Source organism: Rhinichthys klamathensis, unplaced genomic scaffold (genome assembly GCF_029890125.1).
Source record: "Rhinichthys klamathensis goyatoka isolate OS25496 unplaced genomic scaffold, OSU_Roscu_1.1 h1tg000194l_1, whole genome shotgun sequence".
Taxonomy (NCBI): domain Eukaryota; kingdom Metazoa; phylum Chordata; class Actinopteri; order Cypriniformes; family Leuciscidae; genus Rhinichthys; species Rhinichthys klamathensis.
The window spans coordinates 948,272-1,009,219 of NW_026606720.1; the positions used below are offsets into that span (position 1 = coordinate 948,272).

A 60,948-nucleotide genomic window follows, 5' to 3' on the forward strand; every position below is an offset into this window, starting at 1 on the left:
AAGGAAATAGATGAGGGTTCTGGTTTGACCCTCGAGGCAGTCGTTGCCCTAAGAAGAGTGACTTTCTTAGCTATTCGAGCCACCAAACATACTGCTTGCATGATTGGTCTTCTTATTGGATCTCAATCTTTACTTTTTGGTGAGGCAGTTTTTTGGTGATTGCACAGTTTGTCCTGTGAGGGCACTGAAGGTTTTGCTGAGGTTTATGTTTATAGCAAGTCTTAGCTGTTTGAATAAGGTGTCTTAATTTAATCTTTGTCAGTGTCTTTGTCTGTGTTCACAGGCTGATAAATTAGCACCCTGTTTGTTGTATGGTGTTGTGGTCTATGGTTCCCATAGTTATGTATGTAATCTCAGTTCATTTTCCTTTGTAGGGAAATCTGAACTGTGATGGCATGGACAGTGGACAGTGCTTGTGCCACCAGCCAGAGAATTGGCATGATTCTAGACAATCGGGCTTCAGATACTAGAGTGTGTTCCAATAGTATCAGCTACTGATGCAGCATTGAGTAAACCTATCCAAGGAACCAAAGTTAAATATGTAACCAATATGTCCTTCATGGAACATAATGGATAGAAGGAACCTTTATTTTGAAACTTACTACAATTTACTATAAACTAGTCATTGGTAGATCTAGTGCTCCAGTGCTAGATGTTGAAAGTACACACTTCAACTGTAAAGCCCCTTTAGATATTACAGTGCATACACAACATTAGCTGTTCATCACAGTTTTACAGTGTGTAAATTAATAACTACATTTCATAGTATGAGTTGCAACCCACCTCATAATAGAGAACCAGTTTGTCTGGAACTAGATTTCTTGAATCCAATAACGCACAGCCTTTCGAACTGTAAATTGTGTCATCATCATCATAGAGGCTCTCGTCACTAGAGTCCATCTCAGTCTTCTGAGGGATGTCAGAGTCATCAAGTTTCTTTTGGAACACCTTGTCCTGAGTGAAGACCAGTTGCTCCATATCAATGAACTCCTTGATTCTTTTCTCCACTTTGGCCTCTTGTTTTGACTGAATGTCATGAATCATTTTCTGAGAAGTACAACATAATACATGGCATATATTACTACTACTACAAATAATAATAATAATAATACAAATAATAAGTTGTACTTACAGATACAATGTTTCTCAGTGGAGGATACTGGTCAAAAGATAAATAACATATCTCTCTGAACACATCCTGAACAATCTCTGAAAATAAAATTTTAGTTTATGACAAGAAGAATTGTAAATTGTTAATGGCTATAAAACAAAAATACATTTTTTTATGTTTGTTTATTTTTGGTTATTTTTTATGAGTGCTGAACCTTTCAATGCAATTCAGAGTTACTCTGAAGTGCATTGAAAAAAATTGTTTATTACTAATAATAACTGACTATACTGTATGTTTATAATATACAGACTAACCTCGTACATGGTTCAGTGTTTTCAAAGCTGGCTCTTGAAGGGCTGCCACATGGTCTTTGATGACACGTTCAAATTCACAATAGTCACTGAACGTAAGCAATTCTCTGCCACGATGCATCTCATTATACTTGTATATCATTTCATTCACTCTTGCTGTGACTACATTTGTAATAACAAAGAGGGAAGGTCTGGTTAAGGGATTTTGGTACAATCCTAAAAAGTAACATGTTTTTAACATCTTGACTTACATGATATTTCAGTGCCTCTTAGGTAGTTGTCCCATTTCTTGAACACAGGACGTAGAAGTGCATGAATGTTTTTGTCTCTTAAATGTCCTGTTCTACTCATTTCATATATTTGATCGCTGAACTTCATTATTATCTATAGGAAGAAGAATCAATTAGGAAAAAAAGGCCTTCATTTATTGGATAGATATGTATAGATAAGATGTATAGATATTGTCATTTATTCTCAGAGCTCTTACACCACTGAGAAAAAGTCCCATCTGCTCTTCTTCAACAGGTGGACCCTGCTCGTAGTTTTTAAGCTCCCTTTGAACGCTGAGTAGTTTAGTCTGAATCTGCTCAGTTAAGTAGGGTAGCGATTTCTGTGTCCATAAGAACATATAATTGTATATATTAGCTGGCTAATTTTAAATAGTATTTAACCCTCCTATTAAATTAATAATAAACATGACCACATGTGACAAACTAAACATCACCACTGTTTTTATGTTCTGATGAAGATTATTGTATATTATTTAAAGAAAGAAAAAAGAAAGAACGAGAAAAGAAAGGAAAAAAGAAAGAAGAAGGCTAGGAGCATGATCATAAAGTGCTTGCCTTGATATGACCAACCAGTTCTTTGGTTAGGTTGTCTGCCAAGCATCGAGTAGATGCTTTACCATCATTCAAAAGAGAGCTTTCAAGAAAAAAAAAGAAGGTTATTATTATTATTATTAATATTGTTATTATTATATAAAAGTTAGAATTACCTGAAATATCGGTGGTTCCTAAAAAAATTAATTTCCACTTCCATGGCTTTAGAAAGAGGGATTTTGTTATTGATGTCACTCTGACCACGACATCGCACAATAATGTAGCCCTTGCTGAGAGGAATGACTTTACCATGGACAATGTTCAAAACATCCCTCTCTGCTCCTCTGTCAATAAGGTCTGGTTTTGTGAGAATTGCTATGCCATGAATTCAACAAAAAATAGATAAAAGTTAGGATAAGCATGAATCCTAATGCTACTGGTTGGCCTGAAGAAATATATTGTAGAAATAAAAAAAGTTGGCAAACCAAGAGTTCTGTATCCATCTGGGTCTACATCTTGTGCCATTCTCAGTGCTTCTGTCGTCGCTATGTCAACATTGCAGGGCACAACAACTAAAATGATGGTTTCACTTTTGTCAATGTATTTCAGTATCAAGTTTTTGATCTAAAAATAAAAGATAAAATGTCCTTTGGTTAAGAAGGTAAGAATCTTTAAGCCACCATGAAACACCATAGAACCCATTATACTTATGCAATATAGAATACAACATTGCCAAAAAAAAAAAATGAACATGTAGAGCTGCATTAATGTGTATAATGAATGATGAAAATGTATTAATAAAGTATTTTTCTCTCTCTCTTGAGTTCATGTTGACTTTAAGTTTCATCTGTCAGCTACAAATAACAACCTAGGGCTTGAAAAAAAGTATTGATTAAATCCACATTCAAACCTGAATGTGATTTATATTTTTGCAGGTGCAGGATTACAGCTTTTATGCCTGTTAACACAAATGTTCATATATTAACAAGATTTCAAACAGCCATTTAGAGATTTTAACACTCTATTCACTCACCTGATCGCCAATATCATTAGGTTGACCTTGTACAGGTACACGGGTTATACCAGGTAGATCGATCAGAGTGAGGTCACACACATCAGTAGATGAAATTTCCAAAGAGATGAGTTCATCACATATTCCAACTGTATTTCCAGCAAGCTTGTTTTGAGCTGTCAAATATACATACATAAGTTTGCAGCAGATTCAAACAAGACTAGTTTGGGATTTTCAAGTAGTATTGGTGAATTTGAGCCTGAAAATCCACCTCAGGACACCAGGGTTGTGGTGCATTCACAGCTGAATGGAGAATCTTTGTCTATTAATTAAATTCCAATTGACTTTCTGAATTGGAATTGAAGAAGCAAACATTCTGAATTTTGCTCAATGATGTTAAACACAGATGGAATATAGGCTTGTGCTTTTTTGAAGATGACATTCATCAGAGCATCATTCAACTGATGCTGGTTATGATCTGTTTCTGTTCATACTGACCTTCTCTGACAAGGTTATCCACCAGTAATGGGTCATGAAAGGTCTCGTTGTGATCACGGTAGGAAATGGTCCCTGACCACGGTCCTTTCTTTAACTTCCGTAATTTCAACTCAAGAGGACATCGAGTAACAATACCTTAAAAGTAAAAAGATAGCACAAAGTTTCTCGAGGATCTCAAGGTTTCAAATCTCATTTATTTTCTCACAATGCAACAAAATGCTCTTCCCTCTTCTCCTTATATGGTATTGAGTGCACTCACTGCACTACGCACATGTTAAAATAGACGTTTCTTGGATGTGCCAATAATGCAGAAGATTAACCGGGAGGAACATTTTAGTAAAGATTTACAGTGAAGATTTTGACTGTAGCACACAAGCCGTATGGACTAGTTTTATAATAATAATTAGTTTATTTTATAAAGCTCCTTTAAAAGTTGCTTTTTCAAAGCTCTTTACAACAAAGACAAAACACAGCAAGAAGAAACAAACAACACAAGATATGCAGACAAGGGGAAAACAACAACAACAATAACGGTATTATAAAGAATACCATAATTTCGAAGCAAAGCAATGTAATGTATGTGTGGAACATCGCTATATTCAGACTGCCAGCAAAAGTCAGATTTTTTTCATATCCAGATTTTATCCAGATAGGTTTTTGATTTGGATGTGGTTTGAAATGCGATTCCAATCAGACTTTTACAGATGCGTCTCAATCTGGATGCTCTGTTATTGAGTTTTTCGTTTCGTAATTACTTTTTCGTAATTACTGTTATTGAGTTTTTCGTTTAGAGAGCAAGATGGACGTAACTGTCACGGTTCATGAATCCACTGTCTCTCTCTCTCGTGTGTGTGTCTGTGGGCGTGGTCATTGATCATTGCTGATCAGCAGCGCCAGCTGGCTTCAATTGTTTGTCCCTTTATATGTGCAGTAACTGGTGTCTCATGTTGTCAGATCGTTGTGGTTCCCCGGTGTGTGTTCCCGTTCCTGTTTCGTGCTGTTCGTCTGGACCTTTGTGGATTGCTTCGTGTTCTTCGTCGTTGACTTCTGTCCTTGATTCGCTCTGCTGCACTTCCGCACTGGATCACCGAGCACCATCACCGGGTTGTCCACCGAGGTCCCTGCGCCACAGTCCACCTGAGCTTGTGTCCGTCTGACCTACTGCTTTCATCAGCCTTGCTATTGTCACAGTAACGTCTCCGTTCCCTACTCACTATGAGTTACGTCGTGATGACGAATGGGGTTCCCAGTCTAATCATGCCACCTCGGCTGTCTTCCAGTGCCCTGCGTAAGTCTGAGCTCCCTGTTGTGGCTTGCCAAGGGAAAGACACATCCTCAGAGAGGCTTACAGTGGAAATACACATGTGGGGGTCGACCAGAGGGGAACCTAGCCAATGCGAAAACTGCTGGTGGCATAACTCTGCCGTTGACGTCAACAGCGCTGGAGGAACTCAGGGCTTCTCGGGAAGGCTCACCTGAGGAGAATATCGCACGTATCCAGTCCGTGGAGTGGAATGGCGAGCAAGCGAAGACACCTGAGCAGATTATAGTACCGGCTGGCTGAAGCGAGTACATGAGAGGAAACTGGCTCCACTTGGAGATTGTAAAATCTCGCGAATGTGTTGGGTGTTGCCCAGCCTGTAGCTCTGCAGAGCCCAAGAGGAAGCCACACTCCGGGTGGAGTGGGCCTTAACACCAAGGAGGCACGGTCGGCCTTGCTGCTGGCATCCCAAAGCAATGGCGTCCACTATCCAGTGAGACAACCTTTGCTTGGAGAGAGGCTTTCCCATCAGCTTTCCAAAATAACAGACAAAGAGCTGGTCTGAGGTCCTGAAACACTGCGTTCTGTCTTTGTAAGCACTGTGGGTGCATACTGGACAGAGCAGTGCCAAGGCTGGGTCTGCCTCCTCCAGGGGCAGCGCTCACAGGTTCACCACCTGATCTCGAAAGGGAGTGGTGAGATCCTTGGGAACATATCCAGGCCGGGGTCTCAGGCAATGTTCCCTCTAATTTTTTTTCTTGCTGAGCAAAACTTTTTCCTATTGGGCGGACATTTTTTGCCACCTGAGCAAAAATATTCTTTATACCTGACCTGTACAGCATACGTAGAAACACAATGGTTTCGACATTCAGTTGTAACTTTTAACTTGAATGTGCCATTTCTATTTTATTTGACCCTTGATGTAACTTATTGGTATTAAATCATATTTTCGAAAAACAAGCAGTTAATTAAGAAGTCACTGAAAGCACATTTTAGGTTACCTGATTTTTTTTTACAGTGCTGTTAACTGTACAGTCTTTACCAAGAAATCCTATGAAAAATAATTTACAAAATCTTCTGCAGGACAATTCAATTCTTTACAATAATAGAATATAGTATGAAAGAAAATTAAGCTGTTACACTGAGATGGTTTGGGAAAACCATAAAGTGTTTTTGTACAGTCAATTCATTGTGTACAGGAAGCATTAAACCATCAAAGTTAAATGATTGTTTATTGCTTATGAATTTCCAATATTTTCTTTAGCAGGGGGTTTCAAACTTTTTAATGGCAAGGAGCCCTAAACAATACCCTTGTGAGATTCTTTATTTAGGCTTATAATATAATAAAATATAGGCCTAATATAATATAATATAATATAAGAAAACGAATTTAAGTATTTGAAGTGATATAATATATCAGTTTAAATGCTTCAATTTGTTTCCATATTATATTATTATAATATGAAAACAAACTGAAGCATTTAAATAGATCTAATAGCTAAATATTTTCAAGAAAAGTGAATGTGAACTCTTTTATAATCTAACCATCCCTGAAACTCCCCCACACACAAAAACATCTATTTAAACTAATGATGTATTTTTAATTTGCACGCAGGTGGGTGTGTAATTGTTACTGTTCTGTGTCCATCAACCGTTATTTCCACCACTTTAATCAAACCACTCTTCTTTAAAACATTATGATGTGATTTTATTTCACATGTCTTTTCTCGTTTCACGTTTCTCGTTGCCTCTCATATTGAGCTATTTGGTCCGAACACACGACTCACTGCCAATCACACGCGCTCACATCGTTCTCTTTCTATGAAACCTGTAAACTGCATTCACCAGTTTTCACTCAATAGCGGTTGACCAGAGCACTGAAATTATTTCTCACTTAAACTACAATCAAATGGATTTCCCCACACATTTTGCGTCAGTCCTCTGCGTGGCATTTTATTCTTTTCTGCGCGGCCGCCGCTTCAGAAGTGCGCGGCCGCGCACGCGCGCAGCTTAGAGGGAATATTGGTCTCAGGATCACGTGAGAATAGGCCGGCCCGAATTTCAGGCATGCTTCGTCAGCGGAAAATGCCCTCAGGTCCCCTACCCTCTTATTGGAGGCCAATGCAATAAGAGGTGGTAGAGTACTCAAACCTACCTTGTCCCGTCCAGGAGCCACACGTGGAGGTTCCAAAGATCGGGACGAGGGTACCATAGGGTGCCCCGTCTCTGAGAAAGGAGGTCCTTCCTTGGATTGGCCAGGGAAGTGCTGTCGCGAGGAGTATAAGTTCGGAGAACCAGGTTCGGCTGGGCCAATGAGGCGCAACCAATATGACCTGCTCCTCATCCTCCCTGATCTTGCACAGGGTCTGTGCAAGAAGGCTCACTGGGGAAAACGCATACTTGCGTAGGCCCTGCGGCCAGCTGTGCGCCAGTGCGTCCGTGCCGAGAGTGCCCTCGGTCAGGGAGTAAAACAGGTCACAATGGGACGAGTCGTGGGAGGCAAACAGGTCTAGCTGCGTGTCCCCGAACTGATCCCAAATCAGCTGAACCAACTGGGGATGGAGTCTCCATTCTCCAGGTAGAGGCTGAAGCCGTGAGAGCTCATAGGTAACACTTTAGAATACGGTTCCTTCGTTAATGAATAACTACACAGGAACAAATGAGTAACACAATATTAACAATCTAGTAACTACTATTAACTAACAAGAAATTCTGATTAACAAATTAATAAGTAACAGCGCACAGATGAAAGTGGTAGTTCACTATTAACTAATCAATAACTACTTTTTTTTTATTCTTCCCAGAGAACTACTGTAAGAATCATGGTAACTAACTAGTAATGACTCAAGTGTTACTACATACTTCTAAAGGAATGACTAATTATTTGGATCCGTATTCTAAAGTGAAGATCATGGTAACTAACTAGTAATTACTCAAGTGTTACTACATACTTCTAAAGGAATTACTCATTCTTTTAAGCTTTTGAGGTTTTTGGTGAAGTTTTAGATAGTAATTCCCATAGAAGTATGTAGTAACACTTGAGTAATTACTAGTTAGTTACCATGATCTTCACTTTAGAATACAGATCCAAATAATTAGTAATTCCTTTAGAACTATGTAGTAACACTTGAGTAATTACTAGTTAGTTACCATGATCTCCACTTTAGAATACGAATCCAAATAATTAGTCATTCCTTTAGAAGTATGTAGTAACACTTAAGTCATTACTAGTTAGTTATCATGATTATTACATGAAAAGCCAATCCTAAAGTGTAGAATCGTCTAATCCTTCACAAGATATTTGCACACACGTATGAGGTAGGAGACATTAATAAAATCTTCTTTTTTTTTTTTTGCGAGGTATAGGTTAAATAATAAAATCACTGTATATGATATTTGGATGGCCGATATGTTCTCAATATCGATAATCGATAATGTTACTCAATATGTTCCAGCCGTCACCGTGACTCTGGCCAATTTTCTGGCATTCCTCTGGACTGGCATTGAATCACTACAGGACAAGTAAGGTCCCGACAACTGCATTTAAAAAGCCATTTCTTTAAAATTATTCAGTTGATAAATAGGTCTCTAGGAGAGAGCATAGGCTAATTATTTCCCAAATCATAAGTCTGCTATGCTATTACATATTGATAAACCTTGTGTATTTGTTTACAGAAGCAGTTATTAATGTTAATGTAGTACTAGTCATTTGTCCTGAATAGTTATTGATTAGTTTTGCATTAACTATTAATCTTCTTCAGTAGTTCTCTGGGAAGCATAAAATAATAGTAGTTATCAATTAGTTAATAGTGAACTACCACTTTCATCTGTGCGCTATTACTTACTAATTCGTTAATCAGAATTCCTTGTTAGTTAATAGTAGTTACTAGATTGTTAATATTGTGTTACTCATTTGTTCCTGTGTAGTTATTCGTTAACGAAGGAACCGTATTCTAAAGTGTTACCCATCGGCTGCACAGTTCAGGTCTCCCGGGATATAAATGGCTTGAAGCGACCTCAGATGCTTCTGACTCCATAGTAGGAGGTGGCGGGCGAGTTGCGACATACGGCGGTGGCGTAGACCATCTTGACGGTTGTTGTACGCTACTGTCGCGGTATTGTCTGATCGGACTAGTACGTGCTGGTTCTTGAGCAACGCATGGAAGCGGTGCAGAGTGAGATGTACTGCCAGCAACTTGAGGCAATTGACATGCCAAAGGCGCTGGGGTCCTATCAAGGAGCCCGCAGCAGCATGTACATTGCACATGGCACCGCAGCCCGTGCCTGGAAACAACAACATGCCTGCAAACTTGTTCTAAGGGCACTCCGGCCCGTAGAAAGCTGAGGTTCGTCCACGGGGTGAAGGTCTGACGGCAGGTCGGAGTAACTGGTACTCGGATCAGCCAGTCGTCGAAGTAGTTCTGGATGCGAACCCCGTGTTGCCGTAGTGGCGCAGGGGCTGCCTCGACGACCTTCGTGAAGACGCGAGGAGACAGGGCTAGCCCGAATGGGAGAACCGCGTACTTGTATGCCCGCCCCTCAAAAGCAAACCGCAGGAACGGTCTGTGTCGAGAAGAATGGAGACATGAAAGTAGTAGTCCTTCAGGTCGATCGCTGCAATCCAATACCGTGGCCGCACACATTCGAAAATACGTTTGGCCGTGAGTTAAGCCAAAGGTGTCACTCCTGAACCACGTTAGTGGACATCACCTGGCCAAGGAAGCGTGCGGTCACTTTCGCTGCCCGAAGAGCGAGGTCAGTGGTGACACGCAGCTCATCAAAGAGCCCTGGGTCAGTCCTGGGCCTGGTAGACCTGCAGATTGGCCATGGCATGCAAAGAGGCGGCTGCCTGGAGATACAGGCTTAACCCAAACATAAAGTATGGATTGCATTTATGATACCTCAAAGTCCTTTAAGGAGATTTAATGTTATGATCACTCATTTTATTACAGTCCATCTCATTTTGTGTTCTATTAATACAAATAATAAAAACAGGTGTGGAATGACACAAGGATGGGCAAACGACGACAACATTTTCATTTCTGTTTGAACTACCACTTTATTGTTGCTCCTGAAAAGCAGTATCACCTTATTATATATGATTATTTAGGGATATTTGTAAGCCATGAAAGGCTTTAAAACTAAACTTAAACTTAAAACTAAAATTAAAACTATTATGCAAAGTTCACTTTTACATGGTGTTTGAACATAAATGTGTGTTGGTAGTGTATGTACACAACCCTCCTATAATGATAAAAAAAATCCACCCACTCCTCTTTTTTTTAAATCGCCATGAATAACAGTGTCTCAGAACAAGCAGTCACTTTGTACAAGCCCCGCCCACGACTGTTGATGGACTCTGACATATTAGCTTAGATCCCGCCCTGTACAACCAAGTTGTACACTGTCCATCATTTTACCTGTTAGTCGTAACAAGTGTTTTTGTGTGATGTATGTTGATGATAATGCAATGGAGAGAGAGAGTTTATGTATAAGACTTTAATGTGCAAATCTTGTACTGTGTTTTATTCAGCTCTTACACTGATTTTCTAGAGTGAAACAGATGGTTCATCTTTTGCGTGAAGTACAACTTCATAAAACTCATCAGTAAAGTTTTGACCATCATTCGGACGAGGTCCGCTAAAACAGGCTTGTACTAATAATGGATAAAAGCAAGATGACAACAGAAGTTATAACCAGGGCTTGACATTAACACCGCCAACCCGCCATATGCGGGTGGATTTCAGCAGTGGCGTGTGACAGAGTCACTCCTTGTAACGATGATCGGCTGGATTGCCCTTGAATTCCATGAGAGGGCACTCCACTTCTGAACTGCTTTACCCTGAACTGTTTACGCACACACCCTGAACTGATCACTCACACCTGTTTCCATTGATCACTCTCCCACCTGCATCTAGTTCCACACGCAGCTCCACACACATTTATACCTCACTGTCACTATCACCCTTGGCGAAGTCTTGAATGAAGGTATGACTCACTGTTGTGTTCAATTCCTAGCGTCTCCTAGTCTGTAATGTAGTCTGTAATCCAGTCTGATATCTAGTCTTGATTCCAAGTCTGCTTTTGAGCGTTTCCTAGTTTGCTTGCCCGTCTGTGTTTACGACCCTTGCTGAATCCTCTTCTCCTCGATTGTCTGCTGCCTGCCCATTGACCTTCTGCCTGTTCCCTGGATCTTGTGTCGTCTGATACCTGCCTCTGTTCTCCTGCCTGGTATTTGGATTGTGATTTAGCCTTGTCTTGCTGTGTCTGCTGTCTGTGACCGTTGCCTGTCTGACTATCCTGTAAATAAACCTACGCTGCGTTTGGATCTACCTGTGTCTGATTGTTCATAACCCTCCTACTAGCCACTTTGGCGGGCTGAATTGTATATGCCTAATACATTTTTCAATTGTAGTCTTTTAATAAGGCATCTGAAATAATAAACTAAGTGCAATCTAGTGTTGTCAAAAATATATATTTTTTCGATACTGAACTATCTGAAACTCTTCCGCAGGATGCACCAGCAATGCGTTCTCCCTCTTTAATCTGTCCAACAGTGAGTTGACACCCTTTACAGTCTATGTAAAGACACACACAAACCCGCTTCCCTTTACTCACTCATTTAATTTGCTCCGGATGAATATTGTTGGTTACAGGGTGAGGGATTGAGCATAATTGTACTCATTCCCGCAGATTTTGTGCTCACACCCAAAGTGCTTGCACATAAAGACAAGTATATTGGCTATTTAAAACTGTATAATGGGTCCGTGCGTCATGTCTCAAACCAACAGCAGCCTAATATACCGGCTGCCAAATAATGAGATAATATTAAAAATATCTATATGGCAGTTTTTCCCTATGGTATCGATGTGAAAATGCGGAGTGGCTAGTATCTTTGAAAAACCACTAGCCACAGTGGCTGGTGAGCAAAAAAGTTAATGTCAAGCCCTGGTTATAACCGTAATTAAACTAAACTATACCTGTTCTATATCCATACAGCATATATTCTCTGACTCTGTGGGGATTATTGTCTGACTCCGGTTCGAACTGAACACCGCTACTGAGAGTTTCTGACATTTTCATTGCGTGAGATTGTCCTGTCACTTGAGCATGAGCTCTTGAAGCTCCGCTCTCTTCATGAAAGAGGCCGGGTCCGCCGGGAGCACCAGCTCATTTGCATTTAAAGGGACCAAAAAGTGTCAATTTGAACATGCTATAAAAATTATCTGTGGGGTATGTTGAGCTAGAACTTCACATACACACTCTGGGGACATCAGATACTTATATTACATCTTGTAAAAAAGGGGAATAATAGGTCCCCTTTAATTATATTTCACATAATAATTATGAACGTAATTTTCCCCAATCCTGCCAAGTGCCCTATTTTTGGTTTGTGCCACTGTCCTGCATGATTTATATGCACAACCCTGATTAAAATTATAATTATGCATTTTAACAAGAGTTTTCAATAAAATCTGTTGTCTCCTTTATTGCTTGTTTAATTTTTGTTATGCTTGTTTTTATTTTTTATATGGGTCATTCTACAGAAATGTCCACTTTTGGTATGGCAAGAGATGTCTTAAAATTAGTGCTGTCAAACGATTAAAATATTTAATCGCGATTAATCGCATTAATGTCATAGTTAACTCGCGATTAATCGCATTTAATCGCACATTTTTATCTAGGCTATTCTAAATGTCTCTTGATTTCTTTTTGTCCCATTATTTTTTTCTCATTTTAATGCTCTTATCAACATGGAAAAGTGGATCGGCTTGCTTTGTGCAAATGTTTTTTATTGAAAACAATATTGGCATATACTGTGTTCAATTTCACACTAAAACATTATCACTTGGAGCAAATAATCTCTCACACAATATAACACTGTCCATCAATAAAAGGGTGAAAGAAATACTGACAGGTCCTGATATTGACGAGGGGGCGGAGAATTCGCATCAGCTGTGTGTGTGTGTGTGCTGGCCATCATCAAGTGGTATTCAGACTGGACGTGCTACGATGATGATAGCTCAGTTCACAACGACAAAACACACAGATCACTTTGGTCTTGTCAATGGAACCATTTGGCAACTTTTTAAAAGTAAACTTTCCATTCAGAATCTTATTGGCATCCATTTCGGCGTCTCACGCTCGTCATCCACTCAAAACTGGACGTTTTGAACGTTCCTATAACATTCAGAAATAACGTTTTTATAACTTAATGGGAACGTTATGAAAACATTCTTATAACCTAAAATTGTTAGCTGGGGAAGAGGAGAGATTTGCGATTGCACTGAACACGTTTTAAGTGCAGGCATATTCTCTGAGTGAGCCCAGAGAAAATTCTTACAAGAGCAGCGTGTATCTGAGAGCGCGCGCGACTCGAGCAGAGAGATTCGTGCTCGGCACATTATATTCCGCGCGCGAGCAGAGAGATTCGCGCTCGCAAGCCCAAACAAGTGTGTGCGGCGTGCCTGTTGTTTTGTTTCCGGTCTAGCTAGATTCGCTTGCGCTTTCAAAACGTCCTCGCGCGCCGCAAGCCATTGAAATGAATGGGTTTCATAGCGCAGCGGCCCGCATGCCGTCCTGTTGCAAAAGCATGTGAAAAAAAACCTACAAAGTTTGCTAGGCCAAAAAGACCGTTAATCGCGCGATAAAAAAATTAACGCCGTTAAAATGGGTTTGCATTAACGCCGTTAATAACGCGTTTAACTGACAGCCCTACTTAAAATGTATTTCTTTTTCTAACATTTAAACTTACACCACATTATTAGATTACCCTTTGACTTTATGAATATGCATAAATGACAGCTTAATGATTTTTTATATTTTTTGTGCATTTATTTAAAGATCGCATGTACCATTTTTTTGTCAATGGTGTTACCTTACTTCTTTGGCAATATTAAATGTTTTTATGAAATATTATTTCAAATTTTTTTCAGCACATGTAGTCAGGGTTATCAAAAAAAAATGCAACAAATAAGGAGATTATGTTTTTATTTATTTTAATCAGGTTTGTTAAAAGTGTGCTTGAATGAGGTTAGTTCATTTGCGCAACCTTGTATTTGCTATAACAATGAAAATATTTGAAAACCAGTTAATATCAAGTAATGATGCAATCCTTTAAATCTTAACTTGGCATATAATCTAAATGAATATTTGAGTAAAGTTTGTCTATAAATGGGAGTCACTGGTGTTACCCATAAGAAAGGTGACACCAGTGACAGTAACACCAGTGACAATTTTCATGAAAAATTCATTTTACAAAATGGCTGCTGCAAGGTATCAAACCACATGTTGTCAATCATGGTAACTAAATTAAGTAGTTTAATCCATTTGTATTCGCATTTTTTTTTTACAATTACCTAACAATAAATTAGGTCATACCAGTGACTTCAACTAAAAGCTTCATATGAAATCATGAGATAAATGAGAATATTTCTGATAACTGAAAAGAGACAGAGGATTTATTATGGGCTTTTCTTCATAGAAATTCAGGAAATTGGAAGAAGGAAGTCAAGTGATGTCATCAGTGTGATTTTTATTTCAAAATAAGAGATTTTTGTTTAACGGTAACACCAGTGACACAACTCCAGGGGACCACTACTTTCATTATAAATTTTATAATATTTATTCTGCATTTCGTTTTTTTATGTCATTTACATAATATATTAGATAGTTATGTTATTGTATTTTAAATGGTGTAAAAACCTGTTATTGACCTCAAAATAAAGCATTTTCCCTCTGTACATGACTTTGGGGACGAGCACTTCTGTGGTGTTTGGAATTCTATATAATAAATGAAAAATAAAATATTGCCACTTGATGGCTCATGTAATTGTTCAAATTGTTTTATTTTAAAATGTAAAGAAATTGTAATTCTAAAGTATTTTTTAAAAGTGTAATATTTCTGTAAAAGCTAGGGACAGAAAAATGGACATTTCCGTAGAATGACCCATATATAAAATAACATTTTATATAAATGTAACAAATTATTATTATTAAAGCTCATTGGACAAAACCATCAGCTACATAAATAAATGTAAATTAGTTTCATTTCAATAGATGGGTGGCAATAACATGCACCACTGCAATAAATAATTCCAGTCACTCTCATTTAGTTACAAGGAGCTGAAGTAATTTCAGAGTCTTACCACTTCCTCGAGGTAAAGCCACCCCAGAGAGAGCCTCCAAAACAGAACTCTTTCCAGAACTCTGATCTCCCACCACTGCAATGGATGGTAGATCTATATCCTTATCAATGGCGATCATCCTCAGAGAGTCAATCAACTCAATCAAAGGCTGAACAGACTCAATGAAATGACTGTGGGATGCTCCATGAGTTTGTGAGTCTGAAAATGAGCTTTATAATAAAAACATCAAACAGAGATATTATTTAGATCTTGTTTAGATGATTAATTAGATTATTTAAATTGTTTTTTTCTGAGTTTTTAAAGTTGTCATATTAAATGTACAATATGTACACACAATTACATATTTTCATGTTTAATTGGCAACAAAGAACAGTCAAACCGATACAAAAAAATAAGCTGAATACTGTACCTCCCTTCATCTTGGGAATCATAGTCTTTAAATTTGTCCGGATGATCCATGGTTTGTCTGAAAATGAATTAAGAATTCTAAGCTGATATTACTGAATTAATTAAAAAGAATGATTAGGTGTCTGCAATAAGCCAAAATAACATGTTAAGTCTTGGCAAACACCATGTTCAATGCAGTACCCAAATAGAAATGTAAAAGAAAGAAACTGTTGTCTCCTTACCTTATGCTTGCGTTGTGTGTAATAACAGTTAAACATCTGAAAGGTGCTGGTGTTATATAAGGTATTATTTATTAACAGAATGAACACCAATAAATCTAAAGTTGTAAGGAACTGTATATGACTCATGACTTGACTGAATTGTCATAGACATTATCTGTAGACAGGTTCAATCAGAACCTATTAAAAGATAAATTCTTAGTTTCATTTGTCCTTATCATGTTCATCAAGGCAGTTACGATGACTGTCAATATAACAGTAAAGATAATATTCAGTTTTGTTTTGCTTTTTTTTGTAATTTCTAGGTCCCTGTGCCTATCCTCCAAGTATTCTTTTACATTCTGTTCCTTAATTACTATGTTGATTTTTTTTTACTGTATGGTGGTGTGAGTCATTTGGCAAGATTTTATTTATTATTATTTTGTTCTAAGGACATTTTAACAAAAATATGTAGATTTTCCCCCTATGAAACTAACTCTAATACTTCCCCCAAATTAAGGCCTTTCTTAAAGAAAAGAAAATAGCATATACATTAAATAAAATAACAATTAAAAAACATACACAACACGATACACAACCGTAGTATTGAAGAGGACAAAACTCAAATAAAACACACGCTCCCTCTCGCGATGGCTCTCCGTCTGCGGTTGGCTCAGGCGTCATGTCCATCTCTGGCGGTGGTGTCTGGCTGGACTCTTGAGTCGGGAGTGAGGTGGGCTCCTCGGGGCGGACTGTGAAATCTTCATCACCTGCACACACTCCACGCAGCGAAATCCCCCTGGGGACCGTTCTCTGGTAAACGTGTACACGTAAAATACACTGAGCAAGTCAATGGTGTAGTCAAAGTGCGTCAGGTCAGGGGAAATCATGGGTGTGATGAAAAAAAATATATATAATAATAATAATCTAGGTCCGATCTTCAGTCTTCGGATATTAACGGATATTAAGAGTGATCTCTTTAGCCAAGCATTCACATAATACATCTCATAACCTTGTACTCCAGTTATGTCAGATCAAATGCACATGATTATATTTGCTGAATGTTATGAACAGCTGCAGCTATGCTAACTATTTTCCATTTGCTTTTCTGTTTTATTTCAGGATGGCCATCACGAGGTGACCAGTTTGGATCCCTCTTATAAAGACTTCAGATGCCCAACAACACCTATGAAGAGATGCCTCCAACTCCTGTGAGGATTTCAGATGATGCAAACTCTGAATCCACATGCACCAATGCTAAATTTCTATAAATTGTAATCATTATGTTCACAATTTGAAATAATGACTTAAATGAGCTAACTGTTACTGCCTTAAATGAATGCATTGTTAGTTAACTGTGTGATTTGCATATGTACTTGGACACAGTCACCTCTGATAACAGATCACTCCAAATTGTAATGTCACATGCATAACGTGATGCATATATTTGTAAGTGAAGAATGTTGCGTGAACTCAAATATTTAAGTACATAACAAAGGTTTTCTTGTTAATTTTAAGTAAAATTAATCCAAGTTGGGATTACTTAAAAAGTATGATGCAAAAATGGTGCATATATATTTTAAGTAAATCCAACACATCATTTTTTTTAGAGTGAGAAGCTGCTTTGAAACGGTATGTATTGTAAAGTCACAGTTCGTTGCAGGAAGAAGCACGACGATGAAGAAGTAGAAGTGAGGCGGGAAAACAGCAAAGTCCAAACATAATAGAATTGTGACAATTATATATAGTTATTGTATAGAATATGGGTTACAAATGTCTGTCCATTCACTGGGCAGGGCAGTCCACAAGTGATGGAGAACCAGTGAGTAGAAGAACATCAGGCTGGGTAGAGGAAAGAACGAGACTAGAGCAAGAGGTCGGTGCTGGCAGTAACGTTAAGCATTGAAGATACAGGCCGAAACAATCCAGCAATAACAAGAGTAAAGGAAGAACAATAAATAGGGAGGAACATAAGGAACAGGTCAAAAACAATTAACTGAAAAAAGGACATGACAAAGGATAAACTTAGAGGTGTGGTAAGAGGAATCAATGAAGAAGGAAAATGGTCACATGGCATCTTCAAATTCACTTGTCCTATGTAGGGGTCTGGGATGCTGGAGGGAATCAGATGCATGGCCAGCCCTTCACAGGGAGGGCTAACAGACGCACACGCGCACACACACACACACACACGCATGCACACAATAGGATTTAGTCTTTTATTTTTCTCCACCCTCTGATAAAGCAATTGCTCTGGCTGCCACTTTTGTAAAGTCAGACTAATTTATTGCTTTATGAAGGTAAAGAACTATTATACCTTATCAACCTTATCTGGCCTAGGCTATATTAGCTGAATTGACCAAACCCATATTACGGAGGTCGACCAAAGTTCCCCTTCTAACCACTTTATTATTGTCACAAATCTGGGGTGTATTCCAGAAAGCAAGGTTAACTTACCGTCAGATAAACCTTGAACTCTTGGTTGGTTAACCCCAAACTTGCTTACTCTGGGTATGTTGGTTCCAAAACACCTATGTTGAGTTAGTTTAATCAACCTCCTATTGTAACCCAGAGTTAATGCACGCGCACGGCGAGTACATAAAGATATTTTCAATGGATCGCCGATTTCAGGAGTCACCATGGAAACCAAGGGAGAAAAAAAGCGAGCTACATACTTCGATGAAACTGAGTTGGAGGTTTTAATGCTTGCTTATGAAGACTATAATCCCATTATAAAAAAAATAAAAAAAAGCAACACTGCTGCATCAGCAAAAGAAAGAGAGTTGGCTTGGCAAAAAATAACGGACAGAGTAAATGCGTGAGTTTGGGCTATTTTCCCCTTTCATTGTGACGCAAAAATTCTTTGGGGCAGCATGTATTACAAATAGACAAGTATTTACTTGTTGGCCTCCATACATTTCTTAATATTAAATTAGTAATTTACATAATTGGCTAGTTATATGTTGGCTTCTTGTTTTATCAGGTGTAATCCTTCTGGACTAAAGCGGAGCAGGACGTGGGCGTGGCCACGGCGGAGCAGACGAACCCTCGGGCGTCCAGGGCGGAGCAGGCTGTGGGCGTGGCCACGGCGGAGCAGTCGGACCTTCGGGCGACCACGGCGGTGAGGACCCTTCGGGCGGCCACGGACTTTTGGACGGCCGGGGCGAAGACATATGACCCCCCCCCCCCCCCCCAAAAAAAATACTTGGGGTGATTAACCGGATTATGGACAGGCTCTGGGACTATAACAGGCTGGGCAGACGTGGCTACAATTAATCAGTATGCAATGAACCCAAGCCGCATATTAGCCTTAACAGTGTTCAGGATGACTGTTTGCCTGATGCTTTTAATACTTTTTTTTTACGATTCGAAACGTTTGATTTTATGCATGATGTCTCCAGGCTGAAAAACTCCTTGACACCATGTAGTGATATTAAAATATCTCAAGAACAAGTTGAGGTTTTATTCAAGAAAACAAAAAAGAGGAAAGCCTCAGGCCCGGACCTTATTTGTGGTCACACATTACACCACTGTGCTGAACAACTCAGTGGTGTCTTTTCCCATCTTTTTCAAATGTGTGTTGATAATTGTAAGTTCCCAAATATCTGGAAATCTTCCATTGTTATTCCCAGCCCCAAAATTAATAGAGCTAGGGAATTACAAGATTTCAGAGCTGTAGCGCTTACTTCTCTTGTAGTAAAAAAAACTAGAGAAAATTCTTAAAGAAGAGGTTCTCACAGTGGTTGAGGGCAAACTTGATTCTTTTCAATTTGCCTATCAGAGGAATAAATGTGTGGATGATGCTAAGCTTTTTATTCTGGACACACTTTATAAGCATCTGGAGAAACCCCAATCTCATGCAAGGCTTTTTTTTTTGCTGACTTTTCATCAGCTTTTAACAAAATGCAGCCTCTCATTTTGATTGAAAGGCTTGCTTCTTATTTTAATTTGCCCGACCAGCTTTTTAGTTTTATTCTTAAATTTTCTGACTGACAGGACACAGAGGGTTTTAGTAAATGGGGTTACTTCAAAAACCCAAGTTTCCAACACTGGTTCCCCACAAGGCTGTGTACTTTCCCCGCTACTGTTCATTCTATATACGGATAGTTGTAGGTATTTTAAAGAGGATAGTTTTCTTGTTAAATTTTCGGATGATACTGCTCTGTTGTCACTTCTCCATGGCGCAGAGTCAGATCACTGTCGTGCACTTCCTGATTTGGTTAAGTGGTGTGATGATAGCCTTTTAGACCTTAATGTTTCTAAAACCAAGGAACTCATTATCCATTTTAGGAAAAAAGGGACAAATACCTCAGTATGCAGAATCCATGGTGAGGATGTAGAGATCGTAAATCACTATAAATATCTGGGGACGATTTTCGATTCTCAACTGAAGTTCGAAAGGAACTCGGAATCAGTGGTCAAACGGGCCCAGCAGAGAGTACACTTACTACGTAGGATAAATTCTTTCTGGGTTTCTAAACCTATACTGTGCACTGTGTATTTGTCGTATATTGAGAGCCTTCTTACTTTTTCTTTTATTTGTTGGTTTGGTAACATTTCAGTGAAGGATCGAAACTGTTTAAATAACATTGTGAAAGTCTGCTCCAAAATTATTGGAATTAAAATGTGCGACCTAAATTCTCTTTGGGAGAAACGTGTTCTTAAAAAGTAAAAAGCCTGATGTAACAACATCATATTCTGGGGGATGAATTTGTTCTTATGCCATCAGGACGGCGTTACTTGCAGCCCCCTAGAAAGACTAACCGCTATGGAATATCATTTATTCCCTCAGGAATCAGTCTGTTAAATATTGAGCTGAGGAAATAATTATGGACTGATCTGTTTTTGGCACTATGCACTTTAGGAGCTACAGATTCGCAACCTTGATGTTTTTTTTATTTTTTATTTTAATTTTTTTATTTATTTATAAACTGTCCTTGGACCCGGACCCTATCATGTTACCCTTGTTATACACTACATTCTACATTCTATGGCTGTGTGATTGGTTGTATGTATTTATAGACGGTGTGCTGTAGAAACTGAATTGCCCTTCGGGGATTAATAAAGCTATCTGTATCTGTATATGTATCTGTGACATGCATAGTCTCTGGCTGGGCAGACGGGACGTGAACAGTCTCTGCGTGACTGACGTACTCCAGCAGTAAAGAGGGCTTGGTGCTGGACGGAACCAGCGGTGAAGAGGGCTTGGTGCTGGACGGAACCAGCGGTGAAGAGGGCTTGATGCTGGACGGAACCAGCGGTGAAGAGGGCTTGATGCTGGACGAAACCAGCGGTGAAGAGGGCTTGATGCTGGACGGAACCAGCGGCGAAGAGGGCTTGGTGCTGGACGGAACCAGCGGCGAAGAGGGCTTGGTGCTGGACGGAACCAGCGGTGAAGAGGGCTTGGTGCTGGACGGAACCAGCGGTGAAGAGGGCTTGGTGCTGGACGGAACCAGCGGCGAAGAGGGCTTGGTGCTGGACGGAACCAGCGGCGAAGAGGGCTTGGTGCTGGACGGAACCAGCGACGAAGAGGGCTTGGTGCTGGACGGAACCAGCGGTGAAGAGGGCTTGGTGCTGGACGGAACCAGCGGCGAAGAGGGTTTGATGCTGGACGGAACCAGCGGCGAAGAGGGCTTGATGCTGGACGGAACCAGCGGTGAAGAGGGCTGGGCTGGACGGAACCAGCGGTGAAGAGGGCTTGGTGCTGGACGGAACCAGCGGTGAAGAGGGCTTGGTGCTGGACGGAACCAGCGGTGAAGAGGGCTTGGTGCTGGACGGAACCAGCGGTGAAGAGGGCTTGGTGCTGGACGGAACCAGCGGTGAAGAGGGCTTGGTGCTGGACGGAACCAGCGGTGAAGAGGGCTTGGTGCTGGACGGAACCAGCGGTGAAGAGGGCTTGATGCTGGACGGAACCAGCGGTGAAGAGGGCTTGATGCTGGACGGAACCAGCTGTGAAGAGGGCTTGATGCTGGACGGAACCAGCGGTGAAGAGGGCTTGATGCTGGACGGAACCAGCGGTGAAGAGGGCTTGGTGCTGGACGGAACCAGCGGTGAAGAGGGCTTGGTGCTGGACGGAACCAGCGGTGAAGAGGGCTTGGTGCTGGACGGAACCAGCGGTGAAGAGGGCTTGATGCTGGACGGAACCAGCGGTGAAGAGGGCTTGATGCTGGACGGAACCAGCGGTGAAGAGGGCTTGATGCTGGACGGAACCAGCGGCGAAGAGGGCTTGGTGCTGGACGGAACCAGCGGCGAAGAGGGCTTGGTGCTGGACGGAACCAGCGGCGAAGAGGGCTTGGTGCTGGACGGAACCAGCGGTGAAGAGGGCTTGGTGCTGGACGGAACCAGCGGTGAAGAGGGCTTGGTGCTGGACGGAACCAGCGGTGAAGAGGGCTTGGTGCTGGACGGAACCAGCGGTGAAGAGGGCTTGGTGCTGGACGGAACCAGCGGTGAAGAGGGCTTGGTGCTGGACGGAACCAGCGGGGAAGAGAGATTAGAAAACACAGTCTCTAGTTGGACGGTCTCGGGCTGGACGGTCTCGGGCTGGACGGTCGGTCTCGGGCTGGACGAGACCCCGGCTGGGCGGGCTTCTTGCGGCCTGGATGGTGGATCTGCCTGACTGGGTGGATCTGGTGGACCTGCCTAATGGTGGATCTGCCTGACTGGACACCAGCCCTTGACGTCCATAGACACACCTGGTGGCTGGGTTGATGGTTGCCGTGACGTGATGTGAAGGCTTGGGAAGACTGACGCGGAATGCAGGGTCGGGAACCACCGGAACTGGAACGACCGGAACTGGGACCACCGGAACTGGGACCAGCAGCGAAGGCTCAGCTGGGCTGGACGGACCCAGCGGTAAAGGCTCTGGGCTGGGATCATGGAGTGCCGGGAACCGGGGTGACATAACGGTACTGACCATGTATGGTGAACCACACCATCTCAACACGGAGTCCAGATACCGTTCAAGGTTCATGTTGGGATTTCCCGGTGGCATCCATGAGGTGAAGTGTGGATCTAATCCACTCCAAAATAAGTCCATCAGCTGCTGATCAGTTAATGTCGTGAGATGGCTGTACTTCACAAACTCCTTGAGGTAGGATTCAATCTTACGGCCATTCTGATAAACAGAACAAGATCTGACCCGCTTCGTCCATTTTCCTTTTGGTCAGTCGTTCTGTCAGGCGTTGTGCAGGATGCAGAAGACGAGGACGAGAGGAACTCAATTCAGATGCTTTATTTACACATTTAGCTTACAGAGATGAAGGGAAACATTCCAGGACTTCAGTTCACACAACTAAACAAAGACGACGACCGACGAAGACAAACTGAACTGAAACAATGTAAATACAGAGACTGATGAACCATAATGATGTAAAGACAGGTGACACAGATGATGATAACGAGGGACAGGCTGGTAAGTGAGGGTGTGGAGACGAGGAGGATACTGGGAAGTGTAGTGAAGAGACAAGGACAGACTGGTGCAGACGAAGACTGTGACTGCAGGAGATTTTAATACAGATGAGGGTCCATCTACCTCCACACAGAATCTTAGCAGTGTAAGAAATGTTCTGCAGTTCTCCTTCCTTATGTAAATATTTGGTCTGTGTTTGTATTACAGACTTTTTCAGGCATGTTTAATTATTCTGTCTATCTAGTTGCCTGCCAAAGCGCTGTATAAGGTCCACCTTCAAAAGCAAATCAGAAAAATTGACATGGAGATGGACCTTATACAGCTTCAAATAGAGAAGAAAAGGCTTAACCTAAAAAAGGCCAGACTTGAAATTGAATTGCTGGAGCACCAGCTTAAGGTGGGAAACAGCATGTGAACATGAATCTGTCATTTGTTGTTGAATGAAATCTAAAGCAATAAATACAAATGTCTTTTGTTACAGGAAATAAAGACACAATGAACAACAGTTAAGTTGTTGGTTGAGCCACTGTAATCACTCGGACTATTTTAATGATGTGTTTCATAACTTTTGGGCCGGTCAGTTTCGATCCCTTAAGAAGCCTATGGAGGGGTGATTCAGCTCTCAGATTTAATCAAAAATACCTTAATTCGTGTTCCGAAGATGAACGAAAGTCTTACAGGGTTGGAACAACATGAGGGAGAGTAATTAATGACAGAATTTTCATTTTGGGGTGAACTAACCCTTTAAGTTCAGAGAGTGAGTTGCTATACTACCTGTTACCTCCGTTTTTGGAACCGAAAGTTGAGGTTATCCGCTTACTCTTAAACATACCCGGGTATGTCACATAACCTGCTTTCTGGAATACACCCCTGTTTATGCTGCAGGACAAGTTGGGTCGGAATCCACTTCTTATTGCGGTTGAGAGAAGAGTAAGGGTGAATATATTTGGAATACGGTAATTGAACTGTTTTAATAATGCTAAAGTTTGATTAAATGACTTTTTTTTTTTCATGTACTAACTCGTTATTTCATCTGGTTTTAATGATATCTGTGCGTCATTAAATGTGAGCAAATGTTTGACTATTCTATTAGAATAAAACAAATGTTTACAATTTATTATGTCAAGTAAATGCATCATGCCAATTTCATAATCAGTTCAAAGATAATAAACACAAAACATCAAATGCTCTGGAATGAAGAGAAAAGATGCAAACCTGACATTAGAAAATACATGATTCAGTCTCGGCCACTCTCAGCATTTGTCTACAAATCCCCCCGAGCCTCTTGGTGCATTTCATTATATAGACAGACAGATCATATTAATCTTATCCTTTATGAATATAATATTCAAAAATAAGACACTCAGATAACAAATAAAAAAAGCAGTTTGAAAACAATAAATCTTTATTAGTATATCTAATTTGTAACTATTATTACATTAGATTTGTGCAACAGAAACATATTGTAACTGAAATAACTTTTAAAATAGAGCCATTGAATGTCTACATATAACAATCCCTATCGTTGTGATTCTACGGTTCATACTGTAAGTGCAATATTCAAAGAAGGAAGCTAAATAAGAAACATAATATACAATTAACATATACAAAAAAACATAAATATGCACTACATTCTAAGTAGAAATACTCTTCCAACAGAATAGAGGTAATACAGCTATCAACGATGGATCCAAAGATATTTTGCATCAATTTCCACATCAGGTTTGGTATGATTATAATAACACTTGAGTTAAGCTCAGCATTCACATTGTGCCTGCAATGTTTAGTGAATGATGCTCAGCATGGGGACATACAGCTCGGAGAGATCACTAAACATCTGCAGAATAGACATTTAATACAAAGAACACAGATAATAAATAGCATTCTTCATTTTTGTCACATTTTCACTTTTGCATTGACTTCGCAAATACATCGTTTTTTGATTGTCCCGTAACCAGAAAGCATGAAATCTGTGAATAGACGTCAACAAAGAATATGACATTAATCAATGACAATGCCCCTTTAATGTGAATAAAACACGTTTGGATGATAAACGGCACATGGAAGTGTGTGAGATCCTTTATGATTACTACCATGACCTTCGAACCTATAATTCAGGAAAATCAAAGGCATTTAGAACAGTAAACGTGAACTTGTAAACCTTTCATAAAAGACATTTCTGAATGTAAGAGAAGCCTATTAGGGTTTGCCAACTTTAGGATTGATAACTTAGTGAGGAAGTCCAATCATTTGCAAAAAGATGCCAAAATTCATATTTGCATAAGATGATGGTTTATCAGATGTACTGTGCTTAATTACTAAAGTCATAAAGATATACTGAACAGTTTTTTTTAAACATGCTGTATGGAGACTTAAAGGTGATGTATGTGATTTGTTCAATGCTAAAAATAAATGTTTGTTTTAAACACCCAGAAATGTCAGCATGAATGAAAACATCACACATTATCAAGCGAGCACTGCCTAAGGCTGTATACTCGTATGCCAGTTGCTTTTACAACATTTGTGACGGGGGTGGGGGTGGGACTATCCATTTGTTTGACAAATGACAGAAGGAGGAGTGTTCAAGAAACCTTTTTGAAAACAGTCATTGCTTTTGCAGTTCTGTTTGGTGACAATAGCGGCACAGAATTGACATGCTAATAGGATTTGAAGCATTTTTCCCTTTTTCATTCTAATGAGATCCGGTCACCTTGGGCCTTTAGTTCTCTGTTGGATTCGTTTTATTTGTTCCTCCTCTGATAGGATTGTAACCCAGTTACAACCTACACAAGTTTCTAAGTTATCATTCTCCTACAAGAGCAGTAGGCAGCCATTACCAACAGAATGAGAGCTTTTTAATAGTAGAGGGAATGCCAGGTAGACCAGAAATTAATGATTGTCTTTTATATCCAATCATTGCACAGGAAAAAAGAAAAAAGAGCACCCTTGTGAAAAAAAAAGTGCAGTTCAGCATACCTTTGAAAGGAGTAGACCTGCTTAAAGCTACACTGTGTAACTTTTTTAGTTTATTCTTAGCTAAAAACACTTAGTTCTTTCAAAAATATATGTGCTCATTAATCTATATTTACTTCGTTCAAGTAATAAAGTATTCTCGTGAGTGTATAATATGCCATTGAAAATACATACGGGTAAGGGGTTCTAATGTCGGTCGCCATGTTGCCCCTCCATCTTGAAAGTACATTAGCCAAAGAGGGACATACCCGTTAATTCAAGCTTCGCCTTTCGCGTTTTAACACTCGATGGCACCGTGTCGAATGTCATATAAATAACCTATATGTTACCTGACAAATTAAATTACTGCAAATTATAATAGTTTTCTAAAATAACCTCATCACTTGAAGGAACACTCATAGACGAGGTCGAACTGGAAGCCATGTTAATCTTGGACTACATTGGCCACCGTAGGAGTTACGAAATCGGAATTGAGAGGAACAGAAACTAATATTCACTGGTTGGTCATATACCTTTTCACCGCTAGATGGGGGTAAAAATCACACAGTGTAGCTTTAAGTCTAAACTGAATGTTTACGGACACTTAATTGCATGTTAATTGGAATTAAATTAAAATGATTGTAGCTTAAACGTGAGTAGCTGAACAAGAGTTTTGTGATCCACTTAAGTAGGACTTAAGAACAGTTTTATATGCGATTTCATAATTACTTCTATATCGTCTTTGAAATGTTGTTAATGTGCACTGCCAGATGCACTGGCAAACATTTATGGTAAACGAAAATATACTTTTATGGCATTTCTATTGAAACTTGTATGCTGTAGAAATACATATATTTGTAATTATTACACCTTTGTAATGAAGAAGTTGCAATTGCGTGGATTTAAAATATATTAACTTTAAATGTAATATCAAATAACACATAACAATCGAGTGCTTTAAATGTGATTTAGTGGCCTATGTAAGTGGAAACATGAAAACAAGTGTAGTTCTGTAAAGCATGACAAAAGATGATTAAAACATGATTTACAATGTACGCTTTAATATGAAATTATTACAAAGTGCCCCTTTTAAACGTACTTAAGTTATGAAGCAGTCATGAAAGTGTGCTCTTATTAACTACACTTAAGTGGCTTTTATTTCATTAATATTATATTATGTGCAAATACTTTTTTTTTAATGTACTTTTAAGATTTGAAGTACACTACATGTGCACATTCAATACAATTAAGCACACTTCTTTTTTCACAAGGGCAAGAGAAAAGATTCCAGCTTTCCAATATGATCACACAAATTAGCCCATTACTTTCTCAGCCAACTGCTGAATGTCTGTGTCCTGTGAGCTCTCTTCAGTGCGGCCGTGTTTCTTTGTCTATCTGGTTGAGTCCCGGAACGGTTGCGTTCTAAGCGCTTTGTTTTCTTATTAAAAGCACGCAAAAGCTGGACATTTACAGTACATACTGTGACTTCAGGTTCAGCCCAGGTTTCTGTCCAGTGTAGGCAAACATGCCTCTCTGTTTGGGCTTTTTCAGCCTAGCCCTCCCTGGGCAAGACAGCACTCTCTCCATCACGTCTTGCACGAGTCTATCTCTCAGCACTGATCTTGTATCGGAGGATGAAGTAGGCGATGAGACGAAACGACACAAAGAAGATGCCCAGGACGATAAAGTCCAAGTAGAGCTTTGCATCCTCAACATCCAGCTCCTTCAAAATGGCTTCTGACTTCTGGAAGTGGCATGTCTCGTCTTTGTCGCAGTGCAGGTCCTCACGGTCAAGCCCGTATATGGACAGAATGACTCCTTCAAAACCATATCTGAAAGTCAGAGGACAACTGATTTAGAAGAGGAACACTTAAGATATCCAATGTTTTTGGTATACAAATTGGTTTTGTTATACAACTCTATAGAATACTTGTTTCTGATTGGTCAAATGCAGCTTTCTCTTGTCAAATATTTTGTATTTTGACCACTACACTAAGTCTACTACATTGTGCCTATATAGTTGCAAGTCTTTCATATCTCTTTGTACTTTATAATAAAATAATTTAAACTTGAATCGATATATCATGATAATTTATTTACTTATTGCTAATAAGTAGTAATTGTGAATAATCCTCCTAATATACAATCACTATGATAAACATCGTTATGATAAGTGTACTTCATCTTACCTACTGTACTTTTAAACCTACTGTACATGTACAACATGAAATTATATGTGTAGCACATTTAGTATTTGTAATGAGATGCAAAACATAATCTTGAGCATAAAATAATGTTATCATGTACATGATAACATTATTTCATGCTGAAGATTATGTTAAAAAGGAGTTAAACACCCTTGTGAAAAAAGAAGTGTGCTTAATTGTATTGAATGTGCACTTGTAGTGTACTTCAAATCTTAAAAGTCTATTAACAACTATTACTTGTAGATTATATGATATTAAAGAAATAGAATGGACATAATGAAATAAAGTGAGTACACCATCATGACTGTTTCTTAACACACTTTAAGAATTTTACTTTAAAGTAGCCTATACATTTCACACATTATGTTTTAGTAATATTGTGTCATGCTTTAAAGTAGTACACTTATTTTGATATGTTGATTGACATATTAAAGCATATGTAAAGTACTTGATTGTCATTTTAACTAGATAACATTTAACTTATTTGATATTACATTTAAAGTGAATGCATTTATATATAGTAAAAATGCAACTACTATCATTACAAATGTGCAATAACAAACTTGTATGTCATGTTTAAATACATACATTATCATACAAGTTTCAATAGTATATTATGTTTTACTATAAAGGCTTGCCAATACATTCGGCAGTACACTATAACATATTTGAAAATTAATACAACTATGAAATGGCATATAAAGATGTACTTAGGTGGGTCAAAAAGCACTCTTAAGTTCAGTTAATAGCACTTAATATAAAGTCTAGATCTCTTTCACGAGGGCGCATAAAACTCTGTGAAACCGTGATATTGCTGGTTAATCATTTTGTCTTTAGGTATAAATAATTTAAGTAAGAATTTCTGTTCATGTATCTAATTTCAAATAAAGCAGATGAATGATTTGGCACATACAGAATCTATCATATCTTAATATTGAACTAAAAGCTATAATGAGCATTTCCCGAGGTTCGCTTACCTGACATAGGAAATGTATGACATCCATTGGAGGTATTTTGGGATGGTGTCAAAACTCACAAAGAAGCCTGAAAATAGCAGCACAGGGATGGCTGTCACAGGACCAACAAAAGTTGCTACCTGTCAAGGAAACACAACACTGCATCAGACAAAAGTGTACATTTTCTGTGAAAATTTATTGATTGATAATGTGGCAATAAGTATATGACAGAACATTACAGGACAAGGCAAAAGTAGAGGTATTTACTTGTAATGACGTGGATGCTGCTCCTATCAGTAGTCCCAACGACTGTGCAACCAGTGACGTGAGTGTCCCTAAAGCCAGGAAAAGAATGAAACGGACTGCATCTGAAGGTTGAGATGTCATCCAGTACACTATACTGCAGTACGCCACTGGGAACACAACCTGTGAGGCACAAAACAAGTATTTTGAAGTCTATCCTTTCAAAGAGAAATCGAACAATTTGACTTTTTGTTCATAAGTCAATGTTACAAAAAATGACCGTGAAAATATATATAGAGAATATCTCCTCAAGTGACTTTGCTTTGTAACTTTGGAAACCTTTTTCATGCTCAAACAGCAACATTACACCCTTAAGAAAGACAAGAATATGTAAAAAAGCACAATAGGATCCCTATAGGATCCAAATTTTTATTTTTTATTTTTATTGTTTTTTTGTCAGGTTAAGTAAAACATCCCAAATGGTCAAAAAAATTTTTTTCTAACTGAAGATTATTTCACTAGATCATATTTCTGAAGGGGAAAAGCAAAGCCCGCTTATGTAATGTTGCAGCAGGATTTGTCTATATTGTGCAAATAGTGATTTGACCTGAAAAGCAAATCCTCTTGAAGCTCCAATAACATCATGTTTATGCCATAACCATCTTAGTGATTCCCTTTTTGTTCCATTTTTATCCTGTTATGTGTATGTACTCTGAAGAAACCCCAATCTAAACCTTCTCCTTTATCCACTAAGTGAATCATCTCATCAGAGCAAGCTACTTTTCAAGAGAAAACCTCATGTTTTATTTGTTCCACGTTACCTGAAACGGGACGTCCGCCATTGTTTTGGCCAAGTAGTACGCCTTTAGACTGTACCAGTAATTTAGATGTTCTCTCAAAAAGACGCCCATCTCAAGTGGAACTACAATAGCAGTCAGAAAGAACAGATGAGCATCCATAGAATGTAAAAATCAAGAATCACATACAAGAATAGTGTCACAAAGTAAAGTAAATGTGCATCAACGACCTCTTTACACAGATTGTACAGACTCACAGGTGAGAACGGTGGGCATCAAAGCTGCGAACATAAGGAACAACATGGAGAAGAACAGGAAGCCAGAGTTGCTAAGGACTTTCTTGGCCTCGTTGCCGATGCCCAGGTATAACAGACCAATCAGAATTCCAATCCCAAGATGAGATATGATGCGCAAGTGAGTCAACACCTAAACAGAGAAGAATCATTTTCAAATCAAGCTTTTGTTCATTCTGATTGTACATGTACCCACCGTACTGAACTGAGAATGGTTTATGAATTGCAACTACTGAATTGGAAAATAATTTGAATTTAGGGAGCAAACAGGATACATCTAATTTAAGTAGAATTCAAATATAATGAAATTTTGATGAATTTCAGGTTCTTAATGATAACCATTCAATGTGAAATTCCTATGTAATCATGCGGTATTTTCAAAAGAAATTGTGATTTGTGTTCCATTTATACATATTTCATTACATTTTACAAACCCAACCATTGGGTTTGTCCATATTTTACCCAAACATGGGTTGAAACAACCGAGAATTTATTCCGAGAGTGTAATAATAATAATAGAAAACACTTTATTTCCCAGACTGACACAATTTGGACTAATGAAATTCAGCTGACTGTTAAAAATCTTTGAATTGCAATTCAGTATATTCCAGTGAAAAGTAATTGAAATCCCTGACCTTTACTATCATTGAAACGTAATTGAGTTTAAACGTATGTTTTTATTCGCATATATGATAATGATGTTTAAAGCATGTCCTGATTTTGCCGAGTTAGATACAAAATTCCTGTCCAAAAACGTAGTCCTAATAATATCCACTCCCCTAAACCTAACCTTACCCATAACCAGAGGGGAATGATAGGTGAATAACACTGATGTAGAAGCACATCACTCTGGTTGTAAGCCTAAACTTGACATAAACTGTTAATTAACTTGTTCCTCAAATCTGATTGGTCGATTGGAATGTTGTTCCAGGATCAAGAAAGATGTTGATCCAGGAACATGTTGCACTTGGTGAAATCATGTTCTCCATGTTTAAACACCTGATGCTCTTTATATCATATTTGTCTGTGCTGTGTATGTGTCACTAAACGTCCCCACCAGGTGGCGGTGCTGCTTACCGAGTCTCTCAGGATGCTGAGAAAAGTTCTCTTGAAAAGGATGCAAAACTGCGTCAAGCAGCTGGCGGAAAAACTATGGCAACCCTCCGACGACGAAGAGTCCTAAAGAAAACAGCTTCAATTATTACATCTCTTGTGTGCTAAATTATTTGAGCCAAAAAAGCAGAGATGCGCGTAACACCCGCAGCATCATGTTACGTAAAGGCTTCACATGTTTCTATACACACCTCATCAGATGGTCTGTGCCACAGGAAGGGGTTATGGACCCCATTACCATTCATTTCACTTTTGTAGTCTTTCTCACACTTCCATTCCTGAACAGCCTTCACCAGCCGAGCCGTCTGGTCACCGTATTCACCAGAGGCCACCTCCATTACTGGAGAAAAGAAGAAAACACTTTATTTTAGAGTGTCCTTGTTCCATATGTTGGATGTACTTACCATAGTAATAACAGTAAATTATGCATAATTGATTGTAACTAACCCTAACCAAATCCTAATCCTACCCTAACCCTATAGTAAGTACATGTAGTTACTTATTATTACACAGTACTTACATGTATAATTACACTGTAACAATGACACCTTGACCTAAAGGGTTCCACTTTATATTAAGTGGCCCTAATACCTGTGAACTTACATGGTAACTACATGTATTTAACTACAGTGTATGAGTATCTACAGCTGTAATATTTGTGTAACTACACATATGTAACAACCCACGGAATGGTATGTGTAAGTACAAATGTGTAACAGGACATTGGTGACAACACTTGGTTACACTTTATTTTAAGGTGTCCTTGTTACAGTGTAATTATATATTTAAGTACAGAGTAATATTAAGTAACTACATGTACTTACTATAGGAATAGGGTATGATTAGGATTTGGTTGAGGGTTAGTTGCATGTAATTATGCATAATTTACTGTTATTACTACAGTAAGTACATGTAACATATGTAACAAGGACACCGTAAAATAAAGTGTTACCCAACACTTTTTCACTTCAGTAAGTACACATGTGTAACAGGCATTATGTAACTATATTTTGTAACAACAATAGGTATTTACACAAGTTGTTCCACTTCCACACGCAGCCTTAAATACTGCAGTTACCAGTTCGGATATACATGTATTTAATTTCCAACCATGTCAGTATGTTAAAAGCAGATTTAGTTTAGACAGTGGCAGAGTTTTTCTATGTTGTGTACCATCACAGGAACTGTCCACTTAAAAAGTAATTTAAAAATTGCATGGGTGAAATGCCCAAGTATTAAACCTTGATCAGTTCTCAGTAAACAATGTATAAGAGGACTGCAAAAAGAAGAAGAAGAAAAAAAGCAGTAAAGCTAAACAAAGTTTATTAATAGACATTACACTCAACAGTGTAACAGATTATTTAGTAAAACTTCTCTGGGTTAACACTAGAACAGCACAGGGTCCTTTAGGCTGCCTAAAAGAAAAATAGAAAAACTCTGCCACTGTCTAAAATAAATCTGCTTTTAACATACTGACATGGTTGGAAATTAAATACATTTATATCCAAACTGGTAACTGCAGTATTTAAGGCTGCGTGTGGAAGTGGAACAACTTGTGTAAATACATATTGTTGTTACAAATTGTAGTTACATAATTCCTGTTACACATGTGTATTTACTGTAGTGGAAAAAGTGTTGTCACCAATGTCCTGTTACACATTTGTACATACACATACCTTTCCGTGGGTTGTTACATATGTGTAGTTACACAAATATTACAGCTGTAGATACTATGTGCCAATGTGTACTTACACTGTAGTTACATACTAAGTACATATCTAGTAACCATGTAAGTTCACAGGTATTAGGGCCACAATATAAAGTGGGACCTTCTTTCAAATTGTAATAATACTTAACAATATTAGTGTTTTACGGTATTTTTGATTAAATAAATGCAGCCTTGGTAAGCAGAAGACTTCTTCAAAAACATTTAAAAAATCGTACCAACCCCAACATTTTGAATGTCTTTATTACCTAAATAATTCCTTTAAATAGTTTCTGATGGTAACATTTGAAATTAGTAGATGCGCAAGTCACTGAGCTTTTTTATGTGAACTTTTTATATACCAGATTTGATTCACTCGTGTAACTTCTGAAAGCAAGGGTCCAGCAATTCCCGAAAAAAGTTGTGTTATTTATTTATTTGTTTGTCCGTTTGGACCTCTGTATACTGAGAGTGTCCTTTTCTTACCGAAGTCTGCAGGGTTGTGATAGGTGGGACAGTTGAGTCCCAGTTCTCTGAGATGCGGGATTAAGCTTAACACTCTTCCTCGGTAAATGCACTGGCCTTGACTGAGGACGTACAGCTGGAGAAACAAACGCACCAAGAATGAGGTGTGACAGGCGTTTTTTTTGCATAACAGAAATGCATAAAAAACCCCTCAAAAACACAAATCAGAGTATAAAATAGTGATCACCTTATCGAAGAGCTCAAAGACTTTAGCGCTGGGCTGGTGGATTGTGCATATGACTGTCCGCCCGCCCCGAGCGAGGGCCTTCATCAGCGAGACCACCTGGAAGCAGGAGGAGCTGTCCAGTCCACTGAAGAGGGGAAGACAGAGAGAAAAACAACGGTCACAACCTTCTTGTGGATGGAGCCGTGGTGCGGCAGTAGCACGTATTTCCAAGCTGTGGTGCTCCGATGCAGACAAGGCTCAAGTCTGTACCGATTATTATGTACCGATTCCCTTTCCTCCTCTTTCTTCTTCAAAATTCCTGTTAAAATATATATAAAAGTTGTTTTTTAGCGTGCTCATGCATTACAGTTTCTGTTGTATCTATACTGTCTATAACATATTTCCTTTGTGTGTCACTGCCATCAAAATTTGGCTTTTGTCAGGGCAGCATATGCTTTCTCATATCAAAGCCTTATGTCCACTTTAAAAGAATAGTTCACTTAAAAATGAACATTCGGTCATCATTTACATAATTTAAGTTGTATCTTTTTTTTGTGTTCAACAGAAGAAATACATACAGGTTTGAAACAACTTGACGGTGAGTAAATGATGACAGAATTTTCATTTTTAAGTGAAATAGAATACGTCTAATATCTACACTCACCTAAAGGATTATTAGGAACACCATACTAATACTGTGTTTGACCCCCTTTCGCCTCAGGTAGGCCGTGGCATTTAAACGATGCCCAAATGGCACTAAGGGGCCTAAAGTGAGCCAAGAAAACATCCCCCACACCATTACACCACCACCACCAGCCTGCACAGTGCTAACAAGGCATGATGGATCCATGTTCTCATTCTGTTTACGCCAAATTCTGACTCTACCATCTGAATGTCTCAACAGAAATCGAGACTCATCAGACCAGGCAACATTTTTCCAGTCTTCAACTGTCCAATTTTGGTGAGCTCTTGCAAATTGTAGCCTCTTTTTCCTATTTGTAGTGGAGATGAGTGGTACCCGGTGGGGTCTTCTGCTGTTGCAGCCCATCCGCCTCAAGGTTGTGCGTGTTGTGGCTTCACAAATGCTTTGCTGCATACCTCGGATGTAACGAGTGGTTATTTCAGTCAAAGTTGCTCTTCTATCAGCTTGAATCAGTCGGCCCATTCTCCTCTGACCTCTAGCATCAACAAGGCATTTTCGCCCACAGGACTGCCGCATACTGGATGTTTTTCCCTTTTCACACCATTCTTTGTAAACTCTAGAAATGGTTGTGCATGAAAATCCCAGTAACTGAGCAGATTGTGAAATACTCAGACCGGCCCGTCTGGCACCAACAACCATGCCACGCTCAAAATTGCTTAAATCACCTTTCTTTCCCATTCTGACATTTAGTTTGGAGTTCAGGAGATTGTCTTGACCAGGACCACACCCCTAAATGCATTGAAGCAACTGCCATGTGATTGGTTGATTAGATAATTGCATTAATGAGAAATTGAACAGGTGTTCCTAATAATCCTTTAGGTGAGTGTAATGTATACTATATTATAATTTAGCAATACTTCTGCAATATATAACAATACATCCTTGCGATATCACTTAAGTGCTCACGTCAGTGGGCTAGACAAGGTTAACGATTAAATCATAATCTTGATCTCGCTCTGTCAAAGCCATATTAGACGCTGGATAAAGTGGAAGATTAAGTGTCCATTTTAAAGGACAGGATAATACTTTAGTAGCTGTCAATATAGCAGTGCTTTCAAATGATATCATAGCACATGCTACACACAATTTGCTGATTGGATATTTATCTAATGCACAGGGAAATATTATTCCTTTGAGCCATTAAAGTGTCCACTTAACCAAAACACAACTCCGTGACATCATATTAATGATAATGGTCCTGCTCTTATGCAACCTATAGAAGCTGATGCCACGTGGTTTTGATTTCCATGAAGGAGAAGCTGTTTGTCCTTGGATATTCATGGCAATCGTATAAATGCGATTTACTAAGTATTGTTTTAAGCCGAATTGACTTTAGTTTGCGCTCTCCAGAGAATCAGAGTCGTTCTTGTTCTTAGAGGGTAAAACCCCGAGAGAGGAATGAAAGCTTAATAGAGTCCGTAGAGACCGGGTCTCAACTGTCCAAAAATATCCCATCTGGGCAAAGCCTGCGAGTGAATATGGAAATGGACACATTACAAGGACATAACAGAGAAACCTCATGGGTAACAGCTTTTCAACAAGAGATATATTTGGCTCAGGAACGTCACTTAGAGGAGTCGATTTGATGGTTCGCTTCATGGCCATGCATTATATATCACTGGAAATTTTTATTTTTCATTTTAGTGGTTAAAAAAAAAGAAAGAGAGATGGCTGAGAGACATTACAAAAGAGGAAAAGGTCAGAGGAATATCACTGGAAAAAAAGGGGTTAAGATCAGGCAAAGAGCTTTAGGACCCGTGTTAATATTAGAAAAGCTTTCCAGCGCTGGAGAGACCTAAACGGGAAGGCCTTAAAAAATGCAGAGGTTGTGTTGTTTCTGCTCCAGACGTGAGTAACATTGGTTTTGCCGTTTCACAGAACTAAGTTATGCTGTTGTTGTAATGTTAGCTAGAGTAACAGGACAGTTTGGAGTGTCATTGCATTATTTTGAAGCATTATTTTGCTTCACTTCAGCTATGAATCAGAATCATTGCGTGTGCATGCATTTTAGGGGCGGAGCAACGAAGGAAGGGGTGTGTTGGTTTCAGTTGGTTTCAAGTATCAACGGTGTTTCTAAGAAATCGCCTACTGCACCTTTAATGAAATTTAAGTTAAAGGCACTAAATGTAACTTTTCTTCTAAAATGAATCCTTTTTTTATTGCCTGTGTGTGAAGGGGTTGTAATCACACATTACAATGATCCACTTGTCGGGGTTTGCTGTCCTCTGAAGGCCAGTATTCCTATTTCTATGTGAAGTCTCCGGGTCGGATTTTCTGCGAAATCCATCGGATGTGACGTGCAAGCGCGCTCCCGAGCCTCTCTCCTTTTTATATACAGTCTATGCGACGGCATTGCAGCTGACGACATGGAGTCTGATAACACTAAACATGACCTGCCTCCAGCACAACACACACTCCAACACAAACTCCACATAAATATAAAAAACAAAACAAAAAATATATCTGCTGAAGCTCGTCAGGCCAAACGTGAATCGGATCGACTTAGGACGAAAACACGGATCAACATCGGCAGAGCGTTTGAATTATGGAGAGACCTCGGCTATTTCTATTGTGATAAATTACAAGTTTTCAGATATGCTGAAATAAATAATGGTAAACTGTAATGAAATGGCAAGGTAAACTACAACATACATGAGACATGAAATGAATACAAAAGACAGTTCCAGGATAACAAAAAGTAGGTGCTTTAGGATGTAACTTTTATTTTATGTAAGCTAGATCTACTGTCTAACGTCACTCATGAAACTACTATCATATTGTTTATAATTAGGGTTGGGTACCGAAACTCGGTGCCAATAGGGAACCGGTTCCGACGTAAACGGTAGTAACCAGACCGAATAAGAACGAAAATTTCGGTGCCTGATTTCGGTGCCTAACTTCATTAGGCACACACGCGCGCACACACACACACACACACACACACACGGTCTCTCGCTCGCTCTCTCTCCGCCGTGCGTGTGCTACACAGTTTGGAGCACAGTTTCTTCTGTCTCGCATGCGCGCTCTTTCTCACAAGGTTTGGCTGCATTTCACGTGTAAAATTACGTGTCAGAACGCCCTCTGGGTGTGCCGATAGTCTGAATCCCATATAGAATCAAGCCAATTCATTGGCTGATGGCGCGGGCGCCGCATCGACGCACTTACGTCGTCATACTATGTTGGCGCGCGCGCGCCATCTGCTCCTCAGATTTCTCTGCCGAAAAAGGAAGCTGGTCGGCAGCGCGAGGAGCTTGGCAGCGTCCCGTTCCCTATTGAGAGATATGTTACACCAGTAACCAGAGATGTTCTCTTTCATAGGTTCACTCAACGCTGCGTAGCTAAGAAGCAGTGGATTTGTAGGCTGCTGTATCACGTGCCGTTTGAACTGACGCGCTACAGCGATCTGTCACATTTCAAAGAGCCAAAACGTTATTTATTGTGTGAATCTCGTAAAAATATTGACAGAATCTGACAGCTGTGGATTTGTTCCATATCAAAAGTAACCTTCTCTGTCTTGTCTGTCAGTGTCCTCTTTGTCCGCGATTTTTCTGTGTGAAAAGGGTCATTTGCGTGAGTCTCACGGTCAATGCGTGAGAGTTGGCAGCTCTGCCTGCTAGTAATCTCTATTAATCTCCAGTATTATTACATTGTTTGATACAATATTGTTTCATTTGATATTACGTAAATATGAATTTTTATTTTATATTGGTTTTATTATTACCATATGTTACTTGTATTTATATTGTTTAAAGATTTAAGTTAATATTGTGTCCAGTTTGGCCCTGTAAATTAAAGGGTATTGTTTTTTGATAAAGTGTGTGCAGTTTCATTTTCTTAAGTACCGATTTAAGAACCGTTTAAGCACCGGAACCGTTTAAAAAATACCGAGTAGGTACTGGAATCGGATAAAACCCAAACGATACCCAACCCTATTTATAATACACATTTCCAGACATGTTCAGTACAGTAATGTTACTTCCTACGATCTTACTGTTACACTGAAATTGTTCAGTCTAGTTCACTAACCGTTTTCGTTATCATATTATACATTCATCTATGTTGACATTGCTGATTGTGAAAGATACACGAATAGTTAGTGAAATGCCTTATGCTAGATAACACCACATGTCGGCTAAATGCAGTCAATGTAACGTTATCATGGTACGAGCATGGAGCATTAGTTCAACGTCAAGCTGATAAAAGTAGCCTATTATTGTAACGTTGCAGTGGGAGTTTACATGAGTTTCCAGCATGTTGTGTGATGCTTTCTCCGGTGTGTTGAAAGTCTCAGTGTGGCCGGTACCATGAGTGCTCGCTCTTGTGTTCGAGCACGCGCAAGAGCACGAGCGCTCTTGAAAAAATTGGTTGCAATCTGAAACATCACCGATAGAGGCTGCTAAAAAATACATATAGCACCTTTAAGTTGCATAAAACCTAAAATGTTCGTGCTGTTCTTTTTACGGCAACCACAGCTTTTTTTATCATGTATTTATTTTACAGTTTAATGTGTTTAATGTGCTCACCTGGTGGGCTCATCAAAAAACATGACGGGCGGGTTGTTGACGAGCTCCAGGGCGATGGCCAAGCGCTTCCTCTGGCCTCCGGACAGGTTGGATGTGCGCGTCTTGGCACATTCTAACAAGCCGAGTGCAGTCAGGATTTCCCGTACCTAGAACAACAGCATGTCATGTGGAATAAGGACAACGCATGCACATACTGTACATATCTACACTACCGGTCAAAAGTTTGTGGTCAGTAAGAATTTTAAATGTTTGCATTTATTTGATCAAAGTACAGTAAAACAGTTATACTGTGAATTGTTATTATTTAAAATAGCTTTTTTTGTGTGTATTTTAAGTATAATTTATTCCTGTGATGTAAAGCTGATTTTTTCAGCATCATTTCTCCAGTCTTCAGTGTCACGTGATCCTTCAGAAATCATTATAATATGCTGATTTGTTGCTCAAGAAACATTTCTTATTATCAAAGTTGAATGTTAAACAATTGTGCTGCTTATTATTTGTGTGCAAACTGTGATACATTTTTTTTATGATACTTTGATGATTATTATGATAAATACCATTTATTTGAAACAGAATTCTAGTGTGACAATGCACAAGTCTTTACTGTCACTTTTGCTCAATTGAATGCACCCTTGCTGAATAAAAGTGTACAGTAGTGTACATGTTAACTGTGAGTTCACCAATCAGGACATATTCCTGCAACAGCATCCGTGTCGGTCATGCAACAACATTATTATACGCCGATCAAGTCATGTTTAAGGCACCCATGGCTGACCTTTAGCATAAAGATTCGTCCGTACGTACATAACCGGGTGAGAAACTTCACACGCCTCTCGCTTACCATTTCACGCCTGCCTTCATCCTTTTCCTGGAGTTTGAGATTAGCTGATACCTGAGCAGGGAGAGTGAGTGATTTAGATCATGATGAGCATTAGCCGATACAACTACAGCTAACAGAGGGATTTGCATCAACTCAACAACACAACAACTGCAGTTACATGAGACATATTCCTGCGAAACTAGCTGTGACAGCTGATCACATGTTTGTTTGTACGTTATATTTACCATGAGGTAATGTGCTTGCTATTAAAAATTTTATTTTCTTAACTAAATATTAACAAATACGTTACATTCAAACAACAAAGGTTACATTCAAACCATGGTGTATAACTAATTTTATGTATTCAAAGAAAACCGGAGGGGTAGAGGAGCGCTTCCTGGACTCCAAAGTTTGATTAAGATAGAGGTGCTCTTTGGATGGGAACCTAAATACCAAAAATAAAAAAAGGGGAACTCCAAGGCACTCTCAATTGAAAAAGTTAAAAGTTAAAAAGCCTTTATTATAAAGGCTTTTTAACTTTTTCAATTGAGAGTGCCTTGGAGTTCCCCTTTTTTGATTTTTAATTTTATGTTTTATTTGGAGTAATTTGGGTTACACTTTATTTTAAGGTGTCATGTAATTATACATGTAAGTACTGAGTAATAATAAGTAACTACATGTACTAACTATAGGGTTAGGGTAGGATTAGGATTTGGTTGAGGGTTAGTTGGATGTGATTATGCATAATTTACTGTTATTACTATGGTAAGTACATGTAACATATGGAACAAGGACACTGTAAAATAAAGTGTTACCGTAATTTGTACTTTACTTGAGTAAATACTAATAAATTTACTCTTCACAATTTAATCTACCCTGGTGAAAAAGAAGTGTGCTGTACTAAGTGTGCACTTATAGTGTACTTCAAATCATATATTCTAAACTGTACACAAATACCAATGAAATAAAATGTATGTTAAAGTGTACTTCTTTTTCACAAGGGCAGACCTTCAGAACAGCCATTAGTTTACTTGTCATCATGTCTGACAATGAATGTAAATTTTACATAAAAGATGTTAGGACATTCAGTGAAACATCCGGTGTCAGAGCCACAGACAGTCATGACAAATTGCATTGTTTTATTAATTCATTTTCCTGAATAATTTTGAAAATGCCTATAGGTAGAAGCATTTTGTTGGTACTTTTTTAATTTGATATGTATAAATAAATGTGGAAACTTCCTCTGTATCTTTGCTCAAGTACTTTTAGCTCCAGATACTTGAGACTTTTAATTGAACTTTTAGCTCAATGAGATGATCTCAGCAGACACGTACCATCATGGCTTCCTGCACGGTGAGGTGTGGCAGTAACATGTCGTCCTGCATGATGTAGCAGGACACTTTCCTGAAAGATCGCAGATCTCTGGGCTGCCCGTTTATCAAGACCGCCCCCTTCATGCCTGTTTCCCTGTGTGATAAAGCACATCTTCACATATACTGTCTTTTGTAACATCATCACATTTATAACCACCATTTCCTGATAAATGATCATGGTCTCCCCCACATGTCAAGTAATTGCTGTATTCATTCGGCATCAACAACACTGAGACATATTGCTTCAGGCATTCTTCATTTGTAAATCGCTTTGCATAAAAGTATCCGCAAAAAGAATACATTTAAATAAATAATGAACAGCTTCCAGTGGAAGATACAAAAAAGCATTTTCATGGCAATTCGTAACGATTTTAGGTTTCGGCGAATTGGTGGCGAAATCGTATAAATACGTGTTTGTACAATCTGCTTATGCCCCACTAAGGGTTGGGTTTTGCACTCTTATGCTACGTTCACACCGGACGCGAATAGCGCGTCAAATTCGCGTCTACCGCGTCTAGTTTGACACTTGACCACTTTGTGTTAATTCACGTGTCAATGGCGAAATTGACGCGTGTAAAAACAAAAGTTTGAAGCGAAATTGACGCGCGTCAGAGGCGAAATCCAGCGGCGAAAGTTTCGAAACCCTTTGGCGGCCATCTTTTTAGATGTTTATTGAGCATTAGCATTATTGGAGAGAGTCACCGCTGGTATATGCTCTGGAGAGCAGAAACAGCTGCGTAGGGGACATCGTCGCTGTACTCGGGTCCACCAGACCCTCCGGAGGGTTTCAGGAGTTTCACAATTTGCCAGGAGCTAGGTTTGGTGGACCTAATGGTGAGGATGCTGACGAGGACAGCGTAGGCCGTATAAGGCCTCGGCCTCGAGTGGTCTATGCCTGTCGAGCCCGCGCTCTACAGCCGGGCGCGAGGTTCACCCTCGCCCGCATCCACTTAATCTGTCATTTATTTTTGTTTTGATAATAAATGGAGCCTCCAAAAGTGAAACCTGTCCTGTGATTTTTTTTAAAGTTTTTATACACTAAATTGTGTTTGTTGTCTTTACATTAGAATAATAATGTTTCATAGAATAGATATGGAATAAATAGCATTCAATACAAAATGAGTATCTCTCATATATTGAAATCGAGTTTTTATGTGAAAGATTTGCTTTGCACACCAAGTATGTTTGTCATATTACAAAATAATTTATTGAGGCCAAACATAAAATAACATTATAAACTGTCACTTCACCACGTGACAGCATCAAGCAGGCTCCTGATTGGTTAACGCGGCGCGAATTGACGCAGAAGTTCAGATTTTTCAACTCGGGCGGCAGACGCGAATTCGCGTCAAACGCGTGAATGCACAAATAGCACTAACTAAATCATTCGCGCGTAACGCGCCAGACGCTTAATTCGCGCCATTCGCGTCTACCGCGCCGCGCTCTACGCCTTATTCGCGCCGCAGGAATTTTTACGCGCGTAACGCGTCTTTGCATTGACTTAACATTGAAATCACTCGCGCCTGACGCGCTATTCGCGTCCGGTGTAAACATGGCATTAGAAAAAAGACTCAATTTTAAAGGCCCCCTGAAATCAAAATGCACATTTTTTTAGCTTTCAGTATGAATATGTTAGCCTTAAGGTTATGAATAAGCTGGCGTGTTCCAAAACAATGACAAAATTCACATTTAGGAGATACAAGCATTCAAAACTTACAGTCTCTCACTTCCGCTAAAATGAATCACGATCACATCTTCTGTCCAATCAAATGCTCTCTAGAATCTATGCTATTCCCTATGCTATAAACACCACCTGGCCGAAGCGACCGTTGACACGTCACGGAGCCATGTGGGTTGGAGATGTGTGTTCGGTTGCTCAAACGCTCGAGTTTTATTCCGTTTTCCAACTGTACGCTGGTTAAGAATGAAATGGCTAGAATTTATTCACAGCTTTACTATTGAATCCAGCGTAACATCAGCGCTCGGATTCGCTTCCATGGGGCCGTCAAGTCCGACTTGCAGTCTGTGAGGTAAACTAAACGCTATTGGCTATTTGAAAAGGGGGAGGAGCCATTCAATATGTTCCGCCTTAGCTTCCTGTTTCAGTGGAAATTGCGTCAACGCATCAAACGAAGCTGCGCGATCCAAGGGCCTTTAAAGAACCCTATATGCCAAAAAGGTTCTAAATGAGAAGAAATGTCTTAAATTATTGACAATACTATCATGTTTAACGGGTTACCAATTTGCCTAAATGTAAAATAGTTAGTGCTGGATGCTTCACGTGGTCATACTAACCTATAACCCGCTAGAATGTTCATTAACGTAGACTTCCCAGCTCCCGAGGGTCCCATGATGGCCACCAAAGCTCCGCTGGAGAAGTTCCCAGAGATCCCTTTCAGAAGAGTCTTGTAACCTGAAACAGGGTGGAAACAGAGAAAGAGCCGTGTGAGAAACCTTCCACAGTCCGGACAATAAGCACAATGAACAACCTGAGCTGTTCCTCCCAATCATGTAATGAACCTGCCAAAATCCCATTCAAATGCTCCTGCTTACATAATGGCCAGTTTGTGATTGCAGGTGAAAAGGGTTATTTGTTTGTTCAATGTCGGGTTTCTGAAAATTTCCAGGTGAATGAACATGTTTGCTGGTGTGAGTATCTATGGATAAACCCTGTTCTTACCTCTACCTGACCTGTTCCTCTCAGTGTACCTTTTCGTCTATAACTTTAAAAGAATAATGGACTGATGCTATGACGTTTCTACAATACCTATTGATTTTCTTTTGTCAAGGTATATAATGCATTCTTCACCATATTACGCTAGCTTTGTGTGCAGATTTGTAAGCTCTGTAGGTTCTTGACTAATATACACTAGCCTCAAAGAGCGTTTGAACGTTTACTTACTTAAAATGTATGGATTGTATTAGTTCATTACAATTTTTGGTTGCATTAGACTACAAGATCGACATGTCCAATTAAGTTCATAAAGTGTCCAAATGTGTTTTGAAACAAGCATGCAAAATTACTAGAAAACAAGCATTTGTTTAACTGCGTTTTTTATTCGAAATCTTAGTTACTGAGATAAAGCAAAGTCCCCTTTCAGGCACGTCAGTTCACTCGCCAGCCATCTTGAAAACGCTCTCGGCAGCTACTTTCATTCATGCAAGAATAGAAATGAAAGATGCCGAAATATACTACTTAAAAAAAAATACTAAACTACATTTTAAATCAGTAATACAATCTGAATTGTATAGCATTGTTTGTATATTTTTTTCCATCCGACTCATATGCAGACTGTAGAGCAAATACTGAGTGCAATTTATGTTTTATAATCCGAAAAATCTCTATTCATGAAATGTTTGAGTTTGAAATGATTATCCCTAGAAAAAAAAACGGGTCTGTCTATGGTCGCTCTGCTTTTAGTTCCACTGCTCCAAATGATTGAAATGTGCTACAAAAGTCATTGAAATTGGAGTCATTTATTTCAATCTCTGCACTTAAAAAACTATTAGGGAGTGTTTTTATCACAGCTTGTGAATGTTTTAAATGAATGTACACTCACCGGCCACTTTATTAGGTACACCTGTCCAACTGCTCGTTAACACTTAATTTCTAAGCAGCCAATCACATGGCGGCAACTACGTGCATTTAGGCATGTAGACATGGTCAAGACAATCTCCTGCAGTTCAAACCGAGCATCAGTATGGGGAAGAAAGGTGATTTGAGTGACTTTGAACGTGGCATGATTGTTGGTGCCAGAAGGGCTGGTCTGAGTATTTCAGAAACTGCTAATCTACTGGGATTTTCACGCACAACCATCTCTAGGGTTTACAGAGAATGGTCCGAAAAAGAAAAAACATCCAGTGAGCGGCAGTTCTGTGGGCGGAAATGCCTTGTTGATGCCAGAGGTCAGAGGAGAATGGCCAGACTGGTTCGAGCTGATAGAAGGGCAACAGTGACTGAAATAACCACTCGTTACAACCGAGGTATGCAGCAAAGCATTTGTGAAGCCACAACACGCACAACCTTGAGGCGGATGGGCTACAACAGCAGAAGACTCCACCGGGTACCACTCATCTCCACTACAAATAGGAAAAAGAGGCTACAATTTGCAAGAGCTCACCAAAATTGAACAGTTGAAGACTGGAAAAATGTTGCCTGGTCTGATGAGTCTCGATTTCTGTTGAGACATTCAGATGTTAGAGTCAGAATTTGGCGTAAACAGAATGAGAACATGGAACCATCATGCCTTGTTACCACTGTGCAGGCTGGTGGTGGTGGTGTAATGGTGTGGGGGATGTTTTCCTGGCACACTTTAGGCCCCTTAGTGCCAATTGGGCATCGTTTAAATGCCACGGCCTACCTGAGCATTGTTTCTGACCATGTCCATCCCTTTATGGCCACCATGTACCCATCCTCTGATGGCTACTTCCACCATGTCACAAAGCTCTAATCATTTCAAATTGGTTTCTTGAACATGACAATGAGTTCACTGTACTAAAATGGCCTCCACAGTCACCAGATCTCAACCCAATAGAGCATCTTTGGGATGTGGTGGAACGGGAGACTCGCATCATGGATGTGCAGCCGACAAATCTGCGGCAACTGTGTGATGCCATCATGTCAATATGGACCAAACTCCCTGAGGAATGCTTCCAGCACCTTGTTGAATCTATGCCACGAAGAATTGAGGCAGTTCTGAAGGCAAAAGGGGGTCCAACCCGTTACTAGCATGGGGTACCTAATAAAGTGGCCGGTGAGTGTATATGTGTGTGTTGTAATATGTTAGTATGTCCTTTAGGAGATCTTGATTCTCCTGCCAGGCTGTCTTTGAAAATAAGAACTTGTTCTTAACTGACTTGTCTGGTTAAATAAAGGTTAAATTAAAAAAAATTAAAAAACCTTTGTAGGTTTGTGCTATCTTTCATAGCATTTTGTTATCTAATGCATTGACATCTGCACATTTTAAGTAAATATTTTTTGGGACGATTATAAACCCTTGTGAAAAAGAAGTGCACTAGTAGTACTTTAAATTATGAAAATATATACTTTTTTAAAACAACAGTAACTACCGTTTCGTGATAATGAAATAAAATGTTACTTAAGTGTACTTAAGAGTACAATTTCATGACTATGTTTTTTTAACGCACTTAAGTTTAAAAAGTGCACTTTGTAATATTATCGAATTTTACTTTAAAGACGTAGTCAATAATTGTATCCCTTAAAACTCCTATTTGATCACAAAATGTCACAATTAAACTTGTGAACTTTTTTTTCATGCCTTAAAAACAGCTCGCATGTCTTTGGTTCACCACAGTTTTAAAGAGAAAATTCTCAGGAATGGTGTCGACTTATGAATTTGCACATGGTTTGTCTTAAAGCATATTACAGTTTTTCTCGATTGCTTAAACACTATAACCAGGCTTTTGAACAAAAATTTCAAAACCATAATGCCATTTATCAAAAAGTACACCCATTTCACTGAACTATGAACACTATTCCCCTGTTTTGACACATTAGTCAGATTTGTTGAACGGTCACAGCAAACCTCTACACACAAATCCCTTCATTTCTCATTGCCTACACCACGTGGTCATTTAGAAAGCACTAGCATTCAAAATTATTCACTCAGGTCAGCACAGCTTCAGCTCAGTTAGCACACAATTACCCAGGTGAAAACACTAAGAGTCAAAATTGAACACACATCAGTCAGATCCTTCAATAGATAGATAAAAGCTTATACAATCTTTTATAAAAGATAAAAATCAGTTTACTGAGTTTTGGAACAATGGATCCACAGAGAAATTAAGCAATATGTCGAGGAGGGAGAGGAAGAGGAGGAGGAGGAGGAGGAGGAGGAAAAGGAGGAGGAGGAAAAGGAGGATGAGGAGGAACAGGAGGAGGCAGAAGAACAGGAGGAGGAACAGGAGGAGGAAGAGGAATAGGAGGAGGAACAGGAGGAGGAGGAGAAGGAGGAGGAAGGGCAAAGGCAAGAAGACAAGCAGTCTCGGATGAAATTCAAGCCACTTTAGTTGGCCATGTCCTTGTCCATGGTAAGACTATGAGGGAGGCTGGGCAATGAGTACAGCCAAATTTCGCCTCCATCATCAGAACCTTCAGGGAGGTGTGGTGGCAAACAGATTTCTATTACTGAATAAGAGACAAACATTTCCAATTGTCTTTGATGAGGTTTATGTTCTTGCAAGAAAAGGCCAGCATTCGTACAGTCACACAGAGTGGCTGCAGAGTGTGACAGTGAGGGGAGGGCATCCTTTCTCTTTTATAGTCTTTATTACCAGAATGTTATCTTTCTAGGCCAATGATGGTATTTCAACCATATGTGGAACATTCTTAGACGTGTTCATCATATTGTATCCTTGAGTGGAGGCATGTACCAAAACTCTTTACCATTCCAATACAATTCCATATTTGAATAAGGTTTGTGTGTGCTCTTTTACCGTCATATGATGCTCACACACATCTTATGTAAGAGTAGGAGAGAGGAAAAAAAAAAAAGATGGGGGGGAGGGAGGGCGGAGGACCACAAGCAACATGAATTACCAGTTTTGGAAATGTTGTTTTGAATTTATAGCACCAGTGTGTAAGACTGTGTTGTAGTGTGTGTATTTTTGAGGGCTTGTGTGTCCTGTCTGAGGGCAAAGTTTGGTTTTTCAGCAAGAGTGAATGGTTTTGAGTGTAGAGCTTCATTTTGACCTGAAAATAGGATGTTTGGGGAATTGGGTGAGACGTTATGGATTTGTGTTTACTGTTTTGACAATACAAGGCATAGTTTCAAGAAATGTGTTTAAGCAATCGAGAAAAACTGTAAACACAGGCATAAAAACAACATTAAAGTACATTTTAAATGTTTTACTAATCTTGTATCATGATTAAAAGACGTCCACTTATTTTGATGTGTTGGCTAACACACTAAAGCACATGCAAAGTACTTGATTATAATTTTAACTGTAGTGTTATTCAATGTTACATTTTAATGTAATATATTGTAAACATACTGAATTGCAGCTTTATCACAAATGTGTAATATTTGCATATGACATACAAGTTTCAATAGAAATGACATTAAAATATATTTCAGTTTACCATAAATACTTGTCAGTATGACGTAGAGCACTTTACTCATATTTCAAATACAATAGAGGTTTATTAACAATAGCAGTTTAGGTAACACTTTATTTTAGAGTGTCCTTGTTCCATATGTTACATGTACTTATCATAGTAATAACAGTAAATTATGGATAATTGCATGTAACTAACCCTCAACCAAATCATAATCCTACCCCTTACCCTATAGTAAGTACATGTAGTTGCTTAATATTACTCAGTACTTACATGTATAATTACACTGTAACAATGACATCTTAAAATAAAGCGTTTATTAAATTACACATAAAGATGCACTTACGTCTGACTCTAAAGTTCAGCTAATTGCATTTAAAATCATTTTAAACTACAATACATTTTCATTGAATTGCAATTAACATGCAATTAAGTGTCCGAAAGCATTACATTCAGTTCGCACTAGTTGGGAAATGATGTTTTGTGTACTGAAAAGAGGACATCTACAGGCTGACCGATTGTAACCTGTTATGTTTCCAGTACCTGAGGCTGAGATGCTAATCCAGTTGATTGCAGTGGCTGCCAGCTTAATTGGATTGTGCTTACAATCCGTCAGAGCAATACACAAATACCTCTGACCTTCTCTGTCCTCTTTTAGCGCAGGATCCCAGGGCTTCTCCCTCTGGTTGTGCACTATAGTAACCCCACCAACATGGAAAGGAGCATCCCACTATTTCTGAAATGGAAAGGCTTGGTCTCTAGGTGAAGCCAGCTGGTTAGCAAATAAAGGCAGGATGGTTTTGCCTGGTGCACCTGATGTGCTGTGTGTCAGGAAGGAGAGATATTTCCCTGGCCACGAGGGACAAGGGTTACTTTGAGTCACGATCAAGCGTGCATGACGAAGAAATCGAAACAGAAATACTGGGAGGTATTGCTAAATGATAACATCACTGTTTCATGTGCCCCAACACCCCGATATACTTCAAGCTAAGCGTGACGTCATTTCAAACAAAATCAGGCCAAAACCAAGTTCTTTGAAAGTGAACTTTCCGGAAAACATTCAAATCGCTTGGCAAACACAAATTCCCATGACCTGTGGGGTTAGATGTAAGTTTGACCGGTATTCAAATGAAGTGCCGACAAACATTCACATCCTACGTAACCAAATCATTTAGAGCATCAGCAACGTACTTAACATTCATGATCATTTTAGAGACTTCCACTGGTCCATGAACCACAGAGAATAAAGTCGAGTCATTATGATTTCAGCCGCATTATTTTTATCACCCCACAATTATCTAATGTATGACCGGCTCTATGACTGTAACTTCCAGCTCTTGTTCACCTTATTTTTAACAAAGGAGCAGAAACAGCCATTTTTAACTTGCGCAAAGCTTATTTCTTGCATAGCTGCTACCAGTTATTTCAGCTGAACAAACACAGTTGTGCTGCTTAATGTTGCAAACTGGTATTTGTCATCATTTTATTTGAATTTATCAATCTCGTAAACACACTGGCTTGTAGTAGCGCAATTAGTTTTACCATTAAGTGCACTTTGATTTGTACCTATGCGGCTAATAAATCGGACGTATCGCATATTCATAGGAAATAGCTTACTTCTGCGTTGAAGAATAAGGTGGACAGACTAAAACAAAATGGTTAATTCATTTTATGACTATATAAAAACCTACCATATGTATATATATATAAAAAAAAGAAAACCTATAGAACCAGATCATACTGGCTACACAAACAAATAAGTACCACCGTATTATGATGTTTTTTTATGGTTTACACCGGTATACCTTAGTAGAGTCATGGTATCAGATTTAAATTCTATGGTATTTTGAAAAGTACTATGGTACTGAAATGTACATATCAAGGAATTTACATACATGGTACCATGATACATGGTAGTTGCCCAAAATACCATAGTAGCGCAAGAAAAACATGTCCAAAAAACAAATTAGTACCATGCTAATGTTTGTAAGAGTTTATACATTTACCATGTGCAACCATGTTTTTTTAATAAAAAAACATGCACCATGCTGATACCATGGTACTTTGAAGTACTTATGAGTACCACGTATGTCAATCATTCAGTGCCATGGTGTATACTGTATATTACAGTACCATAGTACGTTTCACTGATTATAAGGAGACACGAAAGATGGCAGTGCAGAACTTTGCATTGATCGTGTTCTACAGGTACATGTTCGTCTTTTCATGTGACCCGCTTGTCAATGCTGAATCATGCTGGTCTTGGTAAGAATTTACCGTACAGTTATTTAGACATAACTCCTTATCTATTTGTTACAGTGCAGGTTCAATGCCTCCTTATCTATTAGTTACAGCCCAGTGAAAGAAGGTTTGCTTGGGGCTGGGTGGGAAAGAGCTTGATGAGTGCTTATTACTGTGCTATTGCCTATAATACATCAGCTGATTTATTGCAATACTAATAAAAAGTGCAATTCAAAACAACACTGATTCCCTTCCAGTGTAACAGGCAGCTAATAAGGCCTATGAAGGGAGATCTCATTGGGTAATTGAGCCAAAGCTATTAGGCCTCCTTGGCAAACACCTCACTTTCTCTAAGGCTCTTTCAGCGTGAAATCTGGAGATACTACTACAGCATGAGGGTCAAATCACCAGCCGAGGTAAAAGGAGAGACGCCACAGAGTTCACTTTGGTCTTTCGCATGCTTCAGTAGGCTAGGCATTGATGCTATTTTCCGTGACATTTTCACCCCCACCGGAGGTTACTCAAGGCTGTGCGAGGTTCTTTAAATGCTATTAAAAAGATTGCACTATTAAATATTTATGACACAATCCCTGACAATGAATCCATGATGTTCGAATTATAGCAATGTTTCCAAGGAGGCCCAATATTTGGAAAAAGGTGGATCTTAGGCCCCGTCCACACTACTGCGTTTTCGTTTAAAAACGGAGACCTTTTGCTACGTTTGCACCTCCCGTCCACACTAAAACGGCTAAAACGGAGACCCAAAACGGAGAAGTTTAGAAACGCTGCCGATCCGTTTTTCGTTTTGAATCTCCGGAGGGCGTTTTAGTGTAGACGGGTCAAAACGGAGGACTTTAGAAACGATGACGTAGTAGAGGCTCGCGCTCGGCTCTATGCTTGGGTGTCATCAGTCATGGCGTATATCTTTGCTAGCAGCTGTTGTACAAGTAAATCCTGCATTTTACAACGCTATAACTGCCTACATGCGCCGGAGTCAAGCTATTATTCGAGCGATCTGTGACAATTCCCGTGTGCAGTGGCGGCGTTGACCGTACATGGAGCGTCGGTTTGGGGTTAACCCGGAGCATGGTGGGATAATTTTATCAATGAAGTTGTGTTTACACCGGCACGCGCATGCCCAGTGTTGGTGAATGGTCACGTGATCCGCGTTTTCAGTCGTTTTAATGTGGACGGAGATCAATTCTAATACGCAGCTAAAACGGTGGTGTGGACGGAGATCGTATTCGTTTTAATTATCCGTTTCTAAACTAAAACGCAGTAGTGTGGATGGGGCCTTAGAAATCTGATGGCAACATCAAGATTCATCTATCTGACGTCAGGTCATACATCTAAGCATATACATGTTAACAGAATACGTTATTTTGGAGACCAGGTACAATAAAGTAAATCATAAATGAGCTAAACTGACAGTCAGTTTACATGATAAAGACAGGACAGTCGGGAATAATCCACTAGTGCAGCAACAGAGACACGAATGTCGTTTGTGCGTTTTAAGTAAAAGCCTTTTTCAGTGATTGGACACGGAGTTGACAACTCATGGAAAAGGAAAGTGAGCAATCTACATCTAAGCTATTCTGCCAAGTTATGCCTCTTCCACAAGATCTCTCCTCAGCAGCCGTATCTTCACAAGTGCGCAGCTCAAAGCAGAGGTTACTGGAGTTCACTGGCCGACAGTAACCGGCTGTGAGAGCGGAGCTGGGCTGCTGCTCTCTCTTTCCTCTCAGTATGGATTACAAAGATTTGTTAGACAGCTCAAAGGCCCGGTTTCAATGGCAATCAATTGATAATAAACAGCACGTCGCTCTCTATTGTTTTTCAGTAAAAAAAAAAAAAAAACTAGAAGCTGCTGATAACATGTCAGATGGACTTGCTTTAAGTCAACATGAAATCAAAACGTCCCTAATGTATGTCATTTCCTATACATGTTTAAGATGTAAATGATTCACTGGTGCTCGATTATCCCACAGATACTATGTTCAAACAGTTAATACTATTATTTCTGCAGTATGTATGAATTGAATACTAAAATGAGCAACTAAATTTGCCATAATGTGCAGTGCAGAGCAAAGTACATTAGGGCTGCAAAAATGATTATCGATGATGAAAATAATTGATAATGAATTTGACTCGGAAACCATCAGCCAGTCACATAGCTTTAGTGAATATCCAATTTCTGTGGACATGATCCAAGTTGTCCCAAACATGAGAATACTTTATATTTGTAAGCGCTTTAAACAAAAGCATTTAATCGTGCATGTTACTTATATTTAAATGAAAATAGTCATTTATAATAAATGCAATTTGTTGAACTTAAGAGCTCTTTTTTGACCCACTTAAGTAGGAGTCAATTTGCAGCAGTTGGAATCATTCTCATATAAAAAAGCTTATATTTTATATGCATAATTATATTTCAGTGCACGACTTATATTAACATATTGAATGAATTCATTTTTGTCAACCAAGTTAGCAGCCTCAAATGAAAAAGCAGATGCGGATGCCAGAGGATCTGTTGATCCCGAGGCTCTGAGAGCTGCATGTGATCTGCACAAAACACCTGGATTATATCGGTCCTGTCCACTTCTGCTCCATACCTCCATTCTGTGACATCATGGTACTATCCCTGACCATTTCATGACCAGACCCTTTCAACCGTGCCCGGAGGTTTGCCAGTTCAATCCATTTGCTGCTTGTGTCTGACGTTGAGTGCAGAAGTCAGAGCTGTGTGTTGAGATTTCTGTTGTTTTTGGAGAAAGCCAAAAAAAGCAGATGCTATCTAAGAGGATCGAACCAACGACATTGAGTGAAGTCACCAGTTCGATGAGCCAGTTGGCTATGGGACTAGGACTTGTGTTTATTGTATGGCAAGGCTGTTGGAAGAAGCGACACTGGAGTGTGGCTGAAGTTTCATTGAAACTTGCTTCTACTTCAGGCAAATGTTTCCAGAGGGTCCTCACACCATCGGTGCTCGGGCGCTAATTATTCACAATACATTACAATTTGAATAAACTAGTTCAAACCGATTTCATTATTAAAAAGAAAAAACAAAACAATTATGCCATTATTACCCTCATATTATACATAACCTTTAGACTATACTGTTATCTAAGCATATTTCCACCCAGAAAAAGGTCATTTATAGTGACCACTGGCCGCCATTAAAGTGCCATATGAAAGTATATACCATTTCATATGATGACAAAATAGCAGAATTAAATTTTCTGGATGAACAATTCCTTTAAGCAGCAGGTCAGATGTTGTAAGTTGATTCTCAGAGCAAATGTGTTAATTTCCCTGACTAAGCATTGGGAAACACACAATGAATAAAAATATTAATTACATTTTCAATGGTTTTCGAACTGGAGTCCAGGGACCCTTCGGAAAAAAGGTTTGCGCTCGTCAATTTACTGCTGTTTGCGCCATTAGCCAAAAAAGAAACCAAACGCTAACTGGTAGGTTACGTTGGTCATTACTGAAATGATCCGGCTGTGTCTGTGTTCATTAAAGTCCAGTATAGATCGTGCGCTGACCTTTCCACTCCCATCGGCGCTGTTTTAGAAATGGTGCTCTTGCTAATTTGCCCTGTTTAGTAAATCTGGCCCTAAGGCTGCATTTACATTACATGGTTCAAGTGACCCAATTCCACTTTTTTCCTCCCATGTGGCACAGGTTGGATGTGACCCATGAATGTGTAAGCAGGAAAAAAGCACATGGATTCCGATGTTCTCAGAATGGTTTCAGATCTCATTCGTATGCGGAAATAAATCTAAATGAATAGGATACATGCATTTGCGTCTGCATGTAAGCGGACAGATCGGATATTTCCCCGTCAATGCGAGTCGTACGTCATTGAAAAAGCGACGGAGGCGAATGACATCAAGTCAGGTGGACACCAACCGCGATCACATGACTCTTTCCAATGGCGCAATGGAGGACGAAGCATCAATCCAATGTCTTGCTGACCTTTAGAGATGGTGCGGAAAGCAAAACTTATATTATCATTTCATCTGCGTCCATTGCAAATCATGCCGTTTTTACTTCCTTTTCGGCCCAGGCTTTTCCGGGTCAATATGTCTACCTTGTGTTGTTTCACCAAGTGTATACTGTAGATGCAAATACCGGAAATGGGCCACTTTTAAAAGAAAATGTAAGCTGGTCATCAAAAAAAAAAAATCGGATATAGTCAACAAATCGGAATTGGGCATCAAGACCTGCGATGTTAATATGGCCTAGGTGCAAATAGAGTTAAATCCTATTTACACTAAGTGTAAATAGCGATAGATGCTATTTACATTATTGTTAAAATATCAGTATTTTCTTTGCACTAAGTATAAATAGCGGTTAGATGCTATAAATAAATAGTGGAAGATACTATATTGCACCTCAGACTATTGCAGTATATTATTGAACAGTATGCAATGAAAACAACATATACAGTGTATCTGATAATATTTATTAAAATCATAAATGGATGCTGCCATATTGGGACATTATGTGTCCTTGTCCCTAAAGCACTCCCCTGACCCTACCAGATAAACACTTCACTCCCACTGTTTGACGCTTTTGTCAACTTTTTTTATCTTAATTTTAATTTAAGATACAGTAAACGCCTCTCTGAGCTGATATGCGATTGGAAAAGGGAAAAGGGAGGATGAGTTCAGAAAAAGGCGGATTCGGTCATGTCAAAAGCTAACGCCATCCGCCTAACTATCCACACCACGATCCTATAATCAATTTTGTAATAGTGGGAGGAGTTAGTGTATATACTTATTTTATTTTATGATTTTTATATTTTATTTGATATTTTATCAAATACAAGAAAGCATTGCAGTCTCTCGTCTCGCTATATCAGATGCAAATAGATATATAAGATCACTTTAAGTAGTGATAGTTAAAGTAGAGTAAGCAAAAAACAGAAAAACGAGCATTGGCAATGTTATGAACAGTATGATACGCAAGCGAAATATTGCTCTGAGAAAGATTTGTGACAGGAAAAACTCCTTTATATCTGCAAACAGCATTAGGGCCAATGGGTAAGCTATTCATTCTTCTTAGCAGACGGGCTGGGTAACACTGAGCAGCAAATGAGCACATCCAAAAATACTTCTGAGCTGTAGGGGAAATATGTGAAAAATACAACCAGACAAGTGACAAAAAAACAAAACAAAAAAGTAGTAAAAAAAAAACAGATTGTAGGATGAAAAAACTCTGCCGTCTGTTCTGGCTTGGGTCACCGTTATATGCGTTCCTGGGTCAACATATTGTGTTGACATATCCCTAACCCTAAATCTAACCCTACCCATAACTTATCCCTAAAACCAGAGGGAAATGATAGGTGAATAACACTGATGTAGAAGCACATAACCCTGGTTGTAAGCCTAAACTTGACATAAACTGTAAACTTGTTCCTCAAATCTGATTGGTCGATTGGAATGATCAACAAAGATGTCCAGATGGTGAGCCTAATGAAGACATCACTGTCCATCAAAAAAAAAAAAACTTTTAAGGTGAATGTAAAAATAAAATAAAAGAGCAAAGCAGACAGCTGGGCTGTTATGTCAACCGTAGTGCTTAATTAATGAATTCACTTCAGAGGATAACTTCCTCAGACATTCTCAGGATAACATCCACCTAAAAGGACATTTTTGAAAAAATAACTTAAAAACAAAGCCTAAAACCACTCTTGGCTAATCCATTCAACATCCTACACTCTCCATATCACTAGACAATTCATTTGCACTGCCTTGCCAAGCTGTATCCAAAACAAACCATTCCCCGTGAAATCAATCCAATTCCCAGAACATTTCCAATAGAAACCCTTGCAGTAAATTAAATTAACACATACAGCAAGATTAGTTGACTTTTCATTCAAATTAGTTTGTAGTATGCTTTTAAAACATATTATAGACATACATTTGTGCAAATCAGATTAAACAAGTATTAATATTCCCACTATCCTACGAAAGATTTCACTTTGTAGCATTTTTTGTTTATTTCTACAATGAAATATTTAATAGAGTGCACAATATGTGAGTCCCTATGGTTGTGAAAAAGAACCTTAGCATACATAAAAAGAGCACCTATTAAAGAAATAATAATATTTTAAAAGATTATACAAACTGAATGTGAGTTTTCAGACACTTAATTGCATGTTAATTGTAATTAAATGGAAATGTATTAGTTTATGCAAAGTTTAAATTGCAGTTACCTAAACTTTATCGTGCTTTTGGTCAATTAAAACATACTGTATCATCATTTCTTTTGAGACTCGTAAGTCATGTGTCACACTTGTAATGATGAAGTTGCAAATTCATATTTACTAAAAGGTATTCCGTGAAATGGATAACATAATTTACTTTTGTACTTTAGTTATTCAACACAATAAAGTGTATGGTAAATCACAACCTTACCTTTAAATGACATTTAAAGTGCTACGAGGCTTGAGGGCCAAACATTACCTTTTTTCCTCCACCATGGTCCTTCAGGAACCGAATACGAGAGATCTTTGAATTCGATGTTGACTGCGGGTCTGCGGGGGAGATATGAAAATCGCTGGGCCTCGGTCAGATTGTTCTCAACTTTTTTCAGGTGTCCGTGCAACAGTGGTGTTTGCTGACTGCCGACAGGCTTGGATATCATTTCATCAATGGACACACACACGGTTCTAGGGTCTAGCATGAGATCCGGAGGTCCGTTGGTATTCTGAGGATGGAGAGAGAGAACGCTTATGTAATACACTGCAGCCTTGAGGGAAAAGACATGAGGATTTTGCCCTCAGGACTCAAAATCTCTGCTGACAAATTTCCGATGTTCAAAAGTCATCAAGGATAAAATGAACGAGTGTAAGAAGACTCTATTAACACTCACATGTTGGGTTTCCATGTTTTATGGGGACATAGATGTAATGATTTGTATACTGTACAAACTGTATATTCTCTCCCATTACACTAACCCTACCCCTAAATCTACCCATCACACAAAAAACATTGCTTAGTATGATTTTTAAGCTCGTTTCCTCATGGGGATCAAAAAAAATTTGTTTCCACAAGATCAAAATTTACTGGTATTACTATACTTGTGGTCCCCATAACATAGGGAATACCAGGAACACACACACACACACCCTAGATTTGTTGCTCTATAGCAAAATAGCAATGTCTCTTGTAAACAATGATATATTCATGGTATATTTCAAAGTAAGTACATCGGAGTACCCTGGTATCGAATGACCATGTTATTGCTCTCTAATGCCAACACTGTACTGACAGTATATATATATATATTTTTGTATTAAGAATAATAAGCAATAAGCATCAACACCACATATAACATATATAGGTATAGTATACATAACATAAAATAAAAGTTCATCAGAAATGCACGCGGAATATAAAGAGAGACAACCTAATCTCTCTCTCTCTCTCTCTCTCTCTACACAAGGCAGATGAGGTTACTATCGGACAAAGCTTATTCTAAGCTCGGAGAAAAATAAATAAAACGGTGATGGCTAAATGTGAGTTTAATGCAGTAATGTGTTCCTCCATATTAAAACTGTATGATGTAATATAAAAGGATATTAAACCATCATCATCACATATGAAATTTTAAGAATTTATCAAATTAGTGCTGGCATTACGTTTTTTTATATTTATATTTAGATATATTTAGCAACTGATCATGCATTAGAAACATCTTTGCAACAACAATGTTATGCAGTCTGTGACAGTCATGTGAAGATCTGACAGATCTGTGCCCGGAGTCAGTGAGGGTTACTCGGGTTCACTCGGGATATACACATCAATCAAGCATGTTTTAAACATACAGTTTATTTTTTGCAGCTAAATGTGTTAAGTATTAAATGGTCAAATTAAAAATTCATACATTTCTACATATATGTATGTATACACACACACACACACACACACACACACATATGCATGCATACCTATAGATAGATAACTAGATATCAATGAGATAAAACAGTCTTACCATTATGATGGAGTTGGTCACTGCAGTATTGTTGACTGAAAAGGCAGCCATAAGACATGCCATTCCTCTAAAATGTGCAGCGACTAAATCCGCTTCTGGCCAATGCAGTGAGATCTTGCATTTGTTTGGTCCTCCTCAGCAGCTCCTCCGAGTCTTCCTCCTCGCGATGTTATTGTTTACACGAGCAGCACCTGCGCGCGGTGTTCAGCTGGTGACGTCACTACAACCGTGCGGGCAGGACACACACACACACACACACACACAGGACAGGACACACACACGGGACGCGTTTTTGCGATGAAAGGGAACACACGTACGACACGGGAAAATATCGGAGAGGTCTCGAGGTGCGTTTTAAAAAGCGGACAGCTTTCAATAAACGTCGTTGAGACGCAAACGGACGCTATTAGAACGTAATCAATATAGTTAGTAACCTATAATATTTAGTATGTATATAGTCAGTAAGCTATAATATTTAGTATATATATAGTATATTATATGATATAGTATATTACATTATATACCGGTATATATAAATATAATATATATATATATATATATATATATATATATATATATCTCAATTGTTCAACTTTTCATTCTACCAATGCAGCATGCACAAACAGGTTTAAGGCACATTTACACCCTCTGGTGGCTTCTCACTGAAAAAGAGAGAGAAGTGAACAGACATCATCATCATCATCGTTTTATGCCCATTTCATTTTAAGTATAAAAAAAAAAAAAAAAAAGCCTGTTCAGTTGGGTATGGTTCTTTACCCACCAGTTTTGAACCCAGTGTGTGTGTGAATGGGTTGTGTATGTGTAGAGAGAAAGGGTCCTGGTCACAAGGTCCTGCATGTGAGCTGCTATTGCCGCTGATGTGGGTCCTGAATAGTAGATTTCTGCTGACAACGTTTCTGGCCGTACACAGTTGCACAACTACCTGTTTTTCCAACTACCTGTTTTCCAATGAGTTTCAACTGCTGAGATACACATAATGAGTGTTAAATGAGGTCACTCATAGCTAGACTATTTTTAATTTAACAATAATATTTCTATCGGCATTGATTCTGATCAGGTCTTAGCGTAAAATGGCGTATTATGCATCCCAGGCAAGTTGTTGGCGATGTCACTTTGCAAAGATTTAAAGGGGTCATATAATGGTACATGCACTTTTACAAGTTGATTGTACTGAAATGTGTTGGCAGTGCCTGTACACAACCATCATATAATGATAAAAATCCATCCAGTGTTTTTGTTTTAATCTCCTTATATGTTTTCCCCTGCCTCAAATCGAGCCGTTCGACCGTGTGATGTCACACGGTCGGAAGCCCCTCCCACGATTGTTGATTGACAGCAGCGTTTCAACACAGACCCGCCCTCGCTCGTGAGAGCTGTCAATCATAGTCTGCGCGGACCGGCGCGGTCATTGTTGATATGCTGGAGCACTGTCTATGAGCAGAATGGCGTCTAAGCGATTGTGGTGTTCTGTTCTTGGGTGTAATAATGAACACAGCAGTCATTTTAATGTTCCTAAATCCGAACCGCTGAAGACGCAGTGGCTGAGTTTGTTTTCGAAGGGAATATTCCCCACGAGCAACGTCAATGCTCTCATGTTTGCGCGAATCATTTCACACACCAGACTGCTTTATAAAGGAGGATCAGTATAAAGCTGGATTTGCTAAGAAGCTGCTCATGAATAAAGGATCGGTACCAGCTATTCGTGTTCCTGCAGAACCTCCAGAAGAACTGAAGTGAGTGTAACATTTTATTAAACTTTATATTAATATTTATATTAATCTTTGCAAATCGCTAGCTGCACGCTTCACAATGAATGCGTCTAAGGTTTACACTCAGTCAGGGTACATTACGACATGTTTTCTATGTACGACGTTCTCAATATAATTAATAATCCCACGTTTATACTGAACAACGCGTTATGGTTATTGTGTTACAAACGGTGTACACACAGAACAGAGAGGCGGAGTCAGCAAAGCTCATTATCATTTAAAGTCATATGCACTGAAACGGCGTGCTGAAAACAGAGCTGTTTTTGACCAAGTAAAATAAG

General features: G+C 39.1%; 2 protein-coding genes across 2 annotated transcripts in view; both read right to left on the reverse strand.

Moving 5' to 3' along the window:
• The window catches only part of mxf (myxovirus (influenza virus) resistance F), a 17,730-nt gene extending 1,976 nt beyond the window's left edge, over nt 1-15,754 (reverse strand). The window contains exons 1-12 of the mRNA XM_056262571.1: nt 15,572-15,754; nt 15,163-15,371; nt 3,754-3,888; nt 3,277-3,431; nt 2,729-2,867; nt 2,420-2,618; nt 2,268-2,346; nt 1,910-2,032; nt 1,674-1,806; nt 1,426-1,584; nt 1,133-1,209; nt 784-1,047 (exon numbers count right to left, since the gene is read on the reverse strand). Coding sequence (XP_056118546.1) covers nt 784-1,047; nt 1,133-1,209; nt 1,426-1,584; nt 1,674-1,806; nt 1,910-2,032; nt 2,268-2,346; nt 2,420-2,618; nt 2,729-2,867; nt 3,277-3,431; nt 3,754-3,888; nt 15,163-15,371; nt 15,572-15,621 — 1,722 coding nt within the window. The 5' untranslated portion in view covers nt 15,622-15,754. The remainder of the gene's footprint in view (nt 1-783; nt 1,048-1,132; nt 1,210-1,425; nt 1,585-1,673; nt 1,807-1,909; nt 2,033-2,267; nt 2,347-2,419; nt 2,619-2,728; nt 2,868-3,276; nt 3,432-3,753; nt 3,889-15,162; nt 15,372-15,571) is intronic.
• An 11,578-nt stretch (nt 15,755-27,332) lies between these two features.
• Nucleotides 27,333-59,116, reverse strand: abcg1 (ATP-binding cassette, sub-family G (WHITE), member 1). The gene is made up of 15 exons (XM_056262572.1): nt 58,878-59,116; nt 57,347-57,590; nt 43,847-43,964; nt 41,513-41,645; nt 40,200-40,250; nt 39,359-39,504; nt 34,154-34,277; nt 33,928-34,042; nt 31,928-32,076; nt 31,701-31,802; nt 30,588-30,756; nt 30,355-30,455; nt 29,558-29,716; nt 29,312-29,430; nt 27,333-27,959 (listed from the first exon to the last, which is right to left on the reverse strand). Exons 1-15 carry the CDS (start codon nt 58,938-58,940, stop codon nt 27,731-27,733), a joined length of 2,022 nt encoding a protein of 673 aa, XP_056118547.1. The 5' UTR covers nt 58,941-59,116; the 3' UTR covers nt 27,333-27,730.
• Nucleotides 59,117-60,948: the final 1,832 nt, after the last annotated feature.

What these genes read in the sequence shown, in the direction of transcription:
- abcg1 (XM_056262572.1), bottom strand. Translation starts at nt 58,940, where the DNA reads ATGGCATGTCTTATGGCTGCCTTTTCAGTCAACAATACTGCAGTGACC. An exon ending in TCACAACCCTGCAGACTTCG is followed by an intron (nt 32,077 to 33,927) that starts GTAAGAAAAGGA and finishes TCTTTTCTCCAG; the next exon opens with TAATGGAGGTGGCCTCTGGT. An exon ending in GATGCCCACCGTTCTCACCT is followed by an intron (nt 30,456 to 30,587) that starts GTGAGTCTGTAC and finishes CTGCTATTGTAG; the next exon opens with TTCCACTTGAGATGGGCGTC.